Consider the following 72,089-nt stretch of genomic DNA (forward strand, 5'->3'; position numbering starts at 1 on the left):
CTCAACTACAGAAGCTGAGGAGCGAGTCAGAAATTCACCGAGCCCCCTTTCCCCTTGGAAGCCTTTTCTCACGTGAGGAATTGTGCTGTGTACCTTGAGTCTTTTCTTCCTGTGTGGCATGTGTGGGAGCACTGTCAGCTCAGTCAGCGGCCTTCCGAGGTTACAGCACGGGGATAAACAGCTGCAGGGCATCTTCTGCATTTACTTGAACCAGAGCTATTTACAGAGCAAAGATACTTTCTGAAAACAATAAGCCCTACGGAAAACCTTACTTTTCTGCCCCTTATGAAATATTTCCATAGTTAGTGTCTAGCAATCATACACCAGTTCTATCCAGAGGTTAAAAAGGGCGGCCAGGTAGGCGGTCTTACGTTGTTTGGTTTTGTGGTATTATAAAGTTTTCATCATGAATCCACAGTGACTACGCTTATATTTTTAGAGAAGTGTAAAAATTTTGTCAGATTACTGTTTTTTTCAGCTCTTTATTCTTATCACCTAAGAAGCTTCTAAGGTAAAGCCATTTCCATTTTGGTCTTCATCCTTCTTGCAGACCATTTGGGTTATCAGCACCATAACTTACTGTTACTCATTCTACACCCTTCCCTTTTTCAAGGAATGTAGGGTTATCACCATAAGAAATTCCAGTGGCCGGTTCCTTAGGAACCCCCATAGTCTCAGCTCTGTAATTAAAAGTAGAATCAATTCTTAGGAGCACTTTTGAATGCTGTTGACTTCTCAAAAAATCAGTCACATATTAGGATGTTTCGCTGAACACTGTTGGATATACAGCTCCTTTCAAATTCTGAACAACCAACTCTGCTCAAGAAAAAACAACTCCTGCCAACTTTGCCACACCATATAAATAACAATATTAGCTTCTGTATTTCTGAAGCCCTGAAATACTGAAAATGAAGTCCTGGGATACTTCAGCTGTTAGAAAGTTGGCCATTTCTACTGCAGGTAATACAGCACCATATTTAACATCAAAAGATTTTTTTTTAAAAAGAGGTTTTATTTTATCATAGCAGTTGTATAAGGAAGCAGTAACAAATTTTCACCACTTCTGGTTTCATTCTCCCATGTGAATTAATGTGTTTCCCACTCAATGACGGATTATCCAGTTACCAAAGCTTTAAGCATAAACCAAACCTTTCAGAAACTGGGACATCTCAGGACTGAAGTAACTTCATTAACTGACTGATAATGAACTCCTCTTTTTAGTACAGTAAAATGGGGTTTGTTAAAGGAAAAACTCCATTCACTAGTGCTCAGATAAAAGAAAAAACATGTTTTCTTATCCACAGCTGGTTAGATAAATACAATGAGATAAACAGTATACTTGCACAATATCTGGATTGTACAGAGTGCGTTTTCTAAACAGCTCTATTAAAAAACTTAAGAACTGAGAAAAGGACTTGGTCTGGAATAATTGATATCACCAACTGCTCTTTAAGAGAAAAGATTTTTTCCAGGGAAGTCTTGAAGTCTTTTTTGTCTGCTTTAGTGGAAAGTTCATGAAGAAAAAATTATCTTCCTAAATAGTGTCTCCTGGGGATGTAAAAAACTGATAGAGCATAAAATTAATGAAACTGTCCTATTTATATGAACACTTAATAAGGTCCCATACAAACTAATATAAAATATTTGGGGACTTAATATAGAATATATGCTTTGCATAGTTTCTTTTTAAAGATTCCTGCATGCCATACACCAAACATAGCCTTACCTATTAAATTCTGTAGGATGGTTCAAAACCTCTGCAGAGTATTTTCTATTGAGTGCTCTAGGATCTTCATCTGCAATGTTATTATTTACATAATAAATGTCCAGTTCTGTACAATTCCTTTTTTAAAGGAAATTTTTCTACTTCCAAAGGTTGTGGGCTTAGGCCCTTATTAAGCAGCCTCAGTAGTGCTGAGTACTTGCAAATCCATCTGAATTAATCGGAGAAGTAGGTAGAATTGGCTCCAGCAAGAGTTCCACGTACAATGCCATGTGAGGCACAGATGAAAAACCACCATTTAAATATATCTGGTATGATTAAGTTCATGGAAGTTAACATGCCATTTCTGTATTTGCCTTTATAACTAGCTGTATTTCTTGTGTTAGAGAAAAGTGTTGCTGGCACTTATTGGGAATGATCATATTACTTGTGTCTTAAAGATTCAAGTAACAGAAAAATAAATACAAATAAAACCATACCTACAACCATCACTTAGTTGCTAGTACAAAGTTTCTCAGGCATGCAGGGGAAATAATTTTAAAACTTTTTAGCATATTTTAAACAGTTTTCTTGGTAGTGCTCTTTTGTCTCTCTGCAACTGGGTAACCAGTTTACCTCAAGTTGAAAATGCCAGACAATTGGAAGAAACACTAAAAATCCGCTTAATGAAAAAAATCTTAAATTTTTGCTATTGAGTCTCTACAGGAGTTTAAACTCTTCTGTTGAATGTACATGCATTTATCCTCTGTAACAGCGTGCTATAGGCAGGTATAAAAACATAAGATAATCATTGTTCTGGACATTGTGTTGCAGGGCATGTCTGAGTTGTACAGGAGACCATGATACAGAAGTATTTGAACTACCTAGTTCCACACCTAGAAACAGTTTGGCAGTGACAGCAGAGAGCTGTACTAAAGGTAATTATACCATTTTAAAAGCTGCAAGAGCTTTCTCCCACTTCAGGGGAGATGTGCTGGAGGAACTCAACCAGAGGGAAGCAGCCTTCAAAAAAGTATAAATCCTTCTGCTTTGTGAAGGAAGTCCATGTTCACACAACCTCCTTATACCCCATACCTATGGATGATCTTGTTTTACTCCCAGGTGACTCCCAAAGACATAATCCTGGCTGTATTAAAAATTATGGAAATTTTGTGGGTGGAAATTTGGAACAAATGGGACCAGTGGGGTGTCTTGTCCCTTCCTCAGTCAAACAGTCCCCTGCCATGACTTCTCCTCACATATAAATTTAATTTAAAGTTCACTGACTGCAGTGTTACAATAAACATAGATTGTCATCCCACAGAATTTTCATAAGCATATAAACAAAAATCTCAGGGGAAAAAAAGTCAAAAGTAGATTTTGTGTACCCTTTTTGCACTTTTGAGTATAATGTTTTGGTCTTTTTTTTCAGGCAGAAATTATTCCCATATTTCTCTAGAATCAGGAGTCCCAGATCATGAGTGTGAATAATCTTTTATCATCTTAGGTTAAGATGGTTTATCAGCTACTGGGTCAGCCACTTCTTCAGTCACCTTTTCAAGGGCCAGTTACTGATCCCACATCAAATCAGCTGAATTTATGAGAGGAGGAGCAAAGAAAAGAATAATGCCACATCTTGAGGTAAAGAAGATGACATTTGAAGCCTCTGAAAGGCTGGCTTTATTTTTGAAATGGCAGCTGTTTGGAACTGTTGACAGATTGGGAGTGTTGGAAATTGTCCCAGGCCAGATGTCTTAGTGATCTGGGTTCAGGTGAAGTGGTCAAAGGTGCTTTATAAGTGCCATTTCCCACACAGCTATCACCACTGCATAGTAGTATAGGCAGCAGTTATTTTTATAACAAGTAATTGAGTTATTTTGGATAAGTCCCACGTAGGTCAGGGGTACGTGCTTTTCTATCATCTTCCTCCCCTTTTGCTGCAGCAATTGCAGTAATTTGAGACATTCCTACTACTATTCCTAATTGAATTAGGATGGGCTGAAGGCAAGATATCTGGGGAGGAGTGGTAGAGAAATAGCTCTTTTTGTCAAGAAATCACTTTCAGTCTTTTTCTCTCTGTTATTTCCTGTGACCTGAAGACATTGATCAGATACATGGTCATGTTTTAAGGAATTTTCCAAGGAACAGAAATGAATCAACCAAACAAGAACTGGAAAGAGGGGCAACAAGGAGTCTCATCTATTCATGAGAATTTGATACTCTCATTTCTTGTACTCTATTCTGTTGCATTTTGTTTATATTATCACGCATGTTTCCAGAGAACAAGTAAATTTTAATTTAACTTTAAATGGAAATAATGGAAAATGGAAAAAGCTTTCTCCCTCCATGCATACATAACATGAAATATATAATGTAGTCAATTGAATATAGTATAGAAATAAAAATAATTGAAGACACATGTTTTTCTGACAGTCTGCTTGGATTGAACCAATACTGCTCAACTATCTTCTGTGATAACTGCAAAGTCATGTTTTGTCCTACAGTGTCCCTCCACTCCCTGATGGTCTGAAGTACATCTCAGAAGTACAGGTCAAAGTCTCATCTGGCTTGTTAGCCTCCACTAGTGCCAAAATCCTTGGAATGCTGTCAAGCATTTTCCTTCTCTACACAGGCAACAGAGCTTCTTTTGTAAATAGTTGCCTGTGTAAATTTAAGCTTGTTAATGCCAGATTTCTACCAATAAAACTTAGTTGTTAAGATCCATGGGAAAAGTGAAGACAAAAGGTGAGGAAGCTTCTGATGGGAGTACAATACTGTATTTTAAGTTACAATCCAGATGCCTCTCCGGTTTGATACTGAACACAGCACTCAGTTTATTCACAAGTGATTAGTGAAGATTCCCCTTTCTGGTCCTTAAGTATCAGTACGCAAAACACAGTAGTTTTTCCAGTAAACTCTACCTAAGACCAGTGGGCTAGAAAGAAAAATGACACCAGTCAAAGGTGTGTGGCACAACACAGAGCAAATCAAGAGTTTGCTATACATCTTGTATGCATCGGGTCACTCCAAAGTCATACATCTATAACATAGCAATGTTCTAGGAAGAGCTCATGCATCTGCTTGCTGAACTGAGAACTGTATTTTCACACAGCTGTAATGAACAGCTTAGAAAACTTAATTATATGTCTTAAATGCATTTGATTCTTTCTTTCCTTATGATTTTTTTCCTCAGCTCAGTTTGACAATAGTACAGAAAATCTTCTGTCTGTCATTCCAGAACTCAATTTCAAACCATGAATCAGCAAGAAGGCTGTAGTTTTCAAGAATATGCCTCCCCTGCTTTTACTACACAGGTGACAAAAATGCTTAAAACCTCAGCCATTATTGTTCTGAATCATTAGAGTATGTCAAATAATCTGTGATGTAACTATTGCTATAGCAACTATTCACTTTGGTTCAAAAATTGAAATAAACAGTTGACACACCATGCTTCACATACTAGACAAGGCTGTTTTGGCATAATGTAGTAATATTAACATATTCTATGGAAACTGAGCAATACTTAAACTGGTACATATGACAGACTATTTTAGGCTCATAATAATTTTGAGAATAGGATATTTAAAGTATATTAGTTAACCTCTGTTTAACTGTTATTAAATACTATACATGATTAAGTTGATTTAATCTAATTAGACTTCCAACTGACAAGAGTTTCCAGTTGGCTGAAGTTTTGCAGGGCCCATTTTGTACATGTCAGTAAACATTAACCTTTTTTTTGAGCAGCTGACCCTTAAAAAGATGCCCCACTAAGAGATCATATCATATACAGTAGAGTTTAACCATAATCCTGACCACTGAAAGGTCAAGAATTTCCATCATCTTTCAATGTTAGTAATTCCTTAGGGAGATTTTTCTTCTCAAAGCGCTTCTCAAGCAAAACCATATTTGGTAAGCTTCCTCTTCTTTGCTTCTATTTTCTGAAGCTTGAATTATTAATTGCATATATAGTAAAGCTGAAGGACGTCCAAGAAGATGTTCTGCACTTCAGACAGGATTTAACTTCTTCCATACAGAATGATATTCTCAAACAGAGCCAAATTCTATGCTATTCAGTGGGAATATTGTTCAGTTATGAACAGCAGAATTTGCCCATGTATGTATACACATCTATATAATAAACACACCTATATGTATACATACATATGTATGTATATAGTCTATATTCTAAAAGTCTGTGTGAAAGACTATTCTAAAGAGCTGTTTAGAAATTGAAATCACCAGTTCTTTTCTTTACCATCAGGCCACTCAAAATTCTCCTATAAACAGAGATTTTTATTGATTTTTATGGTTAAACTCTCAAACCCCTTTTTAGGTCAAATAATGCTCATGTTTCTCATTGGAAAAGACATGTCAATGGGACCAGGAGCACAACGAAGCAGTGTTCTCAAGGCACAACATTAATAGCTTGCGTAATTGCATGAAAGGGTAGACTTTGTCTAAGAGGTTTCAGGAATTTATGCATCTCAAACACGAAAACATATCCAGGTAAGGAAATATGATACATATGGCATGCTGCGCACTCAGCTGGGTGCCAGAAATATGGGAGTGTCTTGCTGGCTCTATTTCTGTTTTTTTTCATCTGAGACAGGTCATCTTGCTCTTCTGTACCTTGATTTCCTACTCCATTTTTAATCATCTTCCTTGTTTACTTATGATGTCTTTTTTCAAGGTAAAGATTATATTTATTTGTTTAAACAGTATGTAGCACTTATACCTCAGTGAATACCTGTGAGCACTCTGATAACTATACTCTAACATTCTTACACAGTAGTTTCTTCTGCCTCTCATTTTAACCTTTGGTGTTGCATCATATTTGGTGTTGGCAGAACAGAACATGAGTGTTCTTGCATTTTCTTAATAAATAGCCCAAGAAAACTGCCTTCCAAATATGCAACAGCTACAAGGTGATGATCTGCTTGGCAACCAGGCACATGGGAACATGTTCAAAAGCCCTTAACAGGAATCATGCACTAATTAAAAGAAAACAAGGAAAGCAATGAATGCTGCAATGATTTTACCCATAGACTTGAGAAAAGACAGATGAAGATTCATGGAAACTATATTTCTCAGGGCTACTACAAAGAGAAGAAGACAGTACATATTTAGCCATCTTCTCAGGTGGGTGCTTAATAATAATACACTTTATGTCTCTTAACTCTGCTCCAAAGACTGTTTTAACAGTTATATAATATGCATACATATTAGGGAGGAGGATCTGGCATCCCTGGTTTTTTTTCCCTTTCTAACCAAATGTCTGAACCTCCAGCTAGAGTCAGGTTTCTTCTTGGCTGTACTCCTTCTGGCCCACGATGCTAGCATTTCTGGCTGCACTTCAAGAGAAAGGGTGGAGGACAAGTTAACCAGAATACCTCATGGCTTGAGCACTTCACTAACATGTGAAAGATATGGGTTCAGGCATTCCCCGCCTGAAGAAAGCACAAAAATCCTAAGTGCTGGATGAGTTAGTGGAGTACTATGCAAAAGGAAGGATACTGAAGCATACAAGTGCTTGTATGTTATCACATCTAACTTCATAGAAAGTTAAGGTGGCATTTTTATGGCACTCTGCCTAAACTTGGACCACAACAGAGTACTATGCAGGATATAGTACAGGGCTGATGCTCCAGAGCAGGCACTTTCAATCATGCAGGGAGCTTCCAGGCTAAGTACAAAGATAATATATATATATATATCAGACTGTGCTAATCTTGTCCGTGTGTAAAAAAAAGATTAATCACGGAAGACACTAAAACAATGATGACCTATGATTGGTTATGGTCATTTCAGAGGATATTATAGCCTGGGACTTTTTGTTGTTATTGTTCTAACATTTTCAAAGTAATGGAACAATACTTCAGAAAGAGCAGGGATTTGGATAAGTTAACTGTTAAAAGAATGTGACTTTCTGATGCTTGATTGTCTTTACAGCTCATCTTCAATTATTTCAGAAGTATTTTGTCTCTACAAAATCTACTAAGCATATCACTGTATGACCAATGTAGTTTTACTCCTTCTACAGACAAATAAAACAAAGCAAAGTATTTCTACAAATGCAGTTGATTTCCCTAGAATTATTTCCAATCTACAGTCATAATCAGTATAGGATTAAAATTCTTTCATGATCACATAGATACAATACCAGGGACCCAGTTCTGCTACCTTTACATAGAGCAATGGTTTAGTCTGGGAGCAGCATACCAGAGTGTCATGGTACTATCACTATATTTAAGTAAAGCACATGTTCAGCTGAATCAGGCCCCTTAGATGTGAAAGTGAGAGGTGCCACAGATAGATACTTTTGCATTTGCAACATCTAATTTAGCTATGTTCCTGTGGTCTTAATGCCCTGAAGCCATAACAGAAATAAAAGACTGCTGGCAGGCTCCACTGGAAATACGAGAAGGGTGTCCAAAGGCTTACTATTTATTTACACATCTAAACATAAATAATCCCCTCATGTACCACTTTTACCCATAGGCTAAAACACATAGTTTTACAGTAAGGTCATAGTTGTCCTCATGTTTTGGAAACATAATCTGTCTTTTAAGGTTTGCAATTCATTTTATTCCAGCTGTGGATTTATAAATCCCTCCAGTTTCAAAGAATTCAAAAGCTTCTTAAGACTTAAGATTGTTTTCATTTGGATGGAGCAAGTATTAAGTCTGATCTAAAAGAAAGTCGACTACACGGTCTGTCTATATACATATAGACACATACACATTTCTCATGAATATCTGAGAAGGCAAACAAAAACTTTTTTTCTGAACACAGCTGAGAGGTGTATCACTTTTACATGCACCACTGGGAAGAGTTTTGAACTAATATTAATAGCTATGTTGAAATTCAGTACTGGAACTCACTAAAGTTTGAAATTGATTAAAACATCTATTCAATTCAGTTTAAATCTCTTCCTTTTTCATATTCCTTTGCCAGTCCAACACCAGAACGCTTCAGGAAGGATAAGTTTGCCTAAATGATTTCTAAGGTCAGGAAGCTGAGGTACTGTGAACAAGATCTGAGTAAGACTTCAAACTGCTGGACATTTATCTATATAGGGATCTGATCCTAGCCTATGGTATATAACTTCCACCTTTCTTCAGGCTGCAAGGGTCATAAGGCTGGTTTCAAGAGAAAACCCAGGGGCTTTTCTTTGCGTGGAGAATTATCCTAACATAGTGGCATTGGCTCAGTGCAACACCCTTCTGCAGCAGTTGTGTTATGGTTTAGAGAAATGAGTCTTGTTGGGGTGGCATCTGCCCTATTAATCTCTAGCTGATCTAAAAATCTACATGGACCATAGCAACTGAGACACCTGACCAGTCTAATTCTACTGTCATATCAGCCCAAAAGCAAGAAACTCCTGCTCCCTCAACGGCCCCAAAAGGCCTAATCAAGAGAATCGGGCCATTTGTTTCTAAATACATGTCATATTTGAAAAATCAGTCTTGTTTTTGAACACTCTCCTGACCTTCTTCAAGCTGTTACTTACTTAGCAGAAGCACCACTGGGCAGAGTTATACTGCTTTAAAGCACTTTTGTTATGGTCTCCTTGCAAACAGAAGTGTGCCATAGTGTTTGAATCTTTCATGATGCTGAATCGAAGAAGCCAAAACCCAGATTCAAGCAGTATTACTTTCAGACAAGGGGTGCAGTGAAGTCTAAAGGGGTGTCACTGTTTCACTCCCTCTGTGACTTACCACACCTCCCTGGTACTACAGAAGGGGAAGCTGAGACAGTTCCATAGAGAGCTCCTCCTTTGTGTGAGGGCTGCAGTAAAGCTTGCAGTGCAACATGGTCTAGCAAATGCTATGTAAGTCCTTATTCACACTTGTCTAAAATCTTGCTGAACAATCTAAAAAAAGGCAAAGAATACTTAATTTGAAGAGCTATTCCCATAAAAATATTATATTTACTAGATGATAGACTTCAGCGTGACAAGAAACTACTATCTCAAGGAAAGATTCAACTAGGGGCAAAAAATCTTTTGATTCCTCAAGTTATTTTAAAAAATGGATTGTTATAGTCTAGAATATTCTGGTCTAAAGCTAAACATTTAGAAACCTTGGATGATCCTGACATTCAGGGAGTCTAACCCAATGCTTTACTTTCTGTTGGTTCATCACCCAAGTACAGAATTGAACTTTTCCAAATTTATCCTGTGTGAAAGCAGAACTGAGCCCAGAAATTATTTGTTCCCTATTCTTTCACAGACTTCCTGTATGAATTTGGTAAGTAAGTTGTTTAAAGTCTATTCCTGTGTTTGAGGCCCTCACTGGATCAAATGTCTGTTTTCCAGTGCCCTGTTTGGTTTAGACTCTCTGGACTGTGGACTGCCTTTTCTGATAAATCTCTACACAGCATCTAGCACAATGGCATGTGATTACTTGTCTGGAGATCTTAATATAAAAGGATCTAATATAATACATACATTAGGAGACATAATACCATGTAATAACATATCAATGACTGGAGATAAACAGAGTCATCCTACAGCATTCTGTGTGGAGAGCCTGCAGAGACCTTGCAATAAAGGGAGAATATAGAAATGGAAAGTAGTTTTAGGTTTCCCAGAGCTACAGGTTTATTCCTTCTCCTTAAACAGCCATTAAGCAGGATAAATAGGATGAAGGCCGTAAAACATGAATGCCCTTTTTAATTGGAAAACATGCAGTAAAATAGCTGCCCCTTTAGGATCAAAGACACTATTAAAAATTAAAGATATTATTACTGTTATTGTAAGGTTTTATTAGTAGCATTTACCAATAGCCCTTCTCACAGGGGAAATTGCTGTAAATACCCAGCTGACTCACAAGCAACTATATTGTTCATAACATCACATGGCTGGCCAAGCATTACCTTCTGATACAGTTTTTCTCTATTCAATTTTATGCCATTGAACCAAGGCTGTAGAAGATATTTTTTCAAACAAGGATATAGTATGTCCTCTGATAGATGGCTGAGGTAACAGCAGAGCTGCTAATATTAGGGAAAATTTACCTCTGTAAAAATTTGAGATTCCACTTGTTCCTCTCTCTCACTGTTTACTTTCAAGGGCTAAATAAACCTGAAACTCAGTCTCCAGAAAGTCTGAGATATAGTAACATGCTGTGTCTCTTTCTCCCATCCCATCAGTAGGCTATATTTGGTAGAATTATGCCAGATGCCTCTGGGTTCATGTTTGTCATTCTGCAAAACTGAGAGAGAGACAAATTAAGGGAAAACTGTTAGGCAGTATAGTCCCAAAGAGATAGCCTAAAATCAAAATAAAACAGTATGTTAAAAATAAATTGCATTTTGGAACCTTTCAAATTTCTTTTATAGGAAAGACAGACTTAGTGTCATCAAGGTGCTAATACGCTAATGTCTGAGGAAGAAATACTTTCCTAATGACTATTCGCACCTTCCTTGGGTGGTAAGCTGCAGGTGACTTTTACTTCTACCCATTTCCCTTTTGCTAGTGTGGGGACCGTGGCTGAACTTCCCTGTGCTCCTGGAACTTCCGCAGTACTGAGGTGTTTCAGGTTGGCAGCTGTATTGCAAGGAGACTGTCTTTTTGCTTACCTAGCTGGGGAAGTTACTTCTGCACTTTTTCTTTTAGGTTAGGAGGCAGAATCATGACATGAGGGCGCATTCCTTCTGGCTCTGAACCTTCTCCTTTCTTTTTCCAAGCCTTGCCTTTCTGTTCCTCCTAATCATAGGACTAGAGGATAATTCAAGTTGGAAGGGACCTCAGGAGGTCTCTAGTCCAACCTCCTTCTCAAAGTAGGCTCAGATTTGAAATCAGATCAGGTTATTCAGGGCTTTATTCAGACAGGTATTCAAAACCTCCAAGGATAGAGACTGTATCTTTTCCATATTGGGGGGGGCCAAAACTGCACTTACTATGTAGATGAGGTCCCACAAGGGCCAAGGACTTCTTTCACTTCCCTTGATCTATTGTCTATGTTCCTGGTGATACAGCCCAGAAAGTTATTGGTCTCCTTTGCTGCCAGGGCACACTACTAGCTTATGTCCACCTTGCTACCAAGACCCTCAAGTCCTCTCCTGCAGAGATGCTCCTCAGCTAGTCAGTACCTAGCCTGTACTGCTGCAGGATTTCATTTGTTTCCAGATGAAGGACTTGGCATTTGTCCTTGCTGAGTTTCAGAAGATTCCTGTTGGCCCATTCCTCTGTTTGTCTACGTCTCTCTGGATGGCAGCTTTGCCCTAGACTTTACTGACTGGTCTGCTCAGTTTGGCGTCATTTGCAAATTCAGTGAGCATGCACTCTATCACCTCTGGCAAGTCCTTGTTAAAGATGCTAAACAGGTCAGGTCCAGGACAGACCCCAGATGTATCATTACCATCATCAGCCTCCAGGCAGGGTTGGTCTATTATCCACTTCCTTCAAAGCCTGATTATTAACCAGTTTTTTGCCCATCTATTCATGCACTTATCAATATCACATTTTCCTTGTTCAGGCATTTACTACTATTGTAGTGGTAAAGGCTACTCTTGTTTCTTTTTGGCACCCCTTTGACATCTCCATTTGATCTTTGGCTCCTTTTTGCACTGGAGCTCCTTCATGAGTTTTCTGCTTGGACAAGCTGGTCTCCTGATACATCTACTTGACTTCCTGTGTATTGGGATGGACAATTCCTTTACTTGGACGATACTGTCATTAAGGATCTGCAAACTTTTCTGGGTTCCTTTACTCTTTGGAGCTCCCTCCCATGGGATCCCATCTACTAGTTCCCAGAATAAGCTTAAATCTGCTCTCCTAAAGTTCAGGGTTTGTAATCTGCTACTGTCCTTCCTCGGGATCTTGAACTCCTATTTCATGGTCACTACAGCCAAGGCTATCACTGATTATTACATACCAACCAGTTCTGCCTTGTTAGCGAATAGCAGATGCAGCTATGTGTCATCCCTGTTTGGCTCATCTAGTACCTATACCTGCTTACACCCTGCTTTGTTGCCCTTCTGGCAGATAACAGGGAAAGAAAAGGGCCCCATTAGAACCAGTGTCTGTGATACAGAGACTTCCTGAGTTGTTTAAACAAGATTTCATCTACTTCTTCATCCTGAGGTAGTCTGCAACACAATTCCACCACAGCACCACCTTTGCTGGCCTCTCCTTTGACCCTGACCCATAAGCTCTCAACCAGATGATTGTCATCCATCTCATAGAGGAGCTCCATACATCCAAGTTCCTACTTCACTTAAAGGACGACACCCTTTTTCATTCACCTATTTTCATTTTCCACTCCAGAAGTTTTTTGTTATTTTCCTCTTTCCTACCATGCAAACTCTACAAAGGCCACTGACAGCTTTTTCTTTCCTAACTAAAAAGCTCAGTAATCAATACCATTAACTATGACTAAGTTTTTCCATGTTTTAAAATATTACTAAGACCAGTATTGTTAAAAATGCATAGTCACTGATGCATTGGAATTATTGCAGTTTTGTAAAAATAATCTACTAAAATAAATCTCTGAAATGTTGTTATCATGCATGTAACTGTACCTGCTTGGTCTATAGGTTCAGCTTTACATTTAATGGTGCATTTAAACTTTATCCATTTACTTCTTTCAGAGTCATCTGTAGTTGGTTTCAGTTGGCTAATGATAGGATTGTATGCAAGACGACATAGTAAATACAATTTGCTCTATTAATAGTTTTGCCTTAAAATATTTTAAAGGATGTGCTTGTCTTATCAGGCAAGAAGAGAAGGCAGCTCTTGGCACTTATATCAAAAGTGTCATTGACAAAAGTTGGTGATCAGCGAAATTTAGTTATTCTGCACTTGAGACAGAGGCTTGGAATTGAAATGGCAGAAAATGAGCTACTAATACATGATCTTTTGAGGTCATAACCTCCTCCTGGTTTTATGAAATGCAAATACTGGGCACTCATCAGAATTAATAATATAGTGGCAGCTTTTTTGAGTTTGAGAGTATAACCTGTCTTTTCTGCACTAAAATCACAAGACAATCAAACATGAAAACTTTGCAGGCAGCGATATGGCTTGTAATCTTCTATTTACAGCACTGGATTTGCTAACTTTCCTTGCTTTATATTTTACAATGCTCTTCAAGGCTAAACAAACTGAAATTATTCTGTCTTTTGTCTGCCTGTCCTTACTGTTCTCACAATGAAGTCACTAACCATGAAATTAAGTCTACAAGTAAAGTTCCCAAGCAGAGGGTGTGAGCAATATGAATAATGTATTGCTCATAACAAACTGTCAAGTGCACTGTCTATAGATATGACTGCAGAAAAAGTGCAGTAAGAATAAGAAATTCTCACAGTAGCCAAGTTTGCTATTAATGGAATTAAAACTGTCATCAGACACAGTAGATTCATAACTGTATTTCTGAGTTATTCCCATTCCAGAATAATGACTGTAAGCTGAACATTAAGCATTATTGAAGCATTTATCCCCTTCATGAGAATGAACAGTATTCAGTATTATTGCAGACTGGTATGAATGCCAAATGCTTTTAAGTTTTCTATCATTTGTGACTAATGTTCCACCAAAGTGATGGCTATCCCTGTTCAGTCTCATCATCTCAGCTACTGAAGAAAGAGCAAAAGAATTCCTCAGCCTACCCTGGAAATGGGTGCCAATGGCAAGGGGTCAGTTGCGTCTGATATTCTACTGCTCTTGTGGGCATTTGGACTACTGAAATGTTTATATTCCACCTCAGTGGTGTTATCAGCTACACAGGAACCTCACTCTGAACAAGTTTATATTGATACATGAGAGTTAATAATTAGCTAGTATTTATCCATGAAACATTCATGGATGTATTTCAGTTTGGTGAAAACACCATTAGTTTCTCTAACTGTCAATCAATTGGTTTTGGTTTTACAAAAAGAGTATTCAAAAATTCTGGAATCTGAAGTATTTATTGTACATCTTAAATATAAATTTGAGCTATTTCACACAATTTATCCTGTGCTTAAGTGAGGCTACTGATCAAGGTGATTCACATAGCTCAGGTTACCATAGACATTCAGATGCACCTCTTCTCCTTGTGAACATACACTGCCTGCTCGCCGTAAGCACAGCCCAGTCAGACAAAACTGTCTTCAGCTCAGTGTTTGACTCATTCAAGATTTCATCCTCCCTTTGCATGAGCTGGCAATATAATATTCCCTCATCCCTTTTACATTTTTTATTTTGTATGAGAAATGGAAGACCTCAGACATGAAGCCCTGGAGCTCTCTTCAGTGATGAAGAAATGATCATGATCAAGAAAATGGACTGAAAGTGTTTTTATATATCTAAAAAAAATTAATACTGAGTTGCAAAGAGAAAGAAGGTTACAAGAAAATACTGCAGCTGGTTACATTTATCAGTAATAAGGGTCATACATAAGAAAAATTTGACAGAACAGAGAATTGGTGGCAGGTCAGGCATCAGCTTGGGTATAAAACCAAGGACAGGAAACTGTTTAGACACAACTCAGGTGAAGCAAGATAAACAATACAAAAAGGAAAAAGATATCCTCAGGTATATATAAATATTAAGGCCCTATCCCATAACACAAAATACAAAGGAATTTACTTAACATCAAAAAGCTTTCCCAAAATTATCAGGATAAGGTTATTGCTGAAATTTTTCAGTGCCTATTCCAACCATGGGACAACAGGGTTCTTGGAACAAAAAGTGTGTCATCTCAGATATCATAAAACTCTCAGCACAGTCAGGTACCAATCCTGACCATTGTGCATCATTACAGTATAAATAGGTAAGGATAAAAATGGTAACAGTAACAGTTAGAAGCCAATTCTGCAATTCTTTCCACTTTTACTTTGTAAACTAAGACCTCTGGACATGCAATGTAGAAGTGGGAAACAGCGAAGAAATATTTGTATCTTGCCATTATTATCTTCTCTATTTATCATAAGCAAATGCTATAGAAATCCTTCCTGATTGCAGACCACACATGTTGTATTCTGATCTTGCTATGTTTCATAATTTTATTCCAAATAAGGAGGATTGCTTTGGATGTTCAGTTGCTGGAAAGCATTATAAAATGTCCATATCCAATATTCATGCTGCCTAGCTGAGTTTCTTTTCTTACTAATAGGTAGAACGCTATCTTTCCTATCTTTAAGTATCTTAAATTATCTTACCCTTTTTGGAAATGCTAGTAAAAGATGAATAGAAGGGGATTCTGGTTTAAAACTAACTCATACCTGTGTTGTAACACTGAGCTGATACTCATGCTGTCTCCCTAGTGCTTTTTCATCTCCTAGTGTCTTTTCAACTAGAAAGGGCTATTATACCTTATATATTATAGTATTATACCATTAATATGATTGTCATTTTCCATTTGCTACACATCTTTGATATTATGTTGTCATTCATAAGGTCTTTGTCTTAGGGACCATCCTGGGAATATTTCCAAGTGGCAATAGTAATCCACAAAGCTGCAAAGCATACCCTCTGATTGAAGACCAAAGGCTTAAGTCAGAAAATGGTATATTGCTGTTTGTCTACCAGTAATTCCAGTAACATTTTTTCTTTGATGACTTTTTAGTTTTCGTTAACTTTAACGTTGATTTTTACGCCAGAAGGTAGAAGACAACACCACAAGACTGGTGCAAAAGACTAGATTCTTCAATTATATACTGTAAAAGATACAGAAATAGAAAATATTAGGAAAGATAAAATATCCTTCTTCCCCAAATAGTGTCTGTATTTCCAATTACAGTGTTCCACCCTGTTCTAAAACTTTTTGGAAAACAAAACTAAACACTTTTCAGGCAGCCTCTGCTTGACCCTAAGATGGATGCTTTTTAGCATGGATATGGTACCTTTTCCATATGCAGCCTGAAAAGCTTTTAACAAACATTGTAATTACAAAGCTATGTAAATGTGAGCTGGGATTACTAGTAATAATACAGTAAGGTCTTAATTCATCTTTTTTTATAGTCTTTTCAGGCAAAAAGGAACTCTATAGGCTGTCTTATACAAAAACAAATGGGAAGCAACGAAGAGATTGACTGCTGTTCCTTATCTGAAGATTGAGTTTCAAGCACTAAATAGATTGAAGCTGAGAAGAAAGGCTTGAGAATAAAGCAGAATTTAAATTTTCCTTCTATCTTCCAATTTGATCCCAAATTTCTGGTCTTTTAGATGATTTGGAGTAAGAAAATCAAAGCCTAATACCATGGTAGTTGCTTGGATAACGAAATAATCCAAATATAATAGGGTAAAGAAAATCAAGGCATCTGGGGAAATGTAGCTTATCTATCTCAGCACATACTTTAGAAGTTTCTGTCTCCTGATGGAACTTGATGCATAAAAAAGAGGAGTCTCGAGCACTAAGATGGTTCATTTCTTTTAATAATAAAAAAAAAAGGCAGTGGTAAAGAAGTTAATATGGTCAGGGCTGGGATAACAGGAACTTTCGTGCTGCGATTTTAGTATTTTTACATTCTAATTAGTAGGAGATAAAATAAATAGATTATAATAACCTATAATAATATAGATTTCTAGACTTTTTTATAAGTTTTGAGCTTCTTTTATATTGTCCTAATAAAACAAATTAGTTAATTATTTCTGGCATTAAAAATATCTCGCATGCATTCTGCCTCTCAAGCATTTTAAAATATGAGCTGATGAGGCACTGGTCAATCTGCGGTGTTGTTACGTTCATACCATTTAAGCACAGGAAAGTATGTGTCCTTTAAACTACCCCATGTTGTATGTGTGCATGACCATGTAGATGTGAAACCAGTAGCCAGTCTCTGCAGAATATAAAATTACAGGGACACCTAACAGATACATAGTGTTCCCAGCCCGTGTTGTGAACTTTGTGAAAAACAACCTTGAAAAACTGCTTCTTCCATTTCTACCTCCTGGGAATTTTGCCATTAGCAGCTTTATGAATCTTTGACAAGGAAAAGCTGGTCCCTTAGTGATCTTGCTTAAATGTAAATAAAAAAAAAAAAATATAAAGAGATAGAAAGTATACATACACCTCTTCTTTATCTCCCTAGCATTAAGCAGGAATACATGTGGATGATGTGGAATAGGTATAGTGAGTTGGGGAATGAAGCATAAAATGAACATGCATGTCCAGTGCACAGAAAAGTGGGCCTTTCCCTGCTCTGTGTGTGTAGAAATCAAATTGCCAGTAAGTATCCAGCCTGAAAGAAATCCATCCTCCAGCAGAACGATTGTTTAAATGGGGCTTGGCATTATTAATATTTCTCATTGCCCACCAGTGATTCAGTAAGTGCCTTTCTACTAGTAAAAATCAGTCCATGATTTTAATGAGACAGAAAAGTTGGTTCAGTGCATTCTGGCTGTAATTTTTTCTTGAGTCTGGGTAGCATTGCTGAATAGAAGAGAAAATATAGTTTCTCTGCAAGTCAACTGTCTTTTTTTTTTTTTCAGTGAATTGCTCCCTCTCTTCCTTTTCCCTCCCTTATAACAGAAGACAGCATGCCTATCAACGCCTGCCAAAGTAGCAGAGAAAATATTGCTGGCAATGGCAGACGCAAAGACAACCACAAATCTACAGCACTCTTGACATGCACGCCTAGCAGTGGTGTTAGTATCACAACTCCAATCATCTGTTCCTTCCTATCACATCCCCCCCACCTTCCTATTTTTTCCCCTGTGTTGTTCTCAGGCCAGCAGCTATGTGTAAACAGGATGTGGGAGCTGCACTGAAATGTATTCAAGTCCTGTACACCTCTGTCCTCACCTCTGGCTGCAGTGTGCATCCTGCCTGGAACATCTGCTTCAGATAAACATAGGGAGAGTTCAAGCTGTGCAGAGAAGGGCACAGCCTGGAGTTCTTCAGCCAGTTTTCTCTTGTCATCCTTATTTTTTAACATTTAAAAAATATGGAAAAAGCATTTTGCTTCTAACTGGAGGGCAGGTTTCCAGAAAAATCACTGTTGAGTATTTGTAAATAACATACTGGCCTATGTTTAATAATTGAAAAATATTCTAAGCCCACTAAGAATAACATAACTTATTGTTTGTTTACTTATTAGTTCTAATGATGCTAACCGAAAGGTGCACATTCATACACTGTTGATATCCTTGATGTAACTTGAGATGGATTTTCACGGTTGGCAGTGCAGTTTTTTAAAAAATTGCTTCTGGTAACCCAGCTAAAATAGATCATAGGGCTTTATAGCACATTCACACAAGAAAGGATTTCATTACAGCTTGAAAACCGAAAGCCAGAATCGTGGAAATGTTTGCTACTTTTCAGTAGACTCCACTTCAGGCAGTCTCGGAGATCAATCCCAACTGCCATGCAGGCTGTCTCAATTCACTGCACTGTCTGCCTGAACTGCTGTGCTCTCTGCAGAGCGAGGCACTTCTGGTGGGGGTGGGGCGAGGGGGGGGGCGGTATTTATGTGACTGCCAGCTCAGAACAGGACATCTCTGAACATGAGAACAAATCTATATTTAGACATCCTGAGAACTCTGCAATCTAAAATGACAACTTTAGGAGTTTCTATGACCAGGTAGCCCTGAGTAATATGGAGCCAGTGCATCTCTCCCTGGCAGAATTTAGATATGTCAGTCTATGGCCATCATCACAGACATCTAAGTAGACAGCTTGATTTTTAATATTAAATCTTCTGATATAGAAAAAAATGAATGTCAAAATCATTCAATATTAAAAAAAGGTATAATATCCATACTAATTCCAAGAGTAACAGAGAGGGCAGTATGTTAGGACTAAAAATACCTGTACGGCCACACTGACAGAGCCCATGGACATGCACATTCAGCAGGCTGGCTCCAGTCCCAGTAAGAGTGGTTGTTGGGCCATTCCTGCCACTAAGGAGGGGATAAAAGTGCACCTTTACTTCTACCTGAGAAAGGAAAGGGAGCCCTTTTCCCCTGCTACTTGTCACCAGCTCCCCTCTTGTTCTGATCTCTAACCCTTCTGGCTGCCCCATCCATGGAGCATAAGAAATCAATTCTGTCCACACACACGCTAAACAGGTGCAGGAGTCTGCACATGATGGAGACAAAGACTCACAATTAGAAAACAGGTAGAAAATAACAAACACTAACAAATCCCCATTTCTACTTTGACTGACTTAAGGATAGACATTTTCAGAGATAATAAAGGATGACTAGAGACTTTAACAGGCTTTCGAATCAAGCCTACATTTAACTTTGCACACATCTCTTGGGCATTTAATGTCTGAAGCTCCTGTTCAAGTATTTCGGTCAATTCATCTGATCAGACACAGCCATCTGCAATGTTGCTGTCTACATCTGGATTAACCATCTACTCTGCCTTTATAGTGAATGGAGACAAATAGCACTTCTGGGGTACCGTTCATCTCCTGTTAAAGTAGATCTCTAAGTCCAGTAAACATCCAATTAAATAAGTCTAGCCTCAAGGTGCCTGTTTTCTCCAGGAAAAAAGCCAGACCTGGGTAGCTACACAGGAAACCTTTTAAAATATTTGAGATTGCTCTAACAGTTTGTGACATTAATCAAAATTTTGAGGAAAAGAAAGATTCTTAAATAGATGAAATAAACTTGAAATATTGTAAATTAAATTAAAAGTACCTTTTTTAATATACCCTGGACTCACAAGCAATCTTGCAGGTGCTTTTTGTAATTTTTTTGGTTTTGCTATCATTATATAAGGGGTTTTTGGGGGAGATTGTGGGGTTTTTTTGTTTTTTCCCTCTTCTGGCCAAGAGAGCCACCAAATAAAGCACCCAGTGTTAGGCGTTAGATTCAAAATAACAACAGTCCTATTCATTCAAATGTGGGTTTTTTTATTATGTAGCAATCACAAAGGTCTCACCTTTTTTCCACAGAGAAAGACAAAACATCAGTGGAAGCAAGACATTTCAATTAATAATACCATTGTAAGCTGGGCTGTGACTCAGGTACACTTATTCACCCAAACTTCCTGAGAAAGTATGGATCTTAAGACCAGACTATGATACAGAGCATAATCTCTTCTGCAAAAGCATGAGGCCTGATAGCTAAAGAACTGCTAACCCTATACATTGGAGCTACAGTATGGGAATATTTCCTCCCTGGAGAGAAAGTAAGTATGGAAACTCAGAACAATTTTCACTTTTGTATACTTTTCAAAATATTATTTTAACGGACTACATGTTTGTTTCCCCTAACTCATGTTGTTCCAGTTCTCCTCGCCCCTAAAGATCCACATAGTATAGCTATGTTACATACGTGCTTGGGTATTTTCCCTATGAGCTTCTCCACAGAAATTCTTGCTTTCCCCTGTGCCAGTTACTTCTTTCTGCCACTGCTAGTACTTTGGTTGTACTGAGCCAACTACCTACGACTTCAAGCTGTAAAATATATATACAACTGCATCATAGTTTTATGATGGATGTGACTGACCTAAGGCTTTTCTGTCAACAGAAACTCAGAATGACTGATGTGTTGCTGGAATTTTTCAAGAAAAATGGCCACATCTGCTAAGATAGAGGGGCCTGGGAAAGGGTTATTAATCTGCTTAAAACTATTTTTACTGTTTTTAAGGTACCAGCATCTAACAACCAAAATGACATCAGGACTCATTTCACAGGGTGCTATAGAAAGGTTTCCAGGGTATTGCAAGTTAAACAAATAAACAAACAAACAAACAAAAAAAATCAAAGGGAAAACAGAGCTGCAGCAATGTGAAGTGAGTTGCTCAAGGTCACTCAACAGGTTAGTAGCAGGCCTAGAAATTGAGCACTTGAGGCCCCCCTAGAAAGCGTTATCTGCAAACCATCCTCAATTCCTGCTATCACATAAGCCTTTTACATCAGGGCTTCATGCTTATCATCCCCAAGGTGATAAAGTGATAAGTCTTTTAAAAACAAGTACTCCTCGATCCTTGCAGGAGGAGCAGCAAGGCTCTTGAGAGTGTGATATTACGATGCAAATAGGCTGTAGCTATGAGGATGTAAAAGACAGACTCCTCACAGTAAGCAACAATAGGTCAGCACACTGTGCAATGGGAGTCGGAATTATAATTTCCTGTGTACACATGAAAAAACTAATACAGATGTGATTCCTTTTAACGTGATCAAGCCTGGGTCTAGGCTATAACAGGTCCTGTTTGTCAGCTCTTGCTTAGGCTCAGTACAAGGAAGAACTTTGTTACTGGGTCTAGGATGCTCTAGAATTTCTTACTTTTCAAATTTTTAAGGGTAATTTCAGCCTTTCCTGGCTGTCTCAAATCCCTTTTGGAAAATGTATATTTAAAAAGAGTTGAAATTCAGTAGGCCAAAAAAGACAATCTACAGAAATGACAAAACAGTTTTTTCACATTTTCCCTCATCACGCTTCATTCTCAAGTAGCAGCACTTGTAAATGCTGGCCTTTCTTGACAGCTTCTCTGCAACCACCCCAGCAGCACTAACTAAGAGCCCACTTTCTGTTAAGCTCACAAGCAGCTCTCCAGAACATATGTACAACTTCATAAACACGATTTCTCCTACTTCCAGTACAGAATCCTCATTAGTCTCATAAACTACACACATCTTCCAGGCAGAAGGTAAGGCAACCTGTAGTCACCACTGCTGCCCAAACTACTATGAAAAGGACAATGTTGTTTTCTTTACATTTCTGACATGACACATCACAAAGAAATGCCAGATCAGGGTCAAGTTACACTAAGCTGCACTGTGCTTTTTGCTCTTGTGATGTGACATAACCTCTTATAAAGCAATGAAAGAATTGTAACGTAAAGAAAGGCTTTTGAAAGATCTACTAGAAGGAAATAATTGTTGAGCACAGGAAGAAACTAAGTGGCTGGTGTTACCGAAGCACTAAGTGCTGCTCCAAGCAGTGCTCCAGGGTTGTGCCCTGCTGGAAAGAACAGATCACCCCACATATCCCATGTCAGCATCAGAGGCCACCCAATGCCACTGGAGAGTGCCAGGTAGCTGGGGGGGCCCTCTGTTCCCCAGCTGTCTGGGGGAAGCTGCAGTACAGAGCCCATGCAGCCCCTACTGTCCTCTGCCCACCTTACTGTGGGGATTCCACCTCACTCCTTTGGGTGACTCAACACAGCCCTATTCCATGCTTTTTGTTTGCCAACAGATTGTATCATCTAGTCACTCAGCTGGGTTCAGCCAAGGCTTTCATCAGGCATGGAAAAAGAGGAGAGAGGCAGCAAAACTGTGATGCTCCTGGCATAGCATGATAATAAGGAATGAAATAGGGACCTGCATCCTACAGGTGTTCCTTTCCCACCCTTACATAGTTTTCGCATCTTTACCTTCAAAGCCAAATGTCTCAGACCCTCTGGCTTCTGAACACTATTAAGTTGCAGTGGCTCAGGAGGATTATGAGAGAAGGAAACATGTAAAGGAGTCAGAGAAAAGGCAGATGAAAGAGAAGAGGAAGACAGAACTAGGGCTGGGAAAAGTGCAGGAAACAAAACAAAGTGAAGGTAAGGAGAAAAATCACAGAAAAAGAAGGGACAGGACATATCACCCATAGTAAAGGCTTAAAAAGTTGTAGGAATTTTACACTAGTTTCATGCAAACTAGAGGGGTAAGGTGAGAACCTAATGTAAATGACATCTTTCATCCTGTGCAATATAGAAGATGTTTTCTTTTATTTTTTAAAGCACTCTATAAACTTCACCACTTATGGGAGACACTTTTTAAAGCAGGGCTCAATACGCAAAGGATTGTAGCCTGGTCCTACAAGACTACTGTGTACCCAGTTCTGGACATGATGATGTTTATAGCAGTATTACTAGGACTTGAGGTGTGAGGCAGAAGTTGAGAGAGAGAAGTGCTTGGAGAATGTCAGCCTGGACAGAAACAGATGCAAAATATAACTGCAAGATCTTTCTGACTAGGTTCGTTAATACAGAGCCAGTCAAGACTAAGACTTATGAAACCCATTCTTTGTGCTACTCAGTGTGTGCTAAAGTACAATTATTCTTCTTTAATTTCAAGAACGAAGTAATCCCAACACTACCCATGCACACTGGGACAGTGACAGTGATTACAGCTGGAAGGATATGGAGGAGAAAGTTTTCTTCTTATATTTTCACCTGCCATAATCCTTACAGTGGCAAATCCATATTTGGAAGCCTGTCAGGCAAGCTTTTTTTAGAGTTGCTTCATCTTTTGCAAACACTGCTCTCTTTCACAAAAAAAAACCCCACCAAACCCAAAACATAGTTCCCTCTTGTATTTTTAGATTTAGTTTGTTTTGCTCTTTGTATTTTAAAACAGAAGTGTTTATTCGCAACTGAGCATTCAAGAGGCCATTAGAATTGTATGTGACAGCATAGTGCAACTCTACAGTACTGCAACTCTACAGAACAGCAGATTAACGAACAGTAAACACTTCTGTTCTCTAAAGTTGCCATTTTACAGAACCTTTCACTTTTCCATTAAATCAAGTCATGTCTTTCAAACTTGCTGATATGAAATGCTGCTTTGCCATCATGTTTACGTGTTCATATTGTTTCTTTTGAATAACTACAAGATTTCATTAGATTACTACAAAAATAAGAATATGATTGAAAGCTAGCCAGCAAAAAGCTGTGTGTTATTGCACACAGTGGGTTTACTGTTAAAATTTCTTCCCTAACTAGTTAAGACATCTGAGATATTTTTTGAGTGACTTTTTTTGAAGTTAGCTGAATATATAGGAATAAAGCTTTGCTGCACATTCACAGGATGCGATTCACAGGATTTTGGATGTCATTAGGTGTTAGGCACTAGAAAAATTACATTTTTGCAGTAGTACCTGAAGAACTTTGTTGTTGCTAACTGTTTCTCAGAACCAAATAATGACATGACAATTACAGGTTATAACCTGTGATAGGACATATTATTCCACTGTGCTTGAGGAATAGCTCACAAATCATAGACCAAATGAAGTATGGAATAGAAAGAGAGCATTGCCTCTCTTGAGTAATATGCCTCTTATGAGTTCTGATTTACCCATAAACCCAACCTTAATATCTTCCATGGCCTGCCTTCTGGGTTTTTTCAGAGTAACTCACAGCAGCTGCCCGAAAAGGTCCTTTCCTATCAAGAAATGTTTTCACTTTTCCTTGCAAATGTTTGGAGGGGCAGCTTCTGAAGAAAGCATTGCAATACATGTACTGAGAGGCCACAAGGCTGCCATCTCCTGCTACCCTTTATAGGCCGGGCCCCATTCTGCCCACTGCCTTGCCCCGCAGCTGGTCCTGCTGAGCCAGCAGGGTCATGGGTGCGTGGAGGAGGGTGAGCTCCCCGGGGATGGTGCTCAGGGTTGCTGGACTGGTCAGCCACACACAGGACTCGGTGGTCACCGCAAGAAGGTGGGGGCAGGCATGATGGTCAACTGGTTCTTCCCAGCCAAGCTCTGCCATGCCCCTTCCCTGCCAGCCTCATCTGTGTTAGGGGCTCTGCCGGCTGGTTTCTTGAACTGCACTGCTCCCTACTTTGCAGGCAGAGAGGAGGCTTGGAGCTGCCTTCCCCTGAGTTGGTGCTGAGGGCCTGCAGCCAGCCCACCATCTTGTCCCCGCGTGCCTGGCCTGCTCATGAGGAGACGGGCAAAACGCAGCACTCCAGTGCTCTGGTATGCCCTGCATCCCAACAAACCAGTTCATTGCCGCCCACACAGCCAGATCAAACAGTATTCAGGAAACAATCTGGGATCCATATTAGCACTTAGTACCATTGCCGCCAGGGCAGTTGAATGGGGGGGGGAGGGGCACTGTTTCTAGCACATTCCAATTGACAACAGCTGGGACAGCTCCACTCCGAGCAGCTGCCTTCACTGCGGCCCCACTACATCCCCTTTCTGTGTGGAAAGCTTTGTTTTGGCTAGGGAAGGGTTTGTTGAGCTTTCTTGCGCTGAAGTCTCACACAGAGACTTTCCCTTTGCCCATGGCATGTGACCCTGCCAACTAATGGGTTTGAATCCCCAACAAGAAAAACAACAACGTTTAAAAAGAAAAAAAAAAGTAAAGGTTAATTAACCTCAGGTCTGTTCTCAGCAAAGCAAGGCTGCCATGGATAAGTAATAAAAATAGCTTCTCAATGGTCCTTGTGTCTGTCAGAGGCTCACTCTGTGATCTTTCAGTCAAAACCATGAAAGCGGGAGGGGGAGGAGAGGCTGATTCGCTACTGTCCTTTTCTTGTGCATGTGTTCCCAAGGTTGCCCGGCTCTGTCCTTCAAATCATCTCCACCAGTAAATCATTTAGCTCAACCTGTCACTCTCGGTCATTGTGAGGAGACAAAAGCTACCCATTTAACCCCAACCATGGCTGATTCACGCGGCAGGGAAGGCAGGCTCACAAAAGGAGGCTAGCAGGGAAGGTGGCAGTTGGGTTGGATTTCATGTAGACTGGTGCTGGTTTTCCCTCTCCTATTTTTTTTTCTCCCCCCACCCCCCCCCCGTTATTTTAAATTAGCAGCACCTCTCATACTGGGATTGTTTTTTGAAGACCACATGTTTGTCAACAGAGCTGTTCTGCTTGAGTAATTTGACCCCAGCCTGGCTTCAAAGGTTTGAAAGGGCAAGAAACACACATAACTGTATCAGCATACATCTCTTACCCCTTTCACCTGGACAGCTTTTTTGGACCATTTTTGTTGCTTTGAAAAAACCTGGTAACAAAACATCCAATTAGTCACACGGAACCAGAGCTATTCCAGCCAACCTGCTATTTGGGGAAATCTGCACTGCAATTATCGGGTTCATTTCACCTGAAGTATTGCTCTAAACCGTCAGCTAAAACTCTGCTACCTTGAATCATAACCTCTGCCCAAAGTCTGCACCTCAAATGGGCATCTTTTGTGTTATGACATGTTGTTCTCTCTGCCAAGAAATCACTCTGCCCTGATATTTTAAAATTAAAAGTTAGTGCTTTGACATAGAAATCAGCTGTTAAGTTTAAGACTTCTTTTCCATAATCGCCCTGGCCAAAGTTTAATCTTCAGGTAACACCTCCCACCCCCAAACAACCAAACCTATGAAAAACTAAACAGGCCATCGGAGGGCAACAAATTTGCAGTAAAATGAAATGCATAGAGAAACCAAGCAATACTGCAGATAGTTTCATGATTTATTCCTTTCCCCCACCAAATTCCAGAAAATCCCTAGTGAGCACAGAATTTGCCACAAAGCAAACTGTAATTTATATATAAAATATACCTGCAAATATCCACAGTTTCAATTTCTAATGATACTGTCACTAATCCACAGGAGAATTCTTCTGTAATTACCAAGCAAGTGTAGCGTTATATTTTAAGAACCAAGCACTGAAGCTGACAAAGACTCAAAAGCACAAAATACACCACATCTGTGCTTCTCCAGGGATATTTCTGATTTTTGTTATGCATGTGAGATCCAAGAAATGCATATATACTATGCATTTTTGTAATCTTTTTAATGTGCCTTTTAGCAACAAGCAGTTCAGGATGTGGTTATTGCTTAGTGTGTTAGACATGTTTACTCTCCTGTTGGGCATTTAAAATGCCTTAAGTCCTCTTTTCACTATGAATTGTGTGTCAAAATGTTGGTTTGGATATCAAATTCTCTTGTAAACCTGTCATTAGGAAGAGTCTTTGTCCACCTGAGTCACTCTTTTGATTCTTTTGGTTTGTTTTTTGTGTTCCCCTGACAGGTCTATCCTACACCTTTCTATAGCTAGCAGAGTAAAGCAGAGTTGAGAAAACATGTTTTGCATTACTGAGTTTGCAGTCTCACTGTAAGCTTTCTCACAGATTCATCTTCAATGAAGGGCAGAGGGTTGGGGGAGAAAACACGTTTTTCCCTGAGACTGCAGAGTATGTGAATTGCCTTCTCTTTCAACCTATGGGGCAGCCTTCACAGATTTCAGCACAAATGGAAGAAATATCTGATTTCCCATTCCATCTGGATTCAGTTTCTTTCTTCCTCTTTGTATAGTTTCTTAGAGACATTATGGAGCTCACTGGAGGGGCTGCTTACACATGACTATGTCGGCACTGGGCATACTGCCAGAATTTCACTCCAGGAGGCTGCAACAGGAATCTTTAATTAACTTGAACCAAAACACTGAATGGCAAAGAACAAAGGAGAGGGGGTGGAGAAGGAGAGGAGGAAGGGAGGGAGCACAAAATAATGTTTCCCATACTAGAATCTCCAATTTTGGTCACGGTATGACATTATCATAATGTCATCCCTTATATGTATTTACTAGAGCGTAGGTAATAATTCCTAACTCCTGTCTTACTCAGGAAATTTTGCCTTTCTTTCTGCTCATGGAATTAGTATCTGTGATTGCCCGTTGTACAACATAGTAATCAGTATTCTCTTGACTTTTATATTAACATATTGTGTGATTACATATGTCCTCTACAATTTACAAGATTCTAAATATGAGATGACTGAGTCTCCAGCATCTTGAACATTGCAAAACTACACCGTAATATTGTGACAGTGCATAGGAGTTCCAGATATTGAACGAGATCCTACTCTGCTCGGCATAGTACCAGTATGGTATGTCCCCGTTCTCAAAAGTTTACATTCTAAGCATAAGCAAGAATTAGATACAGACAGATGAATAACATAACTACTTACTGAAACAGCATTATTCATTGTTGTGAAATGTTTTCAAAACAGAATGGATAATGTTTCATACTCATTTTGCAGAAATATACAAGATGCAAAGCAGCAGAAAATCAGGCCTGAAATACCTTTCTCACTTAAGCTCAAGGGAATGAGTTGAGTGGTTTCCTTGCTGTCCATTGCCTAGTTAAATATGTGTGCAGAATAATTACTCTAAATGCAAAACTAATGGTGATTTCATGCATATTCATTCAAGTGAGTTTGTGATATAGGTGCTGATACTGTTCTAGCTAATGAGGCTCAGTTGCTCAAATATTTGTGAAAACGAACATAGAAAGGGCTTGTACCTGCTCAACATGAACTTATTTACACATTCAAAGGAATATTCAAGTGTGAATTGATTTGCTAGTTGGTGGTTTGGAGTGTATTATGTTTCCATCTTCTGGCTTAATGACACCCTAAAAGAATCCAGTTGGTGGTATCTCTGATGTGAACCAACACATGGTAGCTGGCGACAAGCAAGAGATTCACTTTAAAAGCACAGTCCTGACCCATACTGAAATGCTAATGCGGACATACCCAAATTTCAAAGAATTATTTCATCCTCAGAAGCATATACACTTTTTCCTACCCTAAGTTTTCAAAACAAATTAAATCAAAAAAGTATCATTAATTTCCTATTTTAGAGCTGATGTTTGGTATTGTTCTTTAAATATTTATGGCAAAGAAATCATATTTCACTGCTCTATAAAGCAATCATGTACTTGCTAAGTATAGTGTGAAAACCTGACATAGAGACAAGCTTCAGAATCCCCTCAAAACAGAAAGGTTTTCACAGAGGGCTAAGGTTGTATCTTCCTCAAGTCATGTTAGGAGTAGCTGCAAAAGAATTTAAGAATCTTTAAACTGAATGTGACATTTTTGATAAGACCCTGCTCAGGTTTACAGAGATCAGAGGGCCTGGGGTAAGAGAATCACTGAATGTGCCTTAGAGAGGTCTCTGGAATTTTTTTGCAGCTACCTTCATTGGAAGCCATAATACACATAAAGATTGGAGGCTTGGAGAGATATCTATAATATAATCTCCAAATTTTTATTTATATGTTTGTTTATATAAAATTATATTTTTATATATATATATATATATAATGGTTTTATGAGCCAGTGTGATTCACCTAACTTAAAAATAATTATGCATGAGCTGTACAAGAAGTGCATTTAGAGTGAGAATTCAGTTTTTATAACAAAATTTCTATCTATCTGCCAAAATACAAACTCTGCTCTGAGTTAGTCTAGTGTAACTAACTACAGAATAACTATTTAATTCAAAGGCATTCAATTAGATTTAATGGCATGGGAAGAATTTCTCTTCCAAGTTTTCTCTCTCTCTCTAAACATATTTATATATATTTGTGTGTGTGCATGCACACACATAGGTACATACACAGACGGATAGATACATAGATAGATAGAAAACTGCTATGTTACCAAAACACACTCAATGAGGAATTGAGCATGCTTATTGGAACCTGTGAAGAATGAGCATGATACGATTGTTGATCACCACCTAATCATTAGTATGCTGATTAGTAGGCTGGCTCATTCTGGATTACATATGCACTAGAATATGTTTTAAACACTTAAAGATGTTACATATATCTACACTGAAGGCAGCATTAGCTGTTTCTGGCCTTATTCTCACAGATGGACTGTGCTTAGCAATGTAAACCAATCTCTCATGCAGTATAGTCCAACTTAGAGGTTTCTCTGAAATCTTCTGTTGTTATTTATTTTCCTAAAAAATATCAAAATGAGTAAATGGTTTCAAATTCAAAGTGACAGCAGAATAAAACCTTTTGAAAACCCTAATCAGCATTCATTCCTCATGTAATTAATTCCACTGAAGACAGTAGAGAGACAGCTGAGGCAAAGTTAACTCACGTTATTTTCATGTGACAAATAACCCTGATTCTTTTGTACTGGCTGATTTTTAACCGTGTCAAGTGTTCACAATTAGAAGTAAAATTATTGATGTGTATATTAGCGACCTTTGACTACAAAGGTGAGTATGGGCTATCCTGTTCCATTTTCTTTCATGTCAACTTTCTGTCGGAATTTAGCAATTCCCTTACTAGTGAAAATGAGTCCATTTTGAGTGACAAATGGCTGTTAGAAATTCTGAATACATGTAGTCCCAATAAAAATAAAGTTACCATCATTACAAATGTAAAAGTCATAAAATCCCTTGAGTCAAAAGAGATCATTTTATGGGAAGGCTCACAGACTTTTTTTCACTAGCTGACATATCCCCATGCTCAGCAAGCTTTCATTCCATGGGAGTTGCTCACTGGTGTGCCCATACTGCTTTCCAGTTTGCTCCATGATTATAATTCCCACTAGTTTCCAGGCATTCCTAAATAAGGCCCAATACTTCTCTGCATTAAGATTCTGCCTTACATCAGACTTCAGCGATTTTCACTTAAAAAAAAAAAAATGAGGAGGATATCTGGGAATTCTCTTAGAGCAGAATTTAAATTAAATCTCCTTATTAATGATGTATGGATTTCTTTCATTGTTTAGGAGGCCTGTGAGCAGTTGAAAGAAACAAGAAGGCTTTTAGTAATGGGCACTAACAGCACCATTGTGCTTACATGGAAGCTCTTGGCCATTCAGTGTCACAGGGTCAAAAACAATCCAAGCTCCCACACCAAAGCAGTCTGTAGAAGGCCACACAGACCTCACAACACTGATTCTTTAGAGCTTGGGTGGGTTTCTGTGAGTGATGTGTTAAGTTCAGCATTGGGATGTAGAGAGGAAATTAATTTTTATTAAAGTTTACACTCATTCAAACTTCCCAAATCCGTTTTTGATTTTCTGAGTTAGGTTGGAAATCTGATGGGAACAAGCTAAAGCATGAATTACAATTATTATGAGACAGCCTTCTTTTCTAATGCTTTTACTTCTGGTTGTCTGGCACATCTCTCTGTCAAGCACTGGGCATAGTGTTACTGCCTTGCAAATAATAGTGATAGAAATCATAGAGGTATACAAAGCAGGGGGAGGGGGGAGAGGAAACAGGACTAGGAAAGGAATTTATTTGACTTCATGAACCTTATGAACCATTGTATGTAATTGCTAAGAAAATATTTGAGTCTCTTTTTATCTGGTCCTCCTCTCCTTTTCCTGGCTTTTGCAATGTGTGACCTGGATGGATGCTTTAAGTTGCAGGTGGCAGTCAAAGAAGTCTCATGTGCTTCAGAGGGAAGCTAACAGCATATCCCTGCATAACTACTAAATAAACAGTAAATTCTGCATTTTGCTGCATATTATCAGGCACAGATTACAGCTGTATATTGATTATACATCTACAACTCCATGATATCTACAAGTTCTAAAGCATGAAACTGTTGTGCTGTTACAGAACACATAATTTATAGCGATTTGTTGTGTCAGTGAAAAGAATTTGATAACCTGAAAGCCCCAAATGTTGCCAAAATATCAATATATTATAAAAACTTCTTTTCTTTTCAAAAAAAGAAAAGGGAAATGTTAGGGAAATGTAATAGGATGGGAGAAATAAAAAGCTTTTCATGCACACAGTATACATCAATGTTCCTATTCCAGATGCATGTAGAGCACAGTGCTTTTTTTCTGAAGTTTACCTTCTCATTCATGAAGTTTTACTTCTCTCCTGGCTTCACAAATCTGGGAAGACTTTCTTTTCAGTCTTTACTATTACGCTGTTGCAATCTTTACCACACAAACTTGAGAGAGTATTTTTGTTGCCTGGGGGTTCAAAGGTATTACTCTAAAACCAATTTTGTTTCATTCTTACATCAGAACAGTGCACGAGGTGTTCAGAAGCACAGGGAGCAAAGTTGGTAACTGAAGACTTCTATTTCTGACTGATGTTTTAAAGAAAAGAATGTTTGCCTTGTGTTTTGAGTGAAACTAATGGTAAACCACAGCAGATCTGTTAGTGTTTTGCACAGTGATGTTCCTAGATTAGAAGCAAAATTTCTTTGTGAGGGGGCTAACAATACTGCAGGGGGCCATCTTGCTTCACTGAACTGGAACATCCAGTCTTTTGAGAGCACTCACACATTAGGTCGTAAGATTACTCTCACTATAGCAACCCTCTCCACTACAATCTTTTTTTTTTCTGTTTTTTTGTTTTGTTTTTTGTTTTTAAAAAGAAGACACTTTATAAATTATCTCTGCCACTACCTATTATCTTCCCCAACACCTTCTACCCTTTCTCTTCCTAAACTTCCTCCACTGCTGCAGTGAGTTTCAGTTCGCTTTTATTCAATCATGAGCTTCTGCACTTCAGTTTGTGTATAAAGGGGGTTTTTTTTTAGGGAACTGAGCAAGGACAAGAACGTGATGCTCTTTATCCTGCAGTATCAGTAAAATGTCAAATTAGAAAATTCAGGGCTCCTCTTGATCACTTTGATAGCCAGTTTCCCTGTAAACTAGGCTTTGTCTCTATGACCCTCTAGTTGAGTGATGGGGCAGTTGTGAATGAAAAGTGGATACTCTATGAAATGGTTTGAATCTCATTGTCCTGGTTTCAGCTGGGACAGTGTTAACTGTCTTCCTAGTAGCTGGTACGGTGCTATGTTTTGAGTTCAGCATGAGAAGAATGTTGATAACACTGATGTTTTCAGTTGTTGCTAAGTAGTGTTTAGACTAATGTCAAGGATTTTTCAGCTTCTCATGCCCAGCCAGCGAGAAAGCTGGAGGGGCACAAGAAGCTGGCACAGGACACAGCCAGGGCACCTGACCCAAAGTGGCCAACGGGGTATTCCATACCATGGGACGTCACGTCTAGTATAGGAACTGGGGAGTGGGGGTGGGGGAATCGCCGCTCGGGGACTAGCTGGGTGCCAGTCGGCGGGTGGTGAGCAATTGCACTGCGCATCATTTGTGCATTCCAATCCTTTTATTATTGCTGTTGTCATTTTATTAGTGTTATCATTATCATTATTAGTTTCTTCTTTTCTGTTCTATTAAACTGTTCTTATCTCAACCCACGAGTTTTACTTCTTTTCCCGATTTTCTCCCCCATCCCACTGGGGGCGGGGGAGGGGGGGGGAGTGAGTGAGCAGCTGCATGGTGCTTAGTTGCTGGCTGGGGTTAAACCACGACACTCATATATCTGATGAAACTGCTGAAGGTGTCAGAGTAAAATTAATCAGCTTGTTGGTATCAGAGAAGAGAAAATCTGAAAATCAATGAACAGCTGTCTCTCCAAATAAGAACACCTTAAAGGGTAGCATGACTGAAGTCTAGGGAGGAAAAAAAGGTAGATCTTCAAGAAATCTTTGGAAGGCCAAACCAAGCTCTTTGAGCCTGACCAGACACAGAGAAACTTCAAGGCTCATGGATCCAGTACATGTATCCAAACTCATCTGCCTGCTGAGTGGGGAAGAGGAGCCTGATCTGTGATCTTGCATGAAGACTTATTTGCAGTTTGTCGGTAACCAGATCCATAAGGGCAACGATTGGTACCTGTCCTGAATATACCTGTTCCTGAATATTAGTGATCCTTCAGTCTATAGAGATTCTTCAAAGGCAGGAAACAGGACAGAGAACACAATTTATATCCCTGTTCCTATTTTTGACGCAGACTGACACACAAAAAACCTATAAGGACAAATTTATAGCAAAACACATTAGATATAGTATGAGAAAAACATAAACTGGTTATTACAAAAGGTGAGCTCCACTATAAGTATCTAACACAGTACAGCTTGTCTAAATAAAGATTTATCTTTTCTCCAACCTTTTGACAGCTAGCTGGCAAGTAAAATCCTGTTCAAGAAACTGTGTCAAAAGAACAAGCCAGACATGTTAGGAGCCGTGTTTGTTTTAACTGAAATATACGCTGCATGCCTAACCCAAGTACAGAAAGCAAAAATCTAGATTATGCGATGAACCCAAGAAGAGGGCTTCTAGACCTCAATCACTGCAGGAATGGAGGGCCATTATCTTAGCGATGAAGTCTGCTTTTGTCCCTGGAGAAATAAAAAAATGAGCTAGCCAACTACATATGAGCCGGGTTTAGTTTGCTGACCCTTGATCGGGTGTTGACAGAAGCTGGGAAAAGGAGGAGGAGGCTTTCTTGGCTTGAATCTTATGTTCTGCCAAAGCTATTTTGAAACTAAGTTGGAAATTTCCTTGCAACACCATATGTGATAACAAAAGTGACCTTATAGACAAAATATTTAACTTGCTGCTTCAGGAACCCAGACGGCTGTTCATATAGCTTAGCATAAAAAGCAAAAGAAAGAAGACAGTGTATCATGCTCTGCTGAGCTGCATAATGCTATGAAGACTTAAAAATATTTAGTCATCCATCACCAATATACAGTATTACAGGCACCTTGGATAAAATTTGTAGTGTTAGTCTTCATTTCATTCTTCTTTTATGTGATCTTTTTATGTGATGTTCCACTAAAGGACTGAAGGAATAGAAATGGCCCTTTTATCAAGAGCAATACAGTCTAATTTGGGGCCAGTATTATTAACTAAAAGGTGTGGTTTTCAGCAATAATTTTTAAGTTGTTCTGTATGTGCAGGGAGTATTTTCTTCACTACAGCTTTATCTCACTTCACATATTGATATGGCCAATCAGGAGATCACTGTTTCTTTTCCATAAGAACAGTGCACTGAAATGAGATGTCTGGTGCAGCTGGCTCAGTAAGTGGGCTGCCCTCAGCTAGCACAGTCCAGTGTAGCAGGAGTGGGATAACTAGGAGTACTTGTCCTTTGACAGAGGAGCTGCCATTGCACAGTCCAGCTCTCCCCCTTTCCCATCCATACGGTAGCTCCACCAGTCCCTGATACAGGCCACAGATTTCAAATTATAGTAGAGCTGGCACTGGCAAATGCTTGTTGCTTCAATGTGAAGACCAGTTTGGCGATCTCAAACCATTTCCTAAAATAGAAGCCACACAGCACAGAGTGATACCTAATTGGGCAGTCTAAGGGCAGAGTCTAGGATGTTTATGACTGTACAGAGTGATTTTTCTATTAACCCTAGAGATAGTCCATGGCAGATGACACTACAACAGTTGGAAAAGCAGCTACCTGCTGCCCTGTTTGGTACTAGTTCTGTGGCTGAACAGAGGTGCCACTGTCAATGTTACACTCAGAGAAAGAAATGTTAAAGCTCCAGTTAATAAAAGCTGCTGATGTTGGAGTCAGCTAACTTTGGTCAAGCAATAAACTTGGAAGTCTTTTCCCCCAAGGGCTTCCTTTTTTGTCTCTAAAACAAAGGAAAGTGAAATGAAACCAAGAAATCCAGACTATATAGCAGAGCATTATGTGACTAAGCCAGCTGTTGCTCTGATACTGTTATTTTTGTAGCCCAGCCTATTCTAACAGAAGGAAAAGCCTAAGTCTGCCTGCAGACCTGTTGCTTTTGATAGCTAGACAGGGCACTATATACACTAGTATCATATTCTTTAGCCCTGTGAACCTACACACGTATGGTAGGGAGTCTGAGCTGCCAACAATATATAGTGGTTGAAAAAACATTTACTATTTATTTACCTCTACTAGAAAAAAAGAATAATGGGACTAGTTTGACTAACTCTATTGTTTAGGTGCTCGTTCATTAGGTGCTTAGTTACTTTTAACACTTCCAAAAGTGCAGCAAGTTATTTACCAAAGATTCCAGCTTCAGCAAATATGCCCTCTAGCCCTGTGAACTCACAGCTATTCATGTGCTAGTGTTTTAATGAAAGCCAGAAAAATATCTAACAGGGCTGGGCTGAGGTAGTGGTGGGGGAGGACGGTTATGTTAAAATGCAATACAGCACCAAAGACATTGATAGAGACTAAACAAGAGGAAAGTCTTCCCTCCCTGCACTCATTTAGCAAGAACATGGAAATAATTGTTTGCCCAGAGACACATAACCATAATTCCCATTGTGCTTCCAGAGGCAGCATACCAGGCCTGCGTACCCTTACAGAGCGCTCCAAGTATTGGAATGCAAATCTGTACACCCAGCGTCACGATTTGCGTAGCCAGCGTTCTCACAATAAGCAACATTATCAATTAGAACAAGGATCCCCAGACCAGGTCAGCAGCCATAGAACTTGCAGGAGTTCATCAGCATGGGAAAGACTTGTAAGTGAAGCAGCTCTCCTGTATTTAAAATAATTGATTTACTATTCAGGTTTGATGAAGCCCGAGTTTAATTCAGTGTGTTAAAATAAGGAGATGCTTGTTGAAGTAAGTAAGGGCAACTCAAAAAATTCAGTAATGTGTTGTTGTTGGCATTTTGATAGAAATGACTTTTTAAAAGTTCATCAATATTTCAAATAAAATTGTGTGTTGCTTTTGACTAGGTCATAAAATGACCAAAGCCAAGAAGTTTCTTCTATGAGCTACGTCAAGGAACTGAAGAAGGGTCAAAGCTGTGTGTCATGCAGACATGTCAAGTTGCTTCTCTGCCAGTGTGCCAGTGTACTTGAGGTGACAAAAGCAAACGGGTAGGTGACAGGGCAGGGGGAGGGAGGCAATGATGCTCGGCTCCTGCCAAGGATCACGCTGTCCAGCCTTGCTCTTTGTACATGCACGGATCACAGCAGGCAGCAGCTCTCCATCTCCATTCCCAATGTCGTTGCCTCCCCACCGTTTTCTGACCTCACATGCTATATGTCATGACTGCATCGGTAACTCACAGATCAGGCTGCCACACTGCCTGGGATTGTGGAAGAGGAGAAAGCCATAATGTCATAAGAGAAATGAGATGCAGGGTTAGCTGCCAGGGATTCAGTTACATGAATCAAAGCATAAAATGCCACAGGTCTCAATTCTAGTCTCTTTCGCTCAAGGCGAGCAAGACAGACTGTTTCATCATTTAGACTCAAAATCAAACATTTAGTAGACTGAGGTTAAATTTTGTTTTGGGGGCATGGAAGACTACTATCTGGATTTGAATCAGGGTTCTGGAAAAGACTCTAATTTACATCCTTAGCACCAAAATGCTGCTGCAGACAATATTCACTTAATTAAGTGAAGAGGACTGTGTGAAAATCAGCATTTTCACATTCAACAGGGTCTCTCGAACTGGGACTCTTCACTCACACTAGCAAGACAGGTGACGCTTGGGACAACACAGTAACAATAACTAATGGAAACAGAAGATTCATACTCTGACCCAGACTCCTATGTGCTTATTTAAGGAAGAAAGAGAGATGTAATTACTGTGAATTTAGGCCTTTAGCTCTGCAGCCTTTTTCTTGCTTTGGGATAAAGACAGAAGGATCATCAACAAACAGCTTTGCTAAATTCAGATCAATGACTAAAGTTGGTGCATAAGCTACCTAGGCTCACAGTGGATACATTTGAAAGGTGTCAGCAGAGGACTGAATAACTATTTTTCACTGAAACGCAGAAAATCATTTCTAGATTGATAGGGAAAGAATCGATTTGAGTGCTACAATTCTACTTTCACTACTCCTTTTCATATCACACCCTTTCAAAAGAGAAATTAAAAATTGGAACAAATCAGTTAACACCATATATATATTTATATATATAATGAAATAGAATTTTAAAATGACCATACTGAACTAGGTGCATGTGGAAATATAAAAATATAAACACTGATGCTTTTTATCAGAAAATAACACAGGAAATTAATAGTTTAAGGTTTTACCATCCTATCTGACAAAAGAAGAAACAGATGTCACAATGAACTCTTTTCGTAACTTTATAGCATGGAGACTGTTTTCATCAACTAATAAGATGGAACCACTTAAAGCAAAAGCAGGATGCAACTGCTTGATTTCTCCCACATACACCCCGCTTTGCTGTTACTGCTGTTGCCTCACTACCTAGATCATAAATTGGAGTTGGTTATAACTTAGAGCTGGGAAGCACCATCAGTGATGTAAGTTTTGTTGACATAGGGCTCTAAGGGATGGTTTTGCCACATCCTTCACAGCCCTCTCTTATTGGTGTGGCACTATGGTTTGAAAACAATGAAATAAAAAATTACTGTAGTGGAAATATTGTTGCATTTCAACAGGATCTACAAAGTAAGCCACAGCTAGGCTGGGAGTATTTTAGAATTTAGCTGTCAGAAATTGTTCCAGGACCAAAAAGTCCATGCTCTGAGCCTAAAGTTGTAGTCTTAGAAGAGTACGGTTGCATGCGCTTGAGAACACATAGTCAGGCTGTTTGCTCAGAAGCACTGAAACTCCAGCCCCTGGTAACCCGTGCTAGTGCCCTTACAAATGATCTATTGTACTTTCTACTGTTTACAAACACAGCACATTGAACCAGCCAGGTTTAAGGCTGTGCAGAGAAACAGACGAGTAAACAATATTGCTAAGATTGTGCTCCAGTATTGGTGGGAGAAGCTGAATGAAGAGTTACCAATTAAAGTCCTACTAATGATACTGCAGTTTGGTAACCTGCAATCAGAAAAAAAGTCACAGTTCAGTTTTTAATTTCTTCTTCATTTCCTAGGTAAAATATTCTGCACTAGACCAATGAGTGGAGTCTGCAGGTCTACTCTCACCTGTATGACAAAGGGAAAAGTCCTGGAGAAGCACTTTTGTCTTGGGTTTGTCCCCTCTGTCTCCCATATGCAGGCAGCACAGCTAACCTCTAGAGGTGGACAAGCTCAGACTGAGCACAGTAATGCTACACCTGGCAGCAAGGATGTAGAACACCTCCCCTAGAAAGCACCAAGGTGTAAGGAATTGCTGCATTCCTTCCCCACCACAGTTTCCTTTCATAATTTTTTTTGTGCCAAAGGTGTGAATGCTAACCAGCAATTTCAGCTATATGTTTTTGTAACTTTCTAGGCTTCCTTTACCACCAAGTTCATTCAGAGATGACTGTTGAAATCTCTTCTGTCACTACACTTCCAAGGTGTTACGTCTTCTCTAGGCTCAGTCTCAATGCCTGTGTAGACTGCAAGACATGCTGAAGGTATTTTGAGTCATTGTTTATTTTACCAGCTATCACAACCTTTTAAGGAGCAAGATGGGTTAAATAAATAATGTAACGAGCTACTAGCAAGTCTTTTCCTCTCCCCCACCCCCAATCTGCAGAATAGTGATCATTGAACCGCACTGCAAATTAACTGTAATAAAAAAGGAGAGGGAGGGCAGGGGGAGGAGAAGCAAAACATTAAAAAAGCAACTTTGAGCTTCAGAAAGGTCATTTCTCAAAAGACTATTGGTGAGGAAAGAAAATACATAAATGTTTTTAAGGGCTTAAATAAATATTTTCTAGATGAATATTAAGTACCCATTAATGTCTCTCTGTGTAGTCCACCCTAACACCTATCCTTTAGTTATCCTGTTACCAAAATGAGAGAAAGAGAGAGAGAGACTTTCCCTTTAATTTGCTTTGCACTCTGATGGTTGAAGACAAGGAAAAAACCTTTCTGGCTCTTTTGAATGAATGGTCAAAGGTACCTTTGCGGCTCCTTCACAGGGTGAACTAATCTGTGACAACTGTAGCTAATCTGATAAGAAGGCCCGCATGTGTGCTAATGTGCTAATATGAGGGGATTCAGAGCAGTCAGCGGTCGGGAAAAACCACTGCTTCCTAAATGGACCCTCATATGCAATAGCCCTGGCAACATATGCGCATTTTAACACCCGCTTAACAGGGAGACAATGCGGTGGCCTTTGTTGTGCAACACGGAGGCGAGATTCTCATGGTGGGAATTTCTGCCTCACAGGCGACATTCTTTCAGATGGGGTGCAAGGGGCTGGTGGCCGGGGCACGGCCGGAGCCTGGGCTGCACCGACCGCACGGCTTGGCAGAAAGGTTACATGTACATGTGCGAAATGGAAGCCCCTCCGCCGATTCCTTCACTGAGAGGCTGAAAACCTGGGTAATCCCTGCATGAGGGAGTGGGGAGTGAGGGAGACAAAGAGGCAGAGAAAGGGAGGAAGGAGGGAGGAACTGACTAAAACGTGTTGGACCAGGTATCTACCTGGGATAAAATCAGCTTATGACTATGGTTCTTTAGCTAACAGAGCTTTAACCAGGTTGACACCAGTTTCTAATGTTGTGATGTGCTTTATGTTATATACTGTCCTTGGAGGAGAATTCTTAAGTGCTCCACTGGAAAGACTAAATGACATCTTCTTGCCCCCCTTGATTGTTTTACTGCACACTCAGGAAAATTTGTCCGAGAGAGGATAGGCAACTTACTTCTAGCATAAACCATGCAATAGGGAAGATAACTTCATGGCAGTTGAAACTTCAAGAGACAGGCTGTCAAGAGACTTCAACATTGGTCATGGTTGTGGTGCCTCTTCTGGACACAAATGTGCCCTGCAGACTGCTCTGCAAGCCAGTCAGTTCCCAACGTTCCTTTTTTTTTTTAGGCGTCCCATAGCCTAATGCAAAATGGATAAAAAAGTGTGAGCCAATACGTATCTGGAGACAAAGTCTACTCACCTAAGAGAGAACAGTTTACTAAATGCCTCTTGTGAGTGGGGAACAGACCAGAACTAGCCACCCCTGTGAGTGTGCCTTTGTCTGGTTGGTACTCAGCACCTTTCCAGTAAAGCTGGTGTCAAAACAGCACAGTTACTGTGAGCTTGATAAAAGCACATGGACAATGGGCACAAACTGAAATACAGAAAATGCCATTTAAATATATGAAAAACCTTTTTTACTGTGAGGATGACCAAACGCTGGAGCAGGTTGCTCGGAGAGGTTGTGGAGTCTCCACCCTCTGGAGATACTCAAAACTCAACAGGACAATGTCCTGGGCAAGCTGCTCTAGCTGACCCTGCCTGAGCAGCGGGATGGATGAGGTAGTCTGCAGAGAGCTCTTCCAACTTCAGCCATTCTGTCATTCTATCACTCCAAGACCTCAGCATATACCCCACCCACAAGTTTCTTCCAGAGTTATTTCATTTGACTGACAACACAATGACAATGGCAAAGGGAAAGCAACACCAGTATTAGCTCTTTTATCTCAAACAATATTCCTGTTTTATCATGATAAAAAAATGAATCTCAAGGAACATCTAAGCTGCATATATGGCCTCAAAAAAGTGCTCATCCAGAGCAATTCAAATTCAGAGCAGTTTGATCCAAGACACAGACCAGACTTGGCCAAGTATTCCCGTAAGAGCATGATCCCGGTTTTAAGGCTGCAGTCTTTTTAGCCTTCTTCCATTTGAAACATATTCCCACATCAGCCATAGAGAAGTAACAGAGCTGAAGAAGGTGAGACTCATGAAATACTGAGTAGTGTTTGGGATACTTGTAAAACAGTATTATTCTAGCTACTCCACTTGTATGATTTTTCTCAGCTCTCTGAAAGTATTGGTGAGCAAGAATAACTGTTGTAAATGTTTCTAAATATGTAAATGGAGAAATCTTATTTATTCCTTTCTACTTTGTTGCATTCAGTGATACTATTTTATGTTTGAGTTTTGAATGCATAACAATTGACCCCTACTGAATAGTGACGACATTTCCTCTCAGAGGAAGTCCTGAGGGAAGGAAGGTCCCGCATAAACAAACTTCCACTCAGTACAATAGAGTAGCCCATAAATGTGACCATTTTTTCAGGGCATGGGTGAGGCTGACACTCTCTTCCTGCTCATGTAGTCGAGGGCTTATCGCAGCCCTGTTTCCCTGTAATTTAAATGTTTGCATAGCTTCTAGTTCATTTGTATTTTTCCCTGCACAGTGCAGATGTATCCCATTTTCCTGTTGCTGTGGAACACAGCCACAATTTTCAACAGTGTTACATAAATGACCATCTGTGTTAAAAAAATGCTGATGCACAAGATTGCACTGTGAGAATTTTAGCTAGCTAGCAAAATTTATGCTATTAATACTTCTGACACTTCCTGACAGTAAAGGCAAAATGCGGTGTCCCCTCTGTTTTAGAATACTGTAGCTATATGACAGAGAGCCACTGTTGCTGCGTGCAGGGAGGAATCTCTAGGGAAAAGTTAAATAAAACCTACTTGCCTATGCCTAGGTTTCCTTAAGCTTTTCACGATAGTAAAGGCAGACTGAATGAATGAAAAGTTATTATACTGATGGTGAGAGTGGTATATAACTGCATGGAAATAAAGAAGAACGCTAAGATTTCGTCAGCTTATTTTTGGCATCTTTGCATTTGCTGACTCCCAGAATCAGCAGTGCTGGAAACACTGAAATCCATCGCACAGATCTCTATGACTAGCATGACAGTTGTCATAGTAGATAGTGGCAGTAGTAAATTGCCAGTGCTCGTGTGGATGGGGATGAGAGGAAATAAAGATCTTCAGTGATTTTCACAGACATTTGGTGCAGTTCCAAGTGCTAGAGGGGCACAAAGGCTGGGTTTTTTTTCTGATCACCCCAAGACTGACACTTGCTGCCTCGTCCTCTTCAAAATACTGCTGTAGCAATCTTTCCTTTCCCCTGCTTCTGACTCCTCATCCTGTGGCCACTCATCTCTCACTGTGAGAGTCTCTCTTTTCTTAGGAGTCACTGTGCCCAGAGAGTCCTGGCTACCTGCTGGCTCCATATCAGATTTCACTTTCCCCCACCTTCCTGATTTAAGTTCTCCTAGTTCAGTGCAAAGTTCCCCTCAAACCACTTTGCTGTTCTGAAACCTAAAAGCCACAGTGACACAAATTAAACCTTTCCAGTATGTCTGATTGAGTGAAACAGTATGTGTTTTCTTAGGGTTTTTTCTTCCTTTTTTAGTAAACATTGAACTATTGTGTTTGAAATTTGCAGCGAAAAAAGTGCAAGCAGACATACATACATCATGTAAAATTTTACTCCAAGTGGGTAAAGTTTGTGAAGCCTATACACCAGGATCAGATAGGTTTGGGCAACCTTAATACTTGTGCTGATAGGCACACACAGTCATATATACACACAGGCTTCTCAAAATCATGCCTGAAGTGCACTCACAAAAAAAGCATATTCATGCACCAACAAGCAAATGTGTGTACAAAACAGAATTATGAATATTGCATGTATCTGCATGTACTGTAGCGTTGCCTTTCTCAAACGTGGACTTTGCACATATGCTTATTTTTCTTCTCTTACAAAACACTTTGAAAGTATTTGTGCTCATTCAAATGTAAATTCTGAGTCGTTTAATCTGTAGCACTTGAGGACCTATCAAAGAGTTTTCAACCCTCTAATTGAAAATTATTCTATTGTTACTTTCTACAGATGATTTCTATGAACCACAGAATGTGATTTTGTTCATTCATAAATAGCAGCAATGGGCAGACATGTCTATTAATAATAGATTAATAATAATAATAATTAATAATAACAGACAAAGAGTACAAGGAGGAGAGCCATTTGCTCCAGAGAGCTAGAGAAAATGAATAAAAACAATGAGGTTTTCTTTACCTGTGAGATTCAAATTTCATTTAATTTTAATTTCTTTCTCTTTTCTCTCTCATTTTTCCTGTAGACAAGACACTTTTGTTTCGTTGTCCAAGGAAAAGAATATGAATGAAAAGTAAGTAATTCACATAAACAAATATGTTCACGTACAAAAGACAAGTAGTATGTGTTTCTCAATATTTTAGGCACATCTCCTCTTTGCTAAGTTAGGCCAGATTTTCTTCTAATTTTACAGAAGTGGTTATGCAAGTTTCTCCAACTTTCTCAGTAGCCACTGTGAACTGCTTGTCATAACCTTAAGAGACCCTGAGAAATCAAAGCACCTACAAAAACTCTGCTTTGGGATTATTTTGAGTAAAATCAAACATCCTCAGTATGCAGTTCTGGAAAAACAATGAATATAAACGTCACATTCAGCCATTCACTTTTAGTTCAGAATACATGTTTTTCTGCCAAAGGACTATACGTGGTATATAATCCTTTGCTCCTTCAGGATTTTAATCTGTCTTGAGGCATATCGTAAAAAGGTAAGTGTTCTGTAGAATCATTAACTTGCCTAAAGCAATGTGGATGTTCTTTATTTCTTTCTTGAAAGACAAAGAGCATCTGAAAGTAGTTAACAGCCCAAACCCTATAGTTTGCTGAGGCAGCAAAAAACGAACCTGGAAATGTCCCTGCAGGGCTGAGTTTCATGTTAATTAGTCAATTCCCAGGGCAGTGCTTGTATTGACAAGAGTATGTTATTGTTCTGTTGCCTCAGTTAGTACTAAGAATGTAAGAGCACAACATATAAATACATTTATTTATCAGCACCAAAAGCATCAGGGGGATTGTGTTATATCAAAGCTACAGTGGACAGAAAAATTGCAGAGACCCCAATTCTGATCTCACTCCAGTGAGAGAACAGAATTGTCCTTTTCATGTAATGCCACTCATTGTAAAGGGATTCCATTCAGAGTATCAAAAGCCTTAGGTCAAACTTTACCTTGTAAAAAGCCCATTCAGTGGCATTCATGAAGAAGGGGCTTTTAGAAGTACTGGGCTCAACCAGCTCCCGGTGCTGAGGAAGGGTAAGACAAAACCACCAAAAAGCAGTCCAGTAAGAAAAGTAGCTGAGGATTTGCTTTCTTCTAAGGGAGCTGTGGAGTGGCTCAGCCTGGAGGACAGGACACTGCTGCTCACCCCCTCTCTCCCAGCCCGGATGGGAGGCTGCAAAGCAGCATTCAACCAAGGCCAGCCAAGCTCTGGGGAAGCAAATGCCTGGTATGGCACCAGCCCCTTTGTGTTTCCTCAGCCAGGCTCAGTGTGGCTTATGCTCATGTATGGGATTTCGTACACACAGAAGAGGACCTGCAGAAGACAGCATGAATTCTTTATAATTCTGTTCGTTGCAGCATTGTTTAGCTCTCTCCATACCCATTTGCTGCTGTGATCAACTCACATGCTGAACTAGGTTAGGGGAAATGAGAGGGGAAATGAGAAACTACAAAAATAGTGTTCCAGAGTAAACCCAGCTGAAAACAGAGGGACTTCATTGAAAAAAAGTGAATTTTTGGATAAGAGTTGACAGAGGCCTCCCTTCTGCTAAACCTTTGGCCTGTTAATGTGTCCAGAACCACGCTCTGGCTCTGAGGATGAATGGCATTAGCACAGTCTGGCCTCACACAACCAGCCCTCCTCTTTGTACCTAAACCCAGTTGCCACATCCATGTACCTCTTGGGAAGAGCCTTAGGTCCGCAGTAGTCACCCAAATGATGTTTGGTCATTAACTGGGAGCAGCTGGTCAGCCCAGGCCAAAACTGGGCCAAACAAAGTGCAAAGAAGGAAACAGACTGTTTGATGATGCTCAAACCTGTCAGTTTGCCATGACAAACAGAGCCTTTGGAGCAGCACAATGAGATATGTTTCAGGCCATCCCATGCATTATGTCCAGGGTCTGTTCCAGAAAGGGCCTGATTCAAAGCACATCAAAATTGTTTGCAGTTTTCCCAGCAGTTTCCATGGGCTTTGCGACCTAGTCTTCAACATTTGACAATAATCAGCATTTTTCCTAGAACTTAAATGCACAGAAACCTAAATAAAAAAGTGTTCTCATAATTTTGAAATCCTCATCTGGATCTGTTTCTGATTTAAAAAAAAAATTAAATTCATTCTTATTTTGCTCAAACGAGTACATACATCTCTGGTTTAAATAATAGAAAGCAGAAAAAGATTTTTGAGGTGATATTTCCAGTGATGAGTTCCAAATTTTTTGGAGGGGGAAGCATGAAAGAATGGGGTGGGACTTTTTTTTAAGCTAAAATGACAGTTAATCTACTTTGAATGTTAATTATCTAACTGATTTCTTTTCAGTCTGAGACTTTCCAATATACATACTTTCAGCTTGGGTGCAATATTTAAAGGTTTGTTATAAAACTCTTTTATTTGGAGCTTATTACACAGCACAAACCCCAGCTGTGTAGCCTGACTTGTTAGTATTTCTTCCTCTTATGCTAAACAATGAAAAGCCACTTCCCATAGAACTGTGACGTACAATATTTCTGTAATCTTAATATAATTTTCTTTCAACCACAGACTTTGTGTGTCCTCGTGCTTTTCTGGGATAAAATTTTCAGAGGAACAAAATCCCTAAAAAAGTAATTAATCATCTGGTTCTGGTTACACAAATGCCCAGATTCTGTGACCTTCAAACCTCCCTCCCCCTCAAAGAAAGCAATAAGAATGTAAAGCACAGAGAGACAGATTTTTAGAGGTATTGAGGCTTTGACTCCCGCTGACTGTTAAAACAATCTCATCCTCAACACTTCACAGAATACGTGCCATGTCATACAGCAGTGGGGCCTTAGTTTCATCCTGCATTTTGATTTCCTCTTATCAATAGACGCAAGTCCTTCATAATTTTACTTCTACATCCTTTACTTGTAATTGAAGCAGACTTTCAAGTCTAGTTTGAAAATTCCTGATTATCAGATTAAAATTTACAAATCAATGTTTACCAAAGACTTCTTGAGAGTTGCACACATTGCTTGTGAACTTAAATTCAGTGGCAAGGTATTACATGGCACTTCGTACATAACTGATTTTCCTACTTCACTAAAGCTAACGATCATTTGCATACAACTTTCCTTTGCTACACAAATTCTCACTTCAATAGGTTGCCGATGGACATCACTAATGCACTAGTATAGTGGAGTGGCTGACTTTCCATTAGATGACCCATAGCAAAGTACCACCAGGCAATGCTGCTCTCCAGGAAGGAGTGGAGGACAAGTTCTGGCAGTGATTTACTCACTGGTGATGACAACGATTCTACCACGTCCATATTTGGTCCCAGCAAGGTGAAGATTTCAGCCCAGATCCACAGGAAGGATTCAGACAGTACCAAGGCAGCCTGCAGCCATTACCAACCATGTCCTTGGCATGGGAGCCAGGCTTAACTGCTGGTGAGCCAAATCACTTGCTTTCCAAGAGTAGTAATAAGAAAATGTATTTCCTTCCCCCACAAAAAATACTGCTCACATCCAAACACTAAACATTTTGCTTGGGAAGAGAGATTTTCAGGTAGTCCTGCTCCCTGGGTACCCTGGTTCCAGACAGCCCTGGACAGCAATTACTGAAGGAGACATGGGACTCAGTTCAATAGATTCTCTGGGAATGTCAAGATTTTGTGAATTTGTATTTTCCAATGGGAGAACAAGGAATCACCATCAGTGTGGTGCTACATTGAAAAGTGCAGGGTTGTAATTATTTCTGTTGGAATTAGACACCAAAGTATTGTGCAAAAATTGAGTTGATGTGCTTGTTTGCATTTTGGGGGAATCGAATACCTTTTAAGAGTCTGGTTTCTATAAATTCCAATCAAAATCAAGGCCTCATAGCCAATTAACTGTTCCTGATCCAAGAAGTTTTAAAGAGTATAATTTTCTACACTAGAAGACCAATCTAAACTTTTTAAATTAGTCTAAACTAGACTCAGATAAGAATTTCTGGTCAGCATTTCCTCAACAGGGAATTGAAATATAGGTAGTGTAAAAGTCACTTACTCAAGGATCACGTGGGAATTGAATGACAGGAACAAGAGTCAAACTTAGATATTCTGTGTCTCAAATTAGTCCCTTAGCTACAAGACCATGTTTCAAATTCCAGCCAAGTGCTATGAACTAACTGATCTTTCAGAGCCGTTCTACATATCTTCTCAATAACTGTTCAATCTGCAGTAATAGATTTTAAAAATTCATTAATGCTTATGGTATAAAGCAGTCACCTTAAATCCCATTACCACTGTGAAAAATCCTATACTGCTCTCATGTGTACTTGGTCCTGAACCAAGGGGGTTCTGTGCATGAGACACACAGGGTGCATGAGAGCAGGATGAGACCAATAGTTTTATAATTGTGTATTGTGTAACACATTCCTTTTCCTCCTCTTCTTTTTTTCCTTATATATTCCCTGAGTGAATTCAGGCAAAGCTAAACTACCCCTTTGGGAAAGCATATAAAAAGAAAAAAAAAAAATCTCCTCTTGAAGTGTAGCATGCATCTTCTCTCCAGATGTCCATATCATTCTCCAGTTGATCTGTAGACTCTTCTTTGGCAGTGCTAGGCCTGTGCTTTCTCAGAAGTTGTAACATGCTTCACTGTTGGTGGCTGCCTTATTGTTTATATGATTAGTCACTCTTTGACTATTTTAAGGAGGTGATGTATAATTTTTGTAAATTTTAGATAAACTTCATTTATTTTCTGATGATTGATGCTGGCCAGTTATCTGACTAATTGCATTTTCTAGTGTATTTTCTCCAGAATGTGAAAAGCATTCAGAATGAACAAAAGCCTTCCTTGCTTGCTTGCTTTTCCTTTCTTTCTTTCTTTTTTTTTTTTTTTTTTTTGTGGAGCCGTTGTAATAAAGCTAACAAAACTCTAGCTGAACTACAGCTTTATAATAAAGCTTGTGACAAGTTCTGGGATCTAAGCCAAAGTCAAACCAAATGTACAGTTTACGAGGGTGAAAGGTTTTACTGGCCAGTCTGGTTCTCTTCCAAAATGCCTTCGTTTCACATGTAAACGCTAATAGAAACAAACAGTGGTAGTACCATTACTTCTATTTTTGCCTCACCACCTCCATGTCATGCAATAAGCCAAAGAAAGAAATCACAAGTAGAAAATCAAGGGAGGGGAAAAAGCAGGAGAAAGAAGAATGAAATGAAACTCCATTAGATCCCTCTCTCCGAATTCCATCTGGCCCACTGAGACTTCCTCAAAATTATTGGCAAAATGTGTTATTATTTTGGGAGGAGAAGCAGAAGGTAAAGGAAGGAAAGGGGAGGGCTCAGGCTAACTCAAACAGATCTATAATTATAAAAAGCTGGGGTTTTGTTCCTCCCAAGCTTTGCTTTTCTTTGCAACACTAAGCCAGCATAGTGGGAAGCACATCGATTCATTTGTATATACCTGATCATCATTTTCTGACAAGCCCCAATTTCCCCTCCTTGGTTCTGTTTAAGACAAAACTCTTTCTGAAGTCTATGGGAGTTGTGCCTAAATAAGCCACAACACGAAGCAGGAGACTCCCAGGGCCCCCTTGCTCACTGTGATATTATGCACACAACTTGTCTATGAAAAAGCATGCTTGCACTATTCTTCCCACATCCTTGTCCGTTTCAGCTCCTATCCATTTGTTTGTTTCATTCTCTAATTGCATCTTGTAATAAACCCAGGTCTGATAGCTCCGCAAGGCAGTGGCTTTCCATTTACTATGTGTTTACAGTATACTTCTGCCAAAAGTACATCCTTATGCCAAGGTTATATACCAGTGCCTGAATGTGATGTATTTTTAATTTTTAATTTCAGAGTAATTGTAAGTGATCGGATGACTACTGGCAATTGGATTTTTCCTACATTTAAACTGCTTGCACTCCCACTGACTTCCCTGTATGCAAAGCTGGTGCTGAGACTGCAACACATCTCACTCCTTGGGCCATACCAACACTACTTTTGCTCAGCACAGTCATTTTCCTCCAAGGAGCAGTTAACATGGAGAACTATGCATTCTGCTCCTTTTGAGGAACTGTGATTAAAACATATATAAGCACTACAGACAATCAAGTTAGCAAGACAGGCATTTCCATTTGTCCATGTGCTGTAACTGCAGAGTATAGTAACCCTTGAATTAGCATTTGCTTTGTTTTTTTCATGAATAAACTAATTTTCATTAATAAACTCAGCTCATCTATCTGGAGTCCTGCATTTGCAGAAAGCTGAGTGTAGAGAGATAAAAGATGTCAACACGTATTGGATCCTGATCTCTTAACTTTGGGAATGACTATAATGCAGTACCCATGTATGTACAATGACACACAATAAATGCAATGACAATCATAGGTTCACAGGAGAGTTGTGCTGCTTCATCCTTGCTCTAACCAATTTTATTTCTCTCTCTCTGGATGAAGGTAACAGCATATCTTAGAGTATCTTTTCCTGGAAATTGAAGGGAATCTGACAAAACTATGCTTTCAGCAAAGTAGCAGAATACACTTTGTGACAGGAATCAACTTTAAATCACAAAATGGGAAGATCTTCTTTACTGACATGCCCTCATCCTGCCTTCCTTAGTGTTAAGCTATAAAGTACGTGGCACTTTGTTTGCAGAACGGTTATGTCAACTTAAAAAAACTTTATTAAATCATTCAGCAGCCTGTTAGAGAATTTAACGTAAGCTGTAAAAATATTGGTGGGGTCTTCTTGTTGAAGACACTTCACAACACGTCTCTAGGCACAGACATGCATTAAGGCATGATTGCACTTACTACCCTGATGTGCATACTGATCTGAATCCTTGTGTAGTTTCATAATACACGCAGGATGTCTCATGACTGACTCACAGTATGTCCACACTGCAATCAGGATGTGCAACTCCTAAAGACATTTCTTTGGAGACTTCAATAGACCTAGCCCAAATAGTTACCAAATGTGGCTAGTCTGAAACTAGGTGGTATCTCTTTCAGAGGAGTTTGTGCCTCTGAGTTTTAGGACACTTGCACCTATAGGAGAGGCCTTTGTCTCTCCTATACATGGACTAGCAGAATCTAGTTAGGAACTTCAAATGTCTAGGTACAAGGGAGAGAGCAAGCAAGAGCAAATGGGAACAATGGGACCTTCTCAAATCACTGTTGCATGCAATGTTTCTTTTTGTTGTTGTTTTAAGAAGTTATCCTCTAACAAAAAATATCTATAAAAATATAACAGCATGCCAGGCTTTGTTCAACTTGATCATTTCAGGTTTGACACATGCAACTGACAGACTCCACATAAACTAATTTAATCTGTTCATTTAATGACCTGTATCCTGATGCAGATTTACTCATGATCACTTTCCATATAGCTCACACATACTATTTTACAAGGATGAACTTCATTTTCACAATGTTCTCTGGTGCAATTATGACATTAAAAAGTGCTGGGAATCAGCAGCAGGCATACATACCTTTGGTGCCAGTCTCATTTGCCACCCTGCCAGAGTGAATTAACTGAATAATAGTAAATGACCCAAGGCAGGATGAAAGCAATGCTTGGGAAATAAAAAAAAAATTAAAAAAAATGAAAAGACTGTGGAAGGCCCAGCAGAAGCAGAAATTCACTTGATGATTAACACTCTGATCACACAGCAGCAACCTGGAAGGGAATGCTGTAGTGAAACCTTATAGCTCAGTTCAGAGGTGAGCAGGAGAAAGCATATACATTGCTGCAAAAGTTATTTCTTAAGAAACGTAATTTAACACTGCCACAGATGTACAACTAAATTTTCACGTCAAGCCCCAATTAAACAGTGGCAAGACAACAAAAGTTCCAGCTTATGGTGGTTTGTTTTGGTTTTGGGTTTGGGGTTTTTTCCCTTCTTTGTTTAGTCATTGTTTGAAATTAGCCAAGAAGCTGAGATAAATTTGAATCTGGAGAGGGTGAATGGGTAAAACCAGTCCCAAGTCTACTTCTGACTTGCAAAAGTAGAAGTAACCATAACATTTATACCCAGCTTCCCTTGAAGGAAAATTGGACTGGCCATAATGGATCAGACCCAAGATATCTGGGGGCTATCAATACCAGACCACTCACAGTGGTTTAAAAACTCAAGAGTAAGCAAAGTGGGGGTTAACTCTCTTCCCTTTTAGCCCACCACAGCACTGATTTCAGCAAAATATGCTCAGATCTTGAGATGAGCTTAATGCAGTTAGATTATTGTTACTGAGTTAGTTCAACTGACAGCAAGATGACATGTTGTTTGATGTAATGGTGCTTTCAAACAACAGTGTAGACTCCCTCCTTAATAACTGATGAGTGGTCCAAGCCCCAACACAGAATTCTTAATCTAGTCAATGCTATTATAACTGGGGATATGCTTGTTACCGATTTAAACAGCTATTCAGGCTTCCCCTGCTCCAAGAGAATACATTACTTGCAGGTCTGAGGAGTCATTATCCCTCTGCTTATACTCTCTTGGGAGTTAATGAATCTTGTATTCCCTTTCTACACAATAAATTCAGTTTTGACAGAATGATTCATCTCTAACTCTTCTGGCTGTGAAGGTAAGAAATATCTTTTTGACCTCTTATGTGCCAGTATCTGCTATACAAAAGATAGGTGGGATGGGAACAGATCGCTGCACCACAAGTTTGGTGAGAAACACCTGACTTTGTGGAGACACAGTTAGCAAATTGGCAAGTTTTCAGAAGCAGCCCTCTCTTCTGCATATTTTCTGGCTGACTTGTGATTCTCAAGAGCCTCTTACTGACTAAAATGACTCTCCAGCAAACAGTGCTCATAAGTATTTAATTTTGGTGTGTAAATATGACCCTGTGAGCCAAACGCTTAAATTCCTTAATGGATACGGACCCAACAGCTCTTGCCTGTCTGCTCAGAAGAGATCTAATTTGCTTTAATTAAAAAATATATGTCTCCATCAGCTCTCCTGGGACCTGCCTATGGTTACTAAACTAGGCTTTCTGTATAGACCTATCTCTGTGTATTTCTTGCTCATTACGAAGCACATGATCATGTCTTTTTTTAAAAAAAAGTTCACTTTCAGTGTTACAGTGGTGAGAAGATACTACTGCAGCATTTTTCCCTGCTTAGAAGACAACTCAGGTCCCACTCTTAAAGGGACTGAGAATCCACAGCTCTGCTTGAATACAGTGGGAGTAATAGCAAACCAGATGAGTGTTCTAATTCTGTAAGACATGCAGAAAAAAACCCTGAAATATGGGCAACTTGACAAGGTGTCAAAATATGAATGTCCTGTTCATTCAGTTTGTTCTTGTTACTTTTTCATCTTGGACACCTCAACTCCTCCAGCCTCCTGCAACGCTTTACCAACAAGTTCTGAATTCCTAAAACTTTTGCTGTTTCTGAATTCTGATTGCCCCATAAGCATGTGATGCCAACAGTACCCTGAGGGAGCAACAAAAAGTGTTTGAACAGCAAGGCATCCCACAATCTTGTCTCATCAAGAACCTGGGCAGATACTAAAAGCAAACTGATGCCAGAACTCAGTTCTGTGTGTTAAGAACAGGCTAAAGGTAAACCAGAAAGGTTGAAAAGAGAGATAGAAAGTCATAAGGAATTAAAAGTACAAGTGACCAATATTCAGTCTGAAGCATTCAACTCAGTGAATATAGAAAATTTTCTTTCAAGGTTTTGTTTAAAAAAAAAAAAAAAGATAAATAAGTTTCTTTGGGGGGGGGGGGGGTAGGAGTGGAAATCTTGTTTATCAATATTCATCTTTCTTCTTTTCTACCTTAAGGAGACACTCTTCATCTCCCCAAGCATCAGTCCAATTGGCTGGTTATTTCAGTTCTGTGGATACTCTGCTGATAGCTATAATGTAGATTCCCATGCCAGATACTTGAGTTAATTAGCTTGTGGGCTGCTAGTGTCAGACTTGTTTAGTGCGGGAAAAATAGCTGACAACAAATCATCACTGTGTGAGATCTTGATTATTGTTTGGATGCAAACAGCAACATGCTGGCACCGCCTTACAAGTGTTTTCAATCACAAAAGGATGTTCTAATGCTAACACAATGATGCTGGCTTTTTTTAGGAGAAAGGAGTTGGATCATTGATGGCCCCTGGTCTAGCACACTTACTTGCTATTTATTCAAACTTCATTTAGGTAATCCTGTCTTCTGCTGTGTGGTCATAGGGTTGAGGGCCCAGATCCTCAGTTTTTAATGGAGTCTCTAATAACCACTTGGCAGAACACAGGGATGACTACTGAGCATACTAGACATGCAATACAGTGAGTCCATACTCACACAAATGTTACATACATGCATTTCATTGCTTAGGGAGGTTAACTTGAACGCAGGCTGAACAAACACAAGAGATCTCCTTTACGTGTGTCTCTCCAACCTATTACCTCTTTCCATGCTGCTTAGCTTCCACCAAAAGTGCTACTGTTCTTTGGAAGAAAATATATATTGCTCACTGCAATTATCCTTGCTTTAGATCTGCCCTCTACTCTATAGAGGTAAGCATCATATCAGAGTTTCATTCCCCATGAGGCAAAGTGTAGATGAGAGATGAAAAATTGCAAGGTACAGGATTGCAGTGGCAGTACAAGGCAAGAATTTTCTGTACTTCATCCCTTTGCAATGTTTCCAACTTTGGGGTGAATTTAGGAAAGGCATGGTGTTTTAGATACTGTTAGGATGTTTAGTTTCTGTGGTGTTAAGATTAAGGAGACATGCACAAAGGCATATATTTGCTTTTGCATTTCAATTTGGACATTCCTGCAGAAGTTGTTTGTTGTCTCCCTTTAAGTGTTGTGATATCCAGCTTCCAGACAGTAGCCTCGCTAAGTGCTGGTTAGAAAATAAAAGGGACAATTATCACCTGAAATGTTGTGTGAATTATTTTTTTTTCAGCTTCATCAAGATACCCTGTTGAAAAATCTGACTTTCATCTTTGTTCACCTCATATCACTCCATTATTTTAGTAACAGAAACTATCCAAACTTCTAATGAAATGCACTAGTACCAAGACAATCTCAGTGACTGCAATAAAATTATATGGAAAATGTGGTTCTCCCATGTATACTTTCCACCAGCGTTTTGCAACTTCCATGGTCTGCTCAGGAAAACAAAGGGAGGTCACAAGTCTGAACCTAGAATCAGAAACCTAGCTGAGTCAGGATATAAATAAGCCACAACTTAAATCTCTGAGGATACTCCAATGACCTGTTTTGACCCTAGGAATAGTTGCTTCTGAATCATCAAACCTCAGTGGGTTGATAGCTGTAGAATCACGGTACAGATAAAGGAGGTTCTGCACTTTGTGAACTTTCACAAGCAGCAACAAGCAACTCTAGCCATGTAATTAGTTTCTTTATATGTAATTAGTACAATACGTAACTTGGAACTCTTGAAGTTAATTATACAATGTACATGCCCAAATTTATTCTATGGGTAGCAATTTGTGCATTGTGTTTTGTACCTTGAATCTGTAAACAGAAAAGGGGTTTTGGTGATGAAGCATGTCTATTAAATACATAAACAGACTGGAAAGGAGACGTGGGATTCTTCTGCATACCTTTTAGGGGAAGCAGACAATGGCAGGTTTTAGGAGATGTGAAATACAATGCAAAATGAAATGTATCTGTCAACCTATTCTTACTACACTCAGACACATGGAAAAGTTATAACAGAAGAGCAGTAAATGTGATAATAATTTTAGCTGTGACTTGTTTGAAAAGATCTTGATACAGACCCTCCAGAAACTGTGATATTAACCAGACTCACAACTCCCCCTGTTAATTTTTAAGCCTCATACATAACTCAAAATACAAGCCGAAATTCAATCTCTTCATCCTGAATGAAAGAAGGATGCTCACTGAAAAGATTAGTCATGTAGTTTCAACAGTTACATTCTTCCTAAAACATAACCATTTCATCTTGGTGCACCTGGATTGCTAAACAGTACCATGGTGTAAATCTATTTCTTCAAATCACTTGGAAATTTGTGGGGAAATTAAAGAGCTGGGGAGTTCAGAGGGCTTTGAATTATTCATTGCAAACATTTAATCTATCAGTTTCATTAGATTACAAGGATGTAGCCAAACAGATGCGACCAGGCAGCTGGACAGGGGAAGAGGAGAATTTTTTTAAATACCAGTTTGTCAAATGCACCTTCTGGACTGATTTTTCTATCACATAGAGTGATTGCTTGTGCCAGCTCACCACCAGGACCACTCAAAAGTTTCTGAAAAGAAGCTGGTAGTTCCAGACTAGTTTCCAAGACCCGTATTACAAAAATGGCCCAGTAAGCTGTGAGAGCAAAATAGCCAGGGACTCTAAGCCTTGAAAGCAATCCTTGCAAGTTAGGACAGTGTCAAGTGCTACACTGATGGTGTTAAATCCAGTGATAGCAAACTGTGGAAATATTTGTTCAGGACAGCACAAAACCAAGCCAGCTAAAAAAACCATCACATATCAAGTGCTCAGAGCACAAAAGGGAGATGGGGACCAATGTCTGTTACTAGTTACAGAACATACAGCAGTGTAAATCACCATGATAATTCCTATGAGACTATGAAAATTTGATTAAGTCAAAGTTTTAAAGTGTTAATAAATTTAATGGTACAAACTGTAACTGCTGTCTAATAATTTGTTAAAAATAGAAATCTCCTATACTAAAATAAGAACACAATATAATTCAACACCTACTTAAAATAGCCATTAGGCAGAAATTCTTGTGTATATCTGCAGCTCTATCAGCCAGAAAAGTTGCAATTTAGCTAAATAATTTCCTTTAATTAAACAAACAAACCTATCAAGTTCACATTGCATTTCAAGATGCCAGATCTGCTGCTTTAGGACAGGCACTTTATGGGCAGGACACTCTCTGCGTGTTTTCAGACTGTTACATTTCTTCCAAGTAACACATCAGCAGCCTAGCCTCCTTTTTGTAAGTAAACTGGGCAGCTATATGCTCTTTAAGCTCAGGCCACAAAAAGGGCAAACCATTTTTATCATTTGAAGCTGTAATGCTTCAGACTGTGTAGAAGTCCAGAGTTTATTCTGAAGAATGCTGTTTAGCTTCTTCCTCTTATACTTTCAGGAGGAACAATAATCAACCAGGAAAGTTATATATGAGGTTACCCAGGCTGTTACTGTTTGGAATTTATTCATGAGGGCAAGATGACCATATTCAGTCGGGATCTACATTAATGTTAGCCCTTAATTTAGGCACAGGGATCAAGAGTGAACTAAAGACAGTGTTTGGGTTCCCTTGCACAGAAAGCTATTGAGATTTTGTTGTAGTAGTGTTAATTATGGATCCCACTCCAAACTGGGTCTTTCCAGTGCTGAAACACATGGAGATTTATACTCTGCTCTGAAAGGAGAATTTGGAAATAAGTGACAACCTGTGATACTTCTGAGGCAGGGTTTGTACAGTGAGAGAGAAACTTTTTAGGCCAGCTGGTACAGCCAGAAGAAACCTTTCAGGCCCAAAAATGCATTTTCAAGGTGTAGCAGAGATTTCTAGCATTTTCTCATCTATATTAAAAAACCTGTTTATTCCTATACTGATTGTAGCTGATGCTTCCGAGTCCAGAGAGGATTGCCCAAATGCTTTAGATACTCAACTTTAATCCCTTTCTAGTAAGTGTGCAGTGTGCATATCTACTTTTCTGTAGATTACAGAATCGGGGGCCTAAGCAATCAAGCAAGTTAAGCATTATCTTTTGTTCTGATGAACACAGGAACTTTATATGAATCAATACCACAGCTGCTTCCCCAAGCTAGGAATTTCATCCTCACCACATAAGTTCACAAGTCAGGTAGAGAGTCATGTAGCATATTGAATGAATCATGCATGTGAGCAGAAGGGTTTGAAATAAAATGCTAGTATAATACATTTATAATCAGGGATAACCTCCCACTCACCTCATGAAACTGTCTCTTCTCCCCATGATTGCTGACGGAGGCTTTCCACATACATGGGGGGAGGACAACAGGCTGCTAAATGCAGAATTCCTGTAACTCAGGACAGTCTTAAACAAGACTTCTGACTAAATAGCAGAGAGTGGGCAGCCATCACGCCTTTCATTCTGAAACAGCCTCCCTCCTCAGGTTTCTTTTCCTTTACGGTCTAAATTACAATGGCCATGACTGGAAACTGAAAGACTGTGCTTGAACTTTTCGTTGCAATTATGTTACAACGATTCAAAGACCTTTTAAAAAGGATTCTCTGAAAGACATTACAAGGTCTGCGTAAGCAGAAATAAGGAGTCAAATTTGTAAGTTTTGCCTAAACCAAACATTCAGCAACTTATAACAGCAGTCATGATAACTAAATTATTTTCCTTCCCAGTGAAATGCTCCTCAGGGGACAGATGAGAGGCGGGGGAAACCACAACAAAACCCACCTATTTTCCGTGACTTAATATTTTTTTATTAATCTTTAACTGTTGCTGTACCTGGCCTCTTTTTACAACTGGTGTCTGCAAATGTTCACAGGGTTGGGTTTTACTGGCAAACATATCAGCAGAAAGCAGGGTTTGGGGGAGGGGAAGAGTGGCAGACGCAGCTTTCCAGAACCAAAGGTTTCGTTTGCATCAACCAGCCTGCATGACAGAGCTGCATGTGTGCACACATAGGCAGAGAGCAGCTAGACAGTGCAGCTTTTCTTTCCAGGACTTGGTAGCTGCTCATCAGTGTAAAATATTACCCCCAAAATCAGTTTTCTTGCAGACAACCTGAACCTAACCAAAACGTACCAGATAAATTATTTGCTGTTTCATTATTCACTCAGCTCTACTTACAGGGGTGTGCTCCCATCAGCATTTTGGAAGTCAGCACAAATAATGGAGCCTACCTATGAGTACAATGTAAGCTAATGATTCACGAAACACAGTTTTGAATTCAGTAACACGTGTGTTTTTAAAAACTGCTTTCCAGCCTCACTCTGAAGCAGATTAACATAAAATGCTCTTATCTATCTACCTACCTAACAAGGAATGTTTTGACACTATCTTTGACAGACTTTTTAAAATCAACTTTACTGTTGGCCACTATCCAAGGCAGCAAGACTGCACAACTGGTAGTTTCTCTCTAGATCAAAATTTCAGCTTCATGTGTGCACCCATAATGGATTTCTTCAGTATGAAGTTCTCACTGGTTTCAGTCCAGAAAAGGTACAACTACATATCCCTGGAAATATAATTATAGTTTCTAAACTATTTAGGCTAAAGATGCTAATCCTTTGATTTCTACTACCAGGTATCACTAAGGACCAAGCACTGTTAGACTACCTGCTGATGCCAAGAATGAATTTAGCCCATGACAAATGCCACGGGCTATTTTCGGTACTTTCAATATGTCCTCAGACCAGCCAGCTTTTAATTTGATGTTCTTGGCGTGCATTTGGCCTCTGGGCTCATTTGGAAGAACCAAATGAAAAACGCAGTAAGGCAATAGTATCTCAAGGATGGAAGCACTAGAAATGTTGTAGGAAAGCTTCACCTGAGAGGATTCCTTCTTAATTTTCAGAGCAAAAGAACATGCTGGAAAACTTGCCAGACCAAAACTAAGCAATACATTTCTTTGCATAAATACCTCTTTATCCCTACTCTGGTAGACCTTGTTGACCTAGGTCAAATATGAACAGATGAAATCCAGATGGTAGATGACTTAGTCTCTACAACTACTCACACTGAATCATAGAAAGTCAAATACTTCATTAAAAATCCCAAAGCTAGTATTTATCTTCAGGGCACCACATAGTCCACATGGCCTACAAAAAAGAGAACGTGTTCTCTCCCCCTTACTTCCAAGTTATTCAATTCCCAACGACCTCACTGGATAGCATATAATAAATAGTACAAAAAGGGCATTTATTATGAAAACATTTGATGAGAGGAAATAAGATGATATCTATATGCAACTTAAGGATTTTAGACATATAATGTTACAACCAAGAAGCATGGATGGCAGTCAGAACTTTACTCATCCTTCTCAAGAATATTAAAATCCAACTTCTCCCCTGATAGCATCAGTGATCAAAAGGCATAAACAATCAGGCTTTCTATGCTAATGATTGCACTGAAATACTTCCTTAAGTAGTTTAACCAATTAGAAGGAGCACCAGCCATTAAAAGGAATCTTAATAATGGATTAGTTATCCAGAATCCTTTAAAAGAACTACTTAGTTTTTGATCTCATGTATCGCTCATTTTTTCTTGAGACTTCAGGTTGTTTTCAGGTTTTTTGGAATTAAAAAAAACCCCACCCTTCCCAAACTCTTAGAAAGTGTGAAGCTACCAGCCTCCCTGCCTTTATTTTTATTAGCTTAATTTGTGAATCATTGAAAGTTAATATACTTGTGGTTCACACACGAAAAAGAAGGCTTGAAAGTTTAAGTAATATGAGTCTCTCTTCTATGTGAGCTCTAAGGCAAAGGATTTCTAATTGCCATGAACTGGCAAGGACAGAGAAAAACCTCTTAAAATGAAATCACATTTCTGTAATTAGATTTCATTAAGAAGCAGTGTCAGGGTTAAAGCCTGTTTGAAGTAACACAAAAAAAACCTTTCAATAAAAAGTTACTGTGTTTTATTCAAATGGGAGTGTAGAAACAGAGATAGTTTATGGTTCAGGAATATATTGCCTGCAACATGTTTAGTAGAAAAAGCATTCTTAACTAAACATGTCCTCCAGTGCTGATTAGAGTAATACTTGGCAAAATTTGGTCATTATACATTACATTAACAGAAAGTCACACTCAGCTGCAAACTCTATTTAGGCCATATGTTGAGCAATCAGTGCTGCAGTGCAGGAAGATATGTTGAGTAACTCCATGGTCAGTTCAGAATTAGCAGGAGCATCACATATGTTATTGTTACCAGAAGCCATGCAGACTGTTTAGAGAGTGTGCAATTCCTCTGTCAGCTTTTTTAGCTCTAGAGTTAAGAAAAAAACAAACAAACAAACAAAAACCCCTAGCTTAATCTTTGTTTCTCATTTATATGGTGTCATTTTCTTTTTTAATGTAAAAAGAAAAAAAAAATACAGAGAAACACACAACAGGTTTGGTCAGGGATTTTGTCTGGAGGGCTTCCTAACCTGTTTCTGCTGTGTCCACATTCACATGCCATCAGGCACTGGCCTCATCTGTGGCACAACAGGTAGTTCTGCTTCCTAGCAGGGCCTGCAGCGAACTGCCCGAACACACCTCCTCTGCTTTACTGCAAAGTCCAGCTTAAGCCACTCACATACACTCCATTAGACTAAGTGGAACACCATAGTCAGGCCTAGCTTGGAAAACTACCAGTGAAGTTCCACGTGACAGCTATAGAGCGGGTGACGAGCGAGTCACAAGCAACATTGCGTTCCAAAGGGAATTTAATTCTTGCTCAGCCAGGCTGGAAGACATGTTTTGAAAGCAGTCTAAGTACTTGTGGGGCCATGATGTGTTGATTCCTACTAATTTCAGACTTCTGATGGCCTTCATATTAACCTGCAGAGCACTCAGCCAAAAGGCAGTGCCCTGCTAGCAAGCCTGCTCAAGCTCTGGGTAGAGAATGAAATCATGGAACAATTCACCTTTTTTTTGGCAACTTTTTCTTTTCTTTGGTCAGGGGAAAAAAAAAAAAAAGAGGTATTTTGAAGTTGAAACTTCTGGGGGGTTACATACCACTTTCATAACACTAACACCTATACATAAACATAAGCACATGTACTCCTGCCTTTAAAAGGGGTTGGGTTTATCTCAGAGCAGAACAGGAATGTTTAGGAAAACACAAAAGTTTTGCAGGTTTGAAAAGTATTTCCCACACAGCTTTAGCCTTAGTAATGGGAGGCCTCCAATGGTATTTAATATTTCAAACAATTTTGGTTTCAATAAAATTAATAGAAGGGAAAATAAAAGAGAAAGGGCTGGGGGGTGGGGTAATTTTTTCCTATCCTGAGGGAAAATTCAATTACTTAAATTGTTCTTTTGCAGAGGAATGAAACAATTGCTGCAGAGGCAACGTTGGAAAATGTCACCCAATTTGCTTCTGAAATGCAGTTTATGCAATGAAGCACCATTTGTGTGCATTCCACTAATTCACTCCAATTTAACACTCCAGCCAGACTCCAGTTTCAGTGTTACTTGAAAACTGTTGGGATTATTAACAGTCAGGGCTCCACCCCTATCCCCTTCCCAGAAGCACCTAAATGTTTTAGGGACATAAACCAGTAAAGTTTTAAGGATGCCTCTTCACAAGGCAACTTAAGCATTTTGTTCCATTCCTTGGAGGCAATTTAGGCACACGGGTTCTCTCGGTACTTCAGGAGCATGCAGGAGCTGCCTTGGAAGGCTAAGCCCAGTGATTGAGACTTACAGTTGTAAAATACAAGATTACCTACAGTCTTTAGGAATAAAGATGTAAAGGAGGATACAATGCAGCTTTCCAAAGATGGATATTAAGATTACATCCATACAACCAGCTATTGGGTATCACAGTACAGCAGCATTTAACACCAAATCACTGAATGACTATTCTCCAAGGCTGTTAAGCGCTACCAATCCATACAGTTAATTGAGATCATTAATTATAACTGAAGGACGTGGTCTAAATACAATCCCTCACTTCCTACAGGCTCTGGCAGGTCTCACCTTGGGTCCCATGGATAGTTTTGCAAATGTTACTCAAGATCTAGTCCATTGTCTTCTGGAAAGCTTACACACAATAAAAGTATTTTCAGAGAGATGATTCATTTTCTCTCCCCTTCCTTTTAGCAACAATTCTGTTTATAGCTGTTAGGAAAAGTAAGTGCTAGGAACTGATATCCAGCAGTCAGGATTGTTACTCCAGAACATGTTAAGTGAATACCATTTAAAAAAGACAGCAAATGAAACCAAAGCCAAGAAAATAAATGCTGTAGCCAACATCTTACAAGAACATTACCACCGTCAAGTGGTTCTTGTCCCGTGGATGCTTTTTCTCTCACAGGTACTGCTTTCTGGAAATTATGGCTAATAAGATAAAATCCAGAGAAAAATCTTGAAATGGTCTCAAAGAACTCTGAAAAATTTAAGTCACTAAGGATTCATATCTTGGAAAAACAATCTAGTTTTCACTAAACCAGTATCCATCCCTTTCAGTCTATATGTGAGCAAATGCATCTCATCAGTTTCTTCACCAACTTCAATTATAAGCACAGACATTAATTTCATTAGGCTTTGTCATCTTCTCATCTGAAGCAGTACGTTTGCAATGACAACCCTGTGCTACTAATGAATCTCACATTTACACTGAGAGTGCCAGAGTTCTTTTAAAATCTTGACTCTGTTTTTTCTACTTCTGTCATAAGTCTACCTGGCAAAAAAAAACCAAACCAAAAAACCAAAACACGCAGCTGAAAGGGGCATGTTCACAGAAGTCAATGAAAGAAGGGGGACTGTGGAAGAGAAACTCTTTAATGTTGCTCAAGAAAATACTTTTCAGTCAAACTCCAGCAGCATACTGCCTAATTCCTGTCTGCAGCAGCCCAGTTAAAGCTGCCTGTGCTTAGGGGCGATTGGCAGTCTGCTCTGGGTTCCTTCACAGCACTGCTAATCTCCACTAATACTCTCCCATGCTTCATTTAATTTCACTCTCAGGGCTCTTTTTCAAATTCTTCCTCCAATCTTAAACCAATGCCCTCATTGTTTAGGATTCCTTTACCCTGACAAGGCTGACCTCAGATATCCTCTCCTCTTTCCTGCTCTGTAACTCAGGCAGTCCACTTACTCATTCATATGGTAACCACACATAATGGCCTCCACATTAATTAAGTAATTTTGGTTCTTTAAGGTACTACAGAGGGGTTTTCAATCTCCCAGTGCCTTTCAGGCCAATTGAACTCATTTTTTTTGTTGAGCAGGCCAGAGAGTACATGGAAGAAGAGCCAAGGAGAACATGCTCGTTCTCCCTCTGGGCCATTCCTTTCATGCTGCTTCAGGGTTAGGCCAAAACAACATCAGCAAGTCTAATTTGCCCCAGCAGCGGATGGGAAATGACTAAAAACCCTGCAGATTAATTTGTGTCAGCTGTATGCTTTAAAGCAAGCGAGAGCAAGAGAGAATGAGAGAGCATTTACAGAAAAACATGCTCTTGCTGTGGCACTTAGAAGGGCCCTCTTGTTTCAGATCTCTTGGGAGCTGAGTGGCCCTAAGAAAAAGAAAGAAGTCCTACCTTTGCTTTATGTTCTCCTTTTGTCTTTGATGCTTTTCAGGAATCAGACAATTCAGCAAAAAAAATCAGAGGGATGAAAAGAAGCAAAACTGTAGAATGCATGATGGGGCTTGCAGCAACTGCTGGCCCTTCTAGCAAAAGGTGGGTTTGCACCATATAGAGGACATGGGCAGAAAAAGAAAGGGGTTGGGTGTTTGGGGTTTTTTGTTTGGTTGGTTGGTTTTTTTTTTTTTTTTTGGGGGGGGGGGGGTGTCCCACATCATTCCAGAAAAGCAAAAGGTGCGAGCTTCGTGTCACTCTGAAAAAAAAAGTAATTATTAATGTTACATAATCAATACTGTAATAGGACAGAGACTGAAGATCAATACATGACACAGACGGGCTGACACTGCGACTGTGACAGTCATAGGGAAGCCCAGGTCCAAACCAGTTTTCCTGTTGAATCAGTAGACCCAAAGTTGCTCCCTGATGGCCAGCTGTGGTGTTCTGATGGGAGGAGTCCTGGAGTGGCCTATGGAAATCCAGCAGCTGTAATAGTTAGGTGCTACTCAATGTGACTTAGTAGGGAACAACAGAACTTAGATTTTTTTTTTTTTTTTTTTTCCCCTCCTGTATATGACTAACATGTGAGCTGAGAAACAGCATGACTGGCAGTGGTTAGACATCTTACTGGTATTCTCAGCAAGGCCAAGAACAGTCATCTCTGTGTCCAACTTCTCTGGTTATTGGTGTTGCAACATGAGTCACATGTGGTGCTACCACTGTGCAGTAACCATTCTGTTGCTAAATAAAGCTGACTTAGTTTTGTACATTCTTAGAACTCGCATCCAATCCGATCTGCCCACCACATCTAAAAGCATTTGTTTACTTTTTAGGCAGCTATGCTGTTTAGTTCCCAGATGACTGCCTCAAAAATTCTAAAGGAAGCTCAAAATAAGCCCCATAAAAGAAGTGCAACATTAGCATGGACTTATCTCTGGTGAGAGCTAGTTCTCCTCCAAAAGCTTCAAGCCTTAGTCTTCATTCACACTATTCCTAATCCTTGTCATATCATTATTCTGAGACAGAAATTATAATACCTGAAGTCCTACCCAAAGTCTGAATCCTGATCCGATTTGGCAGCATAAACCTAACTGTAAAAACTTTCAAGAGAGCCAAACAGACAAAAAGCCCCAATCTAAAAAGAGAGTGAAGAAGTTTTGTAGAATTGGACTTTAAATCTTGGTTTCAAAACAGGCTAGCACTTAGGAGTCTTTGTCACAACTTTCAACAAGATGTCAGATATAGTTAATACAACATTTAATATTGATGCAGTTATATTAGTACCCTTAGCAGTATCACCTATTTCAATCTAGAAAGGAAATAGCAGTATAGGGAAGCAACAACATAGGATGTCTTTATATCTATAAATGTGGTTGTACTGGGATGTTTTTCAATAAAAACACATACCAGTAAGTTAAATGGGTGGACTAGTGCCAGATCTTCCATAGGAGACCAAGAGTCTCAGAAGTCTTAGATGTCTATAACACACCAGTTTCACTACAATTTTGGCAGGTAATAGCATTTCTAGGCCCACATATAAGCACCAGATCACATCTGAGAAAGAGAGAAGGTCTTAAGTTACTTGACCATTTTCAAAATATTATTTTTAAGGCAGATTAAATGTATAAGTTAAAAAACATAAAGCAATCCTCCTCAAAGGAATGGAACCAAACAAAGCCATTCTGAAGATACAATAATGAAAGGAAATAGAAATCTGTAATAATGCTGATTATATTGGCAAGTCTTCTCTCTCCATAGCCTATACTTGTGGAGAGTGGTAACAATAGCTATAGCAATACATATAATGCTGTCCGAGCATCTTTATCTGAGACAAAACTACGCTGTTATCTTCATGTATACAAGAACAAACTGAGTCCTGGAGAAGATAAATTCAATAATATCTAGATTCTTAATTCCCTGATTTAGGTCCCACTAGAAGCTTAGAAACTTTCAGTGGTGGGAGAAAGAGGAATTTCCTTATTTTATCTGATCAATGGGAAAACTTCAGGTTCATTGATACAGTCTATCAGTTTTAGGGTGCCTAGTGCTGGAAAGAAGAAGAGGCGGCCTCAGCATGCAGATAACTGATTTGACTGATCTCTCTCTGCAGCTCTAAATTTGTTCACTGCACATTCACATCAGTACTAGATCCAGCTCAGGAGAGCAGCACAAATGTGTGGCCAGGGGACTGCAGGACGGCAAGCCAGCTCAGCCCTGGCTTGGAGCAGCTTTAAGAGCCAGGGAACCACACCCTTGCTTCATGCCATAGCAGAACAAATCCAGAAATCATAAAACCCATCTTCTGGCTACACTGTCAGAAATGTGGTCGTGTGCCCATGCTAGTAGGCACCCACTCCAGTACTAATCTTTCTGGCACCAAAGCCTTAATCATCTAGCCCAGGCCAAACAGTGTACTATGGGAATGCCCCACACTGACAGTTCTGGAGATTCACACAAGTTTTGAGAAAATGCCATCAGCATTTCCCTCTCCTTATCTGAGCTGCTCTCCTGTCCAGATAAGGATTGCTCCTATGGCTCATCTTAGGCTGGGGCAGCAGTTTCAGTAAGGACTCTGGAGTATTTGATCCTCCAAGACTAGCAGGATTACATGAGACCTGAAGCTCATGCCAGATACCAGCACAGTGAGTCTTTCCTGATCTCTGCCCCATCTAAGCCCAAACTTGCACTTCTGGATGGTACCAGAAGTACAATTGCAAGAGTCTTTTCTGTGAGCAGAGCTCATGGCTCTGGCATGAAGAGCCATGAAGACTGCTAGAGTCTTCTTGTATGGTAAGAAGACTGTACATGAGGAAGGGGATCTGAATGATGGTTGCAGCGCTCTCAGCATTCCTCCTGCCATGAAGCCCTTCAGCCCCATTAAAAGTCTGTATCTGTTGCCAATGACTAACCATCACTATCAAAAAGACTTCTACTATTTCATGACTTAAATATCTGAAAGGTAGTAGAATCTCAGCTAATTACTGATCATTACTATCATTATAATGTCTGCATTATATTTTTTAATAACAGAGGAAGAACATTGAAATAATTATGAAGATTACAGGTAGCTTAAAATCTGATATCCTTGAACAACTGCTTGTACATGTTTCCTCATTTTATTCTACATTTATTTATCCTTTGAATTAATGAAGCACATAAACACTATTGTTTGCATACATACCAATACAGATTTCTGCCATGAATAAACACAAAGTGAAACCTAACAAGTTGCTTATCAGCAAGGTACATTTGTTCTGCATTTTCAAGAACACCTGTAAAAGTGAGAAGGGCAGAAATCAGATCCCTAGAAAACAGTTTGCCATGGCTAATTTGAAAAAGAAAAAACCTCACATATATTTAAGAAGGCTAGGAGACTTACAATTTTTGCTATAAGCCTCAAAGGTTTACTTTTAAGAGAATTCAGCTAAGGATTGTCCATTCTTAACAACTCTGAATAATCAGGTCCTGACTGTCCGAAATTAATGATTACGAAAAATTAGACCCTAAAATATATCCATAGGTTTTACATGAATGCCTGGTATTTCTCTCTCCTTGTTTTTAGTTTTAGACCCAGTCCACTGTTCACATTTCTAGGCATTAGTAGACACTTGATTTTATTTCACCTTATGTTCAAATTTTTAGGTTCTAGGCCAACTTGTGGCCTCAGCTGTGCTAATGTAAACCAAGCAACTCTATTCACTTGAGTGAGTTTCCATTAGTGAAGGCATAAGCTAGACTTGGCTTTCACACCTGATGTGCCTTAGCACTGTAATAATCTCATGCTGGGATCTCAGAAACAGAAATACTCAAGTGGTCATAACACTGTGCTAAATATGTGTCTAAGTCTGTTCCTGCTCAGGCTTTTACTGAAGTACCATTTAAGAATTGTTTGGCAAAAAAAGAGCTAGATACTTTGACCTAAATTTACCATTTGACTATATATTTTTCTTTAAACGTGCTGTGACTCATACATGCATTCACTTGCAATCTGTGTACGCAGTGAATAGCTATACACGTTTCGTATGACCAGCCCTGTTTGCTTTCTGTGTAAAACAGAAGAGGTCACTGTATCTGAAACAAACCTGAACTTGAAGCTAGAGTAATAAGTAACTTGAATGCAAACAAATCAAGCAATCTCGCCCTGAAGTCAGCATGAACCAGTTGTTTTTCCTCAATGAACCCCTGCAAATGAGCTACGTGGGAAAAGGAAAGCATCTACTTTTGAGAAGGCAAAGTGGAGCTTTTAGTCCGATTAATTCAAACCTGCACCGGGCCTACCCTGCCTTACCAGGTGACCCCACTTCTCCCTCCCCAATGCCAGCATGCTCCAGCAATCTCCAAGTCCCCTCTCCCAGCTCTTGGGAAGGAGGGGAGAAGTGTGCTACAGGGAGAAAGAGTTTATAGCTTACCAGCTGTGTGAACAAACTCAGACTTACTGGGCTTCTGTGAACTGGGCTAAATCAATGAAACATCAGAGCTCAAACTTGATGCTTTATTTCCTTTGGTCTGAGGTTCTGCTCACTATAAACGTGATCTGGAACAGCACGTGTGAGACTGTGAAGCAAAAGAGAAATGAAAACAGAATGTGATTGTACGTGAGATCAGTTCCATGCTGATGTGATAATACATTCAGAATTCTCATTTCTGTAGAAAGCTGACCACAGGCACTTCATCAATCAGTACTTCGATTTGTAATGTGTTCCGTATGGTTCTCTGTCATTACTTAATGGGGAACATCCCCTCTGAAAACATCTGACTCGGAGCTCTGCATCGAGAGAGCTGCTCATGTTTCAACCACGTTTCCCAGAAACTGAACACTCAGCAACATATTCATTTTAGTGACAGCCACCACTAATGAGAAACAGACATGCATTCATTGAATCTTTTACAACCCAAATAATTTTATATTAACAGCAACAAAAAATTCTCAGATTCATTTACAGGACAACTGAATCCCTAGAATCTCACTTTTAACATCCTAAAGCTCATACTGAATTGGTGTTTGTACTTCTCCTTTCTTACATCTTATAGTTTGTCTCACTATTTTTCATCTCTAGTTAGGCCAGTTGTTCTGACATGTGTTCTGCATATCAGAAACAGGAAGCCGGGGCATGAATTGGAGGGTTTATCAGAAGCTGAGAGCTAGTGAGAAAAAAATCAGTAAATCCATCAGAAGTAAAAGGCTCACACAACAGTCAGTGATTGCATTAGATCAGAAAGGCCTAAAGAAAGCAATTAGAAAAGCTAAGGCATTTTAATGGAAAGCTCGATTATTTTCCTGCATCAGTTTTCTTTGCTCAGAACATCAAGGGATTACTAATCTCAAACCTTCTTGTTGGTTTTTGGGGGTTTTTTTGTGTGTGTTGGTTGGTTTTGTAATAAAGAGGGGCAGCTATCCAAGATTTTGAATTGCCAATATAGGAAACCAAAAAATTTACCAGGCCTACAAGGCAGGCAAGTTGTGAAGAAACTAAAATTTTAGACTACATGAAAACAACCACTGTTCCAGAAGAGTGGAGGTAGCAAGCACTGTACCTTTATTTAGAAGAGTCTCTACTGGTTATTCAGGGTATTACTTTGAAATGGTCATTAAAAGCAAAATAATAAAACAGCTGGATGTTCAGTACGCCACAGAGTCTGATCAGCAGGATTTCTGCAGAGAAAACCCATGTCTCACTAATCTGCTAAGAATTATTTAAATCTACCAACAACATACTGACAAACGATAATTTATTTTCATAATGAACCTGACGGAGACAAAGCAGGATACCAGCCAAGACAGAGCTATGGTAAGAATGAGAGTAGCAACTCTCTCAGCTCACGGGCCAGGTGGTTTATTCCCTTACTCCCAGGGTCTTCAGCAGGATTTGTTCCAGAAGTAAATACTTAGAAATAGAAAGAAGAGTTTTACAACTGCTTAAATTTATGTTATGATCTTCATCAAGGCAACATATAAAGAATTTTTTAAAACTTTTAGAAAGAGTATTTTAATTAATAGTATTTTGCCAGCTAATTAAGTCAAGGTCAGCTTTGAAAAGTCAACCTGTATACTAAGTTCAAAGCATGATTAATTACCATTTCTCACTTTTTAAAAACACACTTCACAGGAGCATATTATGTTTCATCACACTAAGAAAGCTTACATTTGCCTCCTAAATTCACTGCTTTTAAGACTATGATCCCTCCAGAACCTCAGTTTAGCTTGAATGGCTCATACTTTTCATCTTCACTATAAAAAGCAACGATGATCTGGGCTGTTGGTAAAAGAAGAAAGAAATTAAATCCTAAACTCACAAGTGACACAAATGCCCCCTAACTTTTGTTAGATTACTTACCAGATTCAAATGGAAGAGACAGAAACTCCATCTGTTGGGATAGTAATCACTGAAATAAAAAACTCCTAGGAAATACATGGTGTGAGAAGCTGAGTCTCTGAAAAAGCATGTCTAAGGCAAGGGCTGTGATAAGTGGCATCAGAAAGTTCCAAGCACTTTGAAATACAAGAGAGAACACAGTTAGAAATTAAAAATCCTAATATCTGAAGCAAAGCATTTGAGATAGAAAATTAGGAAAATACTGTAACTATAAATTAAAAGAAAGTAGGTAATTCAGAGAAAGGGATTAAACAGAGCTCAACGAATTTTTGCAGTTTTACACAAAGGACACAGTTACTGAGCTTCAAGACATGACAGATACAATTTTATAGAAGAAAAAATGGCGGATAAAAAAAAAATGAAGATGTTTGTTGATAGATTTCTGGAAGCAAAACCAAGGAAATAAGAATGTGAATGTTGTAATCCATAAGCAAAGCATGGAGCACCCTGAGTCCAAGCTCTAAGCACCAGGCCAGGTATCCTTGCAGGCAGCCCTGGCAGGAAGGAGATTGAAATGACAGGGCACGTGTTAAGTATTAGGCTAGTCCAGGTAACTAGCTTGCAGGTACAAAAAATAAGGGTGAAACGAAGTTTTCTCAAAACAAGCAGCTGATTGGAAGCACATCTGAAAATTACTTCTAGTGGGTGTCTCATTACATTGCTTATCACTCAGATTATTCTCTTGACCTTTTAGTTGACTTCATTCAGAAAGTGCACGTGTGCTTTGTTGAATTCAGTCTTTTTTGTTGAATCTCATCCTTAGCTGTCACAGAATGGCTTTTCCACCTGGTAAAGAGCTTGTAGGCTTTATGCATGTCTTGTACCTGTGGGTTGTTTTGGTGTGTTTCCCAAAGATGTCATCAGAGGTAAACTTCAACAACTACTTGTGTTCAGGAGTATTTCCTTCTAAGCACTCGCATGTTTATCTCTGAAGAGCAAATTATGCCAGATCTGATGCTGGCAATATTTTGAACTGAAGCTTTCAGAGATGTTCCATTTTTCCCAATAGGTTAAAGCTGTCAGGGATGCATCTACCACATTTCAGCTGTTTGGAACCCAAAAAGTGTTGCAGTAGCAGCAAAAGGGCTGCTGCTACCAATGTCCCACCTGACCTGGTGCAAACATGAAGATTATCCCAATCCTCCTGTGGTGACAGGGAGTAAGGCAGAAGTGTTGGGCCATGCATATGCATAGTACTTGTCTGTCTGAGAGAAATGAATCAAACTTAAGTATACAAAAAGGTCATAAAAGTGGGATGAATTGTGAATTAATTTAGTTACATTAATAATTGTTTAGCTAGCTTCCTCAGATGTAATCCAGCTCCCATTTCTTTTGAGAGAATTAAAAAGGCTACGTATATGTATGTATGTATTTCTAAATAACAGCACCAGTAAATGGTAATCCCTTGGTACCAGAAAATGTGCAAAACATCTTATTTTGCTTTTCTTTGGATTATTGCATTGATGTTAAATGTAATAATACAGCCATCCTCATAGGCAGTGAACAGACTGAGAGGGCCAAACTCTGCCTAGTTGCTGGTGGGCACAATTCCAGAAAACTAAACTTTGGATACTCTACCTGTCCAAAACTGTCTTCCTGAAGTTAGTAGAAGGTACAGTCCAGGACTTTACTTCTTGCAGAGAAAACTGAGAACCTGGGTGTTGGTGTAGATAGGCATGCTGATCCAACCAACATGAGCGGCAACAGCATTATCAGGCTCAAATTTGGAAACACAGATATCAGGTTGGTTTTTTTAAAGGGATTTAAGGCTTCTTAATACAGGTGGAGAAGTTCTCAGAAGCACTGCATTTTCAGTTTTACGTTGAACTGAATGAC

General features: G+C 39.3%; 1 long non-coding RNA gene across 3 annotated transcripts; it reads left to right on the forward strand.

The window, feature by feature from the left end:
• The first annotated feature begins 6,604 nt into the window (after positions 1-6,604).
• LOC115349935 lies at positions 6,605-49,993 on the forward strand. 3 transcript variants are annotated; one of them, XR_005933833.1, is made up of 7 exons: positions 6,605-6,844; positions 20,537-20,772; positions 36,617-36,760; positions 39,089-39,215; positions 43,696-43,743; positions 46,784-47,072; positions 49,476-49,993. It is a non-coding gene; the product is annotated as an uncharacterized LOC115349935 (long non-coding RNA). The 3 variants fall into 3 exon arrangements; XR_005933835.1 differs by lacking the exon at positions 36,617-36,760; XR_005933834.1 differs by lacking the exons at positions 36,617-36,760; positions 39,089-39,215.
• Positions 49,994-72,089: the final 22,096 nt, after the last annotated feature.

Source organism: Aquila chrysaetos, chromosome 13 (genome assembly GCF_900496995.4).
Source record: "Aquila chrysaetos chrysaetos chromosome 13, bAquChr1.4, whole genome shotgun sequence".
In the NCBI taxonomy this organism is placed as follows: Eukaryota; Metazoa; Chordata; class Aves; order Accipitriformes; family Accipitridae; genus Aquila; species Aquila chrysaetos.